This window comes from Chenopodium album, chromosome 12, assembly GCF_948465745.1.
Source record: "Chenopodium album chromosome 12, dcCheAlbu1.1, whole genome shotgun sequence".
Lineage (NCBI taxonomy): Eukaryota > Viridiplantae > Streptophyta > Magnoliopsida > Caryophyllales > Amaranthaceae > Chenopodium > Chenopodium album.
Window position 1 is genome coordinate 52,086,330 of NC_137845.1, and position 72,089 is coordinate 52,158,418.

Here is a 72,089-nt window from a genome sequence, read left to right on the forward strand (position 1 = left end):
AATGGAAATAAGGTGACCAGAACAGGACCTTAATTAATTAGATACTCCGTACTTCTTCCGTTTCATAATATATTGTTGGTTGTAATTTTCTCCTTATTTGGAGAAAGACTAAAGAAAGAATAAGGAAAATAATAAGGAAAATTGAACTGGAAAGAAAAGAGGAAGATAAATGAAATGATGATGTAGAGTAAATATAGGAAGGTGAATGATGGGGTATGATTTACCTCATTTCTACCGCTAATTATGTTAGTTATGAAATGATTATATATATGTTGTAATTTTGTTAAGTTTTTGGTAATCAATTAATCACAAGAAGAAATTTAGAAACATATTAAATTTGAGAGTATACCATCGAATATATATTTGTATTGTGCATTATTTTATTGTATTATAAAGATACAAGTGTGAGCCTATTTTGTTTATACACGAAAGGGAAAACGAATACTATTTGCGCTGCAAGATTATTTGTGAACTTTCCCAACATATATGACACGTTTCTTTTATCACGTTTGCCAATTAAAAAAATACTAAAATTAGAATTGTCATTAAGCACACATTGAAATGAGTCTAACAATATCTTATATGACTTAGTTTTTGTATACCTACAAGTCACAAATGTTAGTCAAAACAAAGTTAATGATTAGTGTCAAAAGTTAGAATGTGCCAATTGGAAACGGATGAAGTACAATTTAAATTAACATAGGGGGAAGCTGCCTATATGAGATATTCATTTTTATGTGACAACACCACGAGTAGAGGTGTCAAACCCGAACCGACCCGAAAAAAATTATCCGTTTCGAACTGTAACCGATCCGATTTTATCCGAGAAATTCAAGACCCAAACCCGAACTGTAACCGAACTGAACTCAACCCGAATCCGAACTTGACCCGATCTGAACTTAATCCGACACCGATTTGATCTGACCGGAACTCAACCCGAATCCGATTTGACCCGACCTGAACTCAACCCGAACCGATTTGACCCGACCTGAGCTCAACCCGATCCGAAATTGACCCGACAAATAACCGATCAGATCCGATCTGTTTTGACCCGAACTGATATTAACCCGACCCGATTTCAACTCGATTTGATTTTACCCGATCCAAATTTAACCCGACCATAATTGATTATTGACCTTTTTATTCAAGTTCTTATAAAATATATTTACTAATTATTAATAAGTTAACTTTTTTACTAAAAAAAAATAGTCTGAAGTCTTAAATTTACTACAAACCCATCACGTGAGACAATCTGACCAAAAAGTAGGTGGGGTCCATATAAAGAGCTCTTTCTTCCTATCTCTCTCCTTTTTCCTCTCTCTACCATGTGTTTTTTAGAACATTTTAATCATTGTTATGTATTTACAAATACACAACATTCCTTCATTACTACTTCCTCTACAACTGTGCATTATCCTAGAATTATAGGCATTATACATCGTACGGCTATATACACACTACATACATATGCAATAATTTATGCTCAAATAAAAAGAATGTACATAGTAACAATTAACTATCAATATGTATAATGTCAAGTTTTTAATATAAAAATTGAATTAGTAATAAAGTAATTCTAACAACTCTAACAAATATCTTATACAAATTGAACTAGTAATAAACTAAACTAATAGTACAGTACTCATAACCTCGTAAGATTGTACAATTGATGAAGAGTTGTAACCTTGTAATAACCTTAAAAATTGATATTCTTTTTTGTATATATCACCATATGTAACTATTACTCGTTAATAACTTAATATATCACTAGCTTGGTCTCACTTATATAAGTATGATAAGTTATCAATAATTATTCAATCTCAATTTTTCTTTAAGATAAAAATTTTACATAACTTGATCAAATGAGAAAACTAAAACTTCGTGCTTCGTAATTAATAATCATATTGAACCAATAATAAGGTAAAAACTCAATAATATCTCTAGATTAAAAATAACCTTATTTGGATATGAATTTGGTCAGCTCGACCAAAATCCAGCCAAACACAAAAAGGAATTGAATTGAAACTGACCATTTAATGAATCAACGGATCAACCTTATCTTAATCAAACCGAACTTGACCGAACCGAAATCATCCGAACCGTAATCAACCCGACCCAAATTCATCCGACCCGAAGTTATCCGGTTAAACCCGTTTTAAACCCGATCCAAATTTATCCGATCCGAAAGTGAACCGATCTGGAGTTGACCCGACCCATATCCGACCCGGACTCGATAGACCATGACCCGAATTTGACCCGACCCGAATTTGATCCGATCTGACCCGACCCGAGTTAAAAGGATAATTTTGATCCGAACATATCCGACCCGAACAGATCCGACCCGAACAGACCCGACCCAAACTCCATCCGGTTATCCGAATTGACACCTCTAACCACGAGCCATTAGATTATAGTGGAAGCAGTAAATGACAAAATGTGACTATTGGCTATTTCATTTGCCTGTTGAACCTTCAAAATATTGCAATCTTTAAACTTCATTCCTACCGGTTTGATCTCTTGTATATTACAAATTATAGTGACATCCAAAGGAGTTGCCTTTTAAGGAAATGAATTTGGTTTTAATTAAGTGTTGCTATTAAATCAATCTAACCTCATATTGGTGAGTTTTCTATTTAAGATAATACGGACTATTAAAACTTCCTTAATCTAATTGCTTTTAATATTTAAGAAAAGATTATGAATCTAATTTAATTTAAGCAGTTGTATGTAGCCATAGTTTTACCTTATTCTAGGCCGTGTTGGTAATAATAGTCATAATATATATATAATCAAGGTTGGTTTAAAGATGCCATGTTTGGACCGTTTATGCATTTGGGGTGAGAGTGGTGGCCGGCGGTTGAGTAGGAGAAATGGGAGTGTGACTTCGTAGAGGAGGAGGTGTGTAAGATGTGTTTGTGTTGCTAGAGGGTGAAATGGTGCTTGTGGCTGGGCAAGGCTGCGGTGTGTGGTGTGGGATAGCGTGCCAGCACTAGGGGGGCTGTATGGGGAGCTAGCAAGTGTTGGGCTCTGGTGGGCAGTGTTGCTCGCACCTACTGGCAGTGCTGCTCGCACCCTGGGTTGCCTAAGCTGTCGGCCTGCCAACATACGCTGGGCCTAGCCTCGGCAGCACTGCCTGGGGTGATGGCATTCCAGCGTGCGCTGGGTCTACCTGCTTTGGTAATGTGCTCCACAGGTGGGTTGAGGCAGCTTACTGGGTACCGCAGCCTGCCTGCGAAGTGGGCTACCTTGAGGGTGTGTGTGGCGTATGGGGAGAGCAAGGAGTGTGCAAAAGTTGTTGATTTTGGATCAATGCAGATGGATCATCATTCCCGAAAAAATCATAATCCGTGACTAGAAATTATGATTTTATTGGTGGAGATATCAAGACATTTGTAACCCCTACGCTCGGAAGGATATCTTAAGAATACACATGCATGGTGTAGATCGCGGAGCTAGCTTATGATCTGAGTAGTAGTCGCGGATAGGTTTAGAAAACACAAACATCTAAAGACTCGTAGATGAGTGTAGGATGGAATAGAACAACCCTAAATAAGGCTTGAGCGGAAGTAATTTGATTGAGTACTTTTGTAGGTAAAATATTAATGAGGTAAGTTGTCGTTTCAAGGGCATGATGCCAAAAAGAAGGGGAAGAGAGGCTTGAAATAATAGGGTACGCTTAACATTGTTAATCGTACAAATCATATGTTCGACTTTGCCATTTTGGAATAATGTGTGTGCAGTGGGCAATAGAAGTGAAAATCTAATCAACAAGATAATATGAACGGGTCATTGTCGATTCACGACCATGATCACTTTGAAAAGATTTTATAGGACGTTCAAATTGAGTGAGAACATATTGTCGAAAATTAAGAAAAGTTTGAAACGCTTGAGACTTGTAAATTTAAACAAGAAGAATGATGCACACATGATGAGTGTAATCATCTAAAAGAACGAAACAATATTTATGATCTTTTTCACTACGAATGGGAGAGTGAACAAATCACCATGAATAATATCAAACGCGAAAAAGGTTTTACTATTAGAATTATAAAAAGGCAAACGAACATGTTTTCCCATTGACAACCTACGCAAATACTGGAGTCAAGCTCCTTATTACATTCAATCGAATTTCGATTCTTAAGAAAGTTTAAAATTGGGGCTCCGGGATGTCCTAAATGTTTGTGCCATGTTTAAGGAAAGAAAGTTGTGAGAGACGTTGCTAGACAAGATGACGAAGTTGTGACTGGATATAAATCCCCCGTACTATTGCATCTGGTTATTACCTTTCCCGTTCGAAGATCCTTCAAAGAAAAACCACTAGGATTAAACTCTATGGACACAGAATTATCAGAAGTAAATTTTCTAATAGAAATTAGATTTTTGATAATTTGTGGAGCTAAATAAACATCACACAAATTTAGGGATTTATTAGCAATAGTAGAATGACCATAACCCATAATTGGAATGCATTGACCGTTACCCACCTGACTATAATTATGTGTACTTAATTAAAAAGGGGTAAGAGTTAATTACCGACTTGATTAGTCATGTGAGAAGTTGCGCCGGAATCCATACACTAAGATGGGTCATAATTTTTGAAACCCATAGTGGCAAACGCATTGCCTAGCTCCGTCGGAGTCATAGTCGGACCATACTCCAAACCTTGGGGCTGGTAGTGTTGTTGCTATTATGGGGGCCCTGAGTAGTAGGCTTAAGGCTACTAGGTGTGTTGATGTGCTCGATTGGGCCTAGGTGCGGCAGCCCACTGTTGTTGTGGGTGCGGGTAAGGTGCGTAGCCCCACTAAGGGGCTTGCTGTTGCGGACCCCGGTCACGACCTCGGCTTCGACCACTTGCACCGCCACTCCTGCTTGCCAGTGTAGGATGCTGCTATGCTGGGTTCATGGAGGTGTTGGATGACGAGCCGTTGGATTGAGCAACAAACGATGATGCTGAAGCAGTAGAGTCATTTTTGCGTCTCGATTCCTTAAGCAATAATCGAGACCTGGTAGTCTCAAAATTCGGCAAGGGCTCCGTTTGTTGTATCATTGCAGCAACGATGTCGAAATTTGTACTTACAAGACCTGAAACCAAGCGAATGACAAGTTTTTGTTCCGACACGGGATGATCAACATTGGCAAGTTGATCCTTTAAATTCTTCAATTCTCGACAATATGAGGATATGTCAGAAAATGTCGAAAGATGCAATTGATTAAATTGATTTTCAAGGTAGACCGCCCTAGTAGTCTTGTTGTCTTGAAAAATCGCTTTGAGTTTATCCCAAAGTTGTTGCGCCGTATCCCCTTTGCACAATACAGTTTCTAGTAAATCGGTAGAAATTGTGCCACAGGTCTAGTTTTTGACAACCGAATCAAGTCTATTCCACAAAGCATTAGATAAATCAGCAAGCTTTTTAGTTTTGGACTCAATGTGATCAAGAACGTTGAATGCATGTGCATGTCATTCAAATAATTCAACCCAATTGGAGTATTGAACCTTCTCATGATCAAGAGTTAAAGGGATTGAAAATCTGATATTGTTAACTTTGAAAGCAGGATGAAAATCAGTCGAAGAAGAGTCTGCATCCTTAGTCATGGTGGTCGGCCTAGGGGGTGCTAGGGAAGTATGATGGGTGGCGGCTAGGGCTTAGATATATAGAGGAAAATAATTATTTGCGGAAGCTAGGTTGGATCTAAAATCTAGGTTGTGATACCATGTCAGATAATTTCAAACTCCTTAGATTGGAGTGTATTCTATTGATTCATATAGGGTTACAAGGATGAGTCTAATCACGTTAGAATATCTCAAAAGATATTTACAGAATTTTCACAAAGTATATCCTTCTATACAGAATAATATCTAGAATATTATCATATATTCTATCAGTACTCATATTTAGACTGTACACCTCGTACTATATAAATTTCTTAAGCAAGTGGATATGAAGATGAACGATGTTAGCAAGTGGATACAGCTGCCGCTTCTTCCCTTCTTTCTAAGCTATTGTTGCACGAATGCACGATGTTAGCTTCAGTACTTGAATTTGTACTATGACTAAGCAACCAAAATACTAGAAGAATAAGAAGGCAGACAGTACGAAAATGTTTTTAACGTCTAAACATCAAGATGTACTCGTAGTAAATATAGTGACATCAATAATCTTGAATTCACGAGGTCTAGGCTATTGTTTAAATCCGAGCCTAGTTTGTACAATATACATTAACAACCCATTTGGTAGCTGGTAAAAAATGACGAACAAAACCGAATAAAATTTTCAACCATCACTGCCACCCCCCAGCCTAATACATTAATTTTCAAGCAAAAACTACTAATAACTTGTGATTTAAACTTTCAATAATGAAGTATACTCCGTATAACTTGCTTGGGATTATTGCCCCTGCCTCCTAATGGCTAATGCATTAATTTTTAAATTTTCCATCAAACATTTGTTAGAAATAATTGTTTTTTTTACACAAGAAATAATTGATTTTGCTCATAATTACTTCTTGTATTGTTCCAGCTTTTTCATGAATGAAAAATAGATACGTAAGTAGGATAAACTCGTATTATTTAAGCTATTTTATGAAATGAACTATAGATACGTAAGTAGGATAAACTTGCAACTTTATTGGGATTTTTAATTTTTTCATATAATTAGAAAATTCACGTATGAAAAGTCTTTTGCATTAAAACGTTGTTCTTTAGCCTAATTGGAAAATGGAAATAGTTATTTAATTAAGTATCCTACTTGACTGTGTCAAGATAGACAAAGTTATTACCTGATAAGTGAAGAAGTTCATTACATTAATTTACTACTCTTATTGAAAAACTAAACTAATAGAGAAGAAAGTTTCATGATTCAAGACCAATTCTACATATTTACGTATGTCTTTGATTTATATTCTAGCTTCCTTCGGGCACAGCCCCTCGTGTGCACCAAAAAAAAAAAAAAATCTAGCTTCCCTATCCTCAACTATATAAAGGGATCATTTAGCATGCAAAGATCACAACTTGAATTTGAAATAAACCTTCACATATATTGAGTGTAACATACAAATTTCATAAGAAATAAAAAAAAAAAAAAAATGGAAGCTCGTCATTTTCTTGCTTGCCTTGTTTTCTTTGCCATGTCTTCTTATGTGGCCTATGCGACGGATCCTAATCAACTACAAGACTTCTGTGTTGCGATTAATAATCCAAACAAAGAACGTATGTTTTGTTTTTTGTTTTTTTTTTTTTTTTTTTTTTTTTTTGTCACAATAGATCCCAAACGATTTGAATAATTTTTATTTTCATCAATTAGTACTTCAACAACTTTTTCATTATTATGCGCTTCACAATTGAATAAAGTTGTTGGTTTATTTACAAAATGTCATGTGATAAAGTTTTGTACTGTTTCTCACCATGAGAAAGTGGGGCATCCCTTTTTTTCAAATTAATGTTAATGGTTTTAACTAATTTGCAGTGTTTGTGAATGGATTGTTCTGTAAGAATCCAATGGATGCCAAACCCGAAGATTTCTTTTTCGAAGGACTAGACAAGCCAGGAAACACTAACAACATGTTAGGTTTCAATGTTACACTAGTCTCCGCGTTACAACTTCCAGGGCTCAACACCCTCGGCATATCTTTGGCTAGGATTGACTACGCACCCTATGGCCTTAATCCCCCTCACACTCATCCTCGTGCAAGTGAAATCCTTACCGTTTTGGAGGGAACCCTCTATGTTGGTTTCGTAACCTCCAACCTCCCAAACGGCGATAACAAGTTGTTCGCTAAGGTGCTTAACAAAGGTGATGTTTTTGTTTTTCCACAAGGCCTCATTCATTTCCAATTCAATGTTGGAAAAACTCCTGCTGTTGCTATTGCCGGGTTAAGCAGCCAAAACCCTGGTGTGGTCACTATTGCTAACGCCGTGTTTGGGGCTGAGCCACCTATCTCCGTCGATGTTCTAAGCAGGGCCTTCCAGCTAGATGAACACATTGTGAAGAAGCTCCAATCACTGTTTAGCTCCTAATTCTTCCACGACTTTGGACTATTTATACAAATTGCTTATTATGTGGTGTTTCATATGTAGACACTTCTATATGTATTATTATTTGCTTATCTTTTAACTTTTGAATAAATAACCAAGTGTTCGATATGGCCTTATTGGTTTGTCAACGTTGCTTCATAATGTTATAAATATATCCTACTTTACATGGGATATTAATTTCCATATTTTAATATTTACTTGTTAGAAATTTGAATTATTATATGGAAAAGTATTACTACAATTATCACGTACTTTGGTCCTAAAATGTGTGATGAATGCATATACGATGTATATAATTTAGAGTTTTAATTATACGGAATAGTAAACAATAGTGTATCGAGTAAAAAAAAAAAAAAAAAAAAAAAAAAAAAAAAAAACAAACTATATCTTAACATAGTAGGGGAGATATGGAGCTTATAAAAATAAAATGAGAAGAGTCAATGTTCAACACTTAAACTAACATTATAATTTTGTGAAATATGAATGACTCGTACAGTTTTCAATATTTCACTATGATACTCCCTTTAGTAACTCATAGTCGTTGTTAATCTTGACTATTAAGCATGACACGAGCAACAAAGAATTCAAAACCCTACACTACATAGGCATTAATTTACCAATTGTATAGACAGCTCATCAAAGGCCACAGCAGACAGCATATAATTGTGAGTTGTAAATGTAGGTTAGATAGTTTCATACAAACTATATATACTGATACAGAGCCATCACCCATTGTCGAAAAGAATGCGTTGCTTATGTCCAAATCGACCGTGGATATATAGGTTAACAACATTCGTACTCATATTTAGACTTGTTACTGTATAAATTTCTTAAGCAAAGTTGATATGAAGATGGCTGCCGCTTCTTCCCTTCTTTCTAAGCTATTGTTGCACGATGTTAGCTTCAGACTTCAGTACTTGAATTTGTACTACGATTAAACAAGCAAAATACTACGAGTAGAAGATCGAATAAGAAGGCAGACAGTACGAAAAATTGAACTACGTACTTGTGCCAGGGGATCGGAGGGGCGAGGGAGTTTTTAATGTATGAACATCAAGATGTACTCGTAGTAATTACATATAGTGACATCAATAATCTTGAATTCACAAGGTCTAGACTATTGGTTAAATCTTAAATCCGATCCTAGTTATATATGAAGTACAAAATACATTAACAACGTAACCCATTTGGTAGCATGTAAAAAATGACAAATAAAATCGAATAAAATTTTCAACCATCACTAATGAAGTATACTCCGTACGTATAACTTGCTTGGGATTATTGCCCCTGCCCCCCTAATGGCTAATACATTAATTTTCCATCCAAGATTTGTTAGAAATAATTGATTTTGCTCATAATACCTGCCTGTATTGTTTCAGCTTTTTTATGAAATTGAATATAGATACGAAGTAGGATAAACTCGTATTGTTTCAGCTTTTTTATGAAATGAAATATTGATACGTAAGTAGGATAATAAACTTGCAACTTTATTTGCAGCAGCCAAATACCAATCAAGGCTCCAAGCACAAAAACATAATTGTCAAAACGGATTGCGAGGAGATAGTCAAAGCCCTTCACAACCCAGACGCTGCCCCGATGGACATACAGAACCTAGCAGCAGACATCCTTCGCATTTGTAGTCAGCTCGATCTGTTTGTTTGTATTAAAGTGCAAAGAGATATGGTCCAGCCTGCCCATCTAATGGCTACTAAGGAGAGGCGGGCTACTGGTCCATATTGATCATTTGAAGTCTGGTTATATAACCTTTGTCAAAAAAAAAAAAAAAAAAAAAAAAAAAAAAAAAAAAAAAAAAAAAAAAAAAAAAAATCCTTTAATTTTTTTTTCATATAATTAGAAAATCCACCTATGAAAAGTCTATTGCATTAAAACGTCATTCTTTAACCTAATTGGAAATCTATACTTATCTATACTTGTATATTAAAAAGCGTTCCTAAAACAAAATATACAAGTCTTAAGTTACAAGTGTTACCATCTTAGCCATTAACTAATTGTGTTTTTTTATCCAACAAAATTATAGTTAATTTAGATAAGTTAAATGGTGTTTTATTATACTATTTGTTTCCATTATGTAATGATTGAGTTTGACAACTAAAACATGTTTATAGCAAGACTTAAACTCAAAACCAACAAGTACAAACTAGCAACCCGAGGCATTGGTCGGACCACACACTAGTAGTTATTTGATTAAGTATCCTACTTGTCTGAGTCAAGATAGACAAAGTCATTACCTGTTAAGTGAAGAAGTTCATTACATTAGTTAACTACTCTAGTTTTATGATTAACGACCAATTCTACGTATTTACGTACGTCTTTAAATCATATTCTAGCTTTCCTGGGGCCTACCCCCTCATGTGCACCAAAAAAAAAAAAAAAAAATCTAGCTTCCCTAACCTCAACTACGTATTTAGCATGCAAAGATCACAACTTGAATTTGAATTATATATTGAGTGTAATATAAAAATTTCATAGAAAAAAAAAAACAAAATGAAAGCTCGTCATTTTCTTGCTTGCCTTATTTTCTTTGCCATGTCTTCCTATATGGCCTACGCGACGGATCCTACACAATTACAAGACTTCTGTGTTGCGGTTAATAATCCATACAAAGAACGTATGTTTTTTTTTTTCCTTTTTGTCACAATAAATCCAAACGATTTGAATAACTTTTATTTTCATAGATTAGTACTTTATTTTTAAATTGATGTTAACGGTTTTAACTAATTTGCAGTGTTTGTGAATGGATTTTTCTGTAAGAATCCAATGGATGCCACACCCGAGGATTTCTTTTTGGAAGGGCTAGACAAGCCAGGAAACACTAACAACATGTTAGGTTTCAGTTTTACAGCAACCTCCGTGTTAAAACTTCCAGGGCTCAACACCCTCGGCATAAATTTGGTTAGGTTTGACTACGCGCCCTATGGCCTAAACCCCCCTCACACCAATCCTCGTGCAAGTGAAATCCTTACCGTTTTGGAAGGAACCCTCTACGTTGGTTTCGTAACCTCCAACCTCCCAAATAGCGATAACAAATTGTTCGCGAAGGTGCTTAACAAAGGCGATGTTTTTGTTTTTCCACAAGGTCTCATTCATTTTCAATTCAATGCTGGAAAAAAACCTGCTGTTGCTATTGCCGGGTTAAGCAGCCAAAACCCTGGCAAGGTCACTATTGCTAACGCCGTGTTCGGGGCTAAGCCACCTATCTCTGTGGATGTTCTAAGTAAGGCCTTCCAGCTAGATAAATACATTGTGAAGAAGCTCCAATCAAAGTTTAGCTCCTAATTCTTCCACGACTTTGGACTATTTATACAAATTGCTTATTATGTGGTGTTTCATATGTAGACACTTCTATATTTAGTATTATTTGCTTATCTTTTAATTTTTGAATAAATAACCAAGTGTTCGATATGGCCTTATTGGTTTGTCAACGTTGCTTCACAATGGTATAAATCTATCCTACTATGCATGGGATATTAATTATAGTATCAATTACTACTTTGATCCTTTTTTTTTTCTTCTTTTCATCTATAACTTTTCGATGCATGCATTGATTTGAGCATTATTATTAGGAAAATTTGTCAAAAATAACATCACCTTTCACCGGTCTTCTAAGAATAGAACGACCTTTAGATTATTCCAAAATAAAACGACTTTTGATACACATCTGCCAAAAATGAAACGTAACTTGTTGGTAACCTGTTAAAAAGGTTACTAATGACACGTGTCACAATGTTATTAGTCAATTTATTAAAATTTTTTTTAAAAAAAACCTTAAAATAAAAAAACAATACTTAAAATAAAAAAAAAAGAAACTGAAACTAAAAAAAAAAACCCTCCCTAGCAGCCAACCCCACCGCTGAGCCTCCCCATAACCACCAGAGCCCCAACCCCGGCTTCGGCGGCACCCCTCCTCCCAGACACTGACCACCATCTCCAACCACTGAACCACCTCCCTCCCGCCCTAAAACCCTTCTTATTCACCTCGAAAACCCTCCTCCCCCCCTCGAAAACGTTCCTCTCCCCATCGGCCGACGCCAAACCACCTCCACTATGTCGGCGAACCAATTTCGCCCTTCCGACGACCGTCTCCACCCCTTCCCCCCTCGAATCACCACCCGAAACATAAAACCCCAAATTCTTGTGGTGGTTTTTGGGTGGCTCGGTCAATTATGGTGGCTTTCCGACCACAATCTCCCTTCCCTTCCCCAAATCCGACCACCAACCCCTTCCCCTTCCTGATTCCGGCCACTACCTCCATGTTCCAATCCGACTCGACTCCAGCAGTAGCCCGACTGACCATATGGTGGAGGTCAGGCAGGGGGAGTTTTTTTTTTTTTTTTAAAAAAAAAAAATGGTTTTAATGATTTTTTAAAAGTGTTTTTGATTTAAGGTTTTTTTTTTAAATCATTAATATTAGAGAAAAATCTTTAAATTAAATTAAATTATATTAACCAATCACACATGTAACATGTGTCATATGTAACCCGTAAAACAGGTTATAAGTTTTTGGTTTCATTTTTGGCAGATGTGTATCAAAGGTCGTTTTATTTTGGAATAATTTAAAGGTCGTTCTATTCTTGGAAGACCGGTGAAAGGTGGTGTTATCTTTGACAAATATTCCTTCTTATTATCTTCAATCATATCCTTTGAAATATTTTACAAAGTGCGTACATTATGAAGTGTTTTAAATAAAACTACTCATATAGTATAAAGTGATTTGATTTGATTTATTGTACATAAGAAATTGAATCACATAAACAATCATTTATCAAAACAATCGGAACTAGTAAACTACCGGTTAAATTTTTTTAGTCCATTCTAATATGGTCTTTTTAATCACCGTAAGTAATAACAATTTCTAAATGTGTGATGACCGTATATAACTTTTTTTAATACAAAATAGTATCGAGTTAAAAAAAAAAAAAAAAAAAAAAAAAGGATATCGTAACATAGTAAGAGAGATATGGAGCATTAAAAAAATAAATAAATAAAAAAAAAAAGAAAAAGAAAAAACATAGTAGGAGAGATATGGTGCATTTAAAAATAAAATGAGAAGAGTCAATGTTCAACACTTCAACTAACATTACGACGTACATTTGTGGATTTGGGTATGTATAACTAAAAAAATCATGGTGAATTTACAAATGATCGAAGAGTTCAAGTAGTGGATAAGAAATGGAGCATTATTCCCTAATTGAGTAACAAATACAACCAAAGTCCTAACGTCTGTGATTGGGCGTCAATGTTGAGTTGGAGATTTTGTGGAAAACTTTCTGCCGACACCTTTTTTTTTGGTGCAAAACATTCTTTTCACTTGTTGACTTCTTGTTCCTAATGTTACTTCATTAGATACAGATTTAACATGGGGGGAAGCCTGCCTATGAGATTATTATTTTTTTTTTTTTTTTTTTTTTTTTTTTTTTTGGTGACAACAACACGAACCATTAGATTATAGGAGAAGCAGTAAATGAGAAAATGCGAGAACTATTGGCTATTACAAATTATAGTGAAGTTTTCCCCCAAAAATAAACAAATTATAGTGATGTCCAAAGGAGTTGGCTTTTAAGGGAATGAATTTAGTTTCAATTGAGTTTTGCCATCAATCCAACCGTATATTGGTGAGGATTTTTTTTTTTAGAAAAAAAATGTAAAAGTTTTGTGTAGAACGGACTCCCGTGAGTCTGGTCATACAAACAATAAAAAAAATTGAGGAGAAAATAAATCTTAATGATCAGAACTTAGATAATAATAGTCAGAACTTAGATTATAATAATGGTCAGAAATTATATTATAATGGTCAGATATTAAATTAAAAATATCAAATACTAAATAATAATTGTCAGAAAATAGGTTATATATATATATATATATATATATATATATATATTAAATGTATCAGAAATTAGATTATAATGGTCAGGTATTAAAACCCCTCCTTCCTTCCTCTCTCCTCAATAACCCACCATCTCTATCATCTTTCTCTGCAACTCACATTATTAGTTGCAGAAATCATGTAATTTGAATCGATTAGTATTTTGTTGATTAGAGAAAGCGAAGAAGGAAGCGACGAAAGCAGGTGTTCAAGTATCAAAACTTTTGGTTGACGCTGTTAATGGCGGAGTTCAAGAATCATTTCTCCATCAAAAGCAAACCGAGCTCGAAATTCGAGCTTTTACTCAATGGTTTTACTCATCAATGGCAGAGTTCAATGGCGGTGTTCAAAATTCAAGTTGTTAATGGCAGAGTTCAATGTTTTACTCATCAATGGTTTTACTCGAAATTCGAGCTTTTACTACTACGGTAGTTTACTCATCAATGGCTTGCTGCTTCTGGATCTCTTAATACTGCAATTAAGGTCTTGGTTTGGGCTCTTTTGGGTCGGTGGTGGTGGACTCATGTGAAACGGACTCACACAAAACCTTCTTGAAAAAAATACTTAAATTTCCTTTATCTAATTGTCTTTTTTATAATAACATTCAAGACACCCATTTAAAATTTTGATAATACTAGAGTGGCGTCGCGCGCGCCACAGCTAGCCATGTTTAAAGATCATTTTTTGTTGTTGGTAACATTTATGAGTGAAAAATATGTAGATAAACATTTTTAGGGGTATAAATGTATGCACATTGTTCTTAATTTTTTTTTAAAAGAAAGCATTTTACATTAATGTGGGAAAATAAAAGTAAACAAACACCGTAGAAGGTAATAACGTTTTCAAAACAATATCCATAAAAGTTAAATCATTTAAACATTTTTAGAGGTATAAATGTCTACACATTGTTCTTAACAGTTTTTGTTTTTGTTTTTTGCTTTTTTTTTTTTTTTTTTTTTAAAAAAAAAAAGCAATTTACATTATTGTGGGAAAATAAAAGTAAATAAACACTGCATAAGGTAAAATTGTCCAAACAATATCCATAAAAGTTAAGTCATTTAATCAAACAAAAAAACTTAGATACAATTAACATCATCTCAATAGGGGCATATAAGTAAACAAACATTTTAAGGATACAATTGTCATCACACTATTTTATATTCATAAGTGTTTTCTCAAACTTATTACTTCCTCCGTTTCTTTTTACTTGCAACACAGCCTTGTGGCACGTGTTTTGAGGTCGGATTTATGTAATGTAAACGGATAAATTATTCATTATAATTTTTACAAATGATACTTAACCCTATTCTAATCTTCGTGTTAAAATTATATTGATAAAATCGCTTGTTTACCCTCACTAATCATCTCCTAAAACTGCGTGCTTAAAAGGTGTGTTGCAAGTAAAAGAAAACGGAGGAAGTATAAGATAGGGATGCAATAAATCGACAAGATTACAAATATAATTTAAGTAGTTGTATGCGGTCTTAATTTGAATATGTTCTACCGGTCGTGTTGGTCTAATAATCAAGGTTATTAAGATCAAGATACCACGTTCGATTGGTGAGGGTCAGGAGTAGGATCGAATTGGTAAATTGGATCTTAAATCCTACAATATTGAGAAACGAGTAATAAAAATGATACACATCTACGCAATAAAAATGCAAAACTTCATGTATAATTAATTATGTAGTTGAGTTGTCATTTATTAGGCTTAGGGAAAGATTAGTTGTTTTCAGGCTCATTTTATTAATGAGTAGTAAGTTTGATTGTACAATCCTATTTGATCCTACATTATCCCGTACGATCCCATCTAATCTTGAATAATTTATACGATCCTAAATATTCTAACAATGATCCAACTGTAAAATCAAGATCGCAATTGTAGGATCATACATGATTTTATAGGATCAAACACAATTATGCACAATCTTGACCGATCTTACAATGATCCTATCTTCAATGTGATTTTGCTTCTGACCCAAATCATTTGACTAATTAAAATTGAATCAATGTACTATCCGGATCGCAATTGGTTATAAAAGCTTATTAACTAGTAAATGTTATTTGTCTAAACATTAGTATAAGATAAAATTAGGTGTTGAAATAGTTTAATAAAAAAAAACTATAAAAAAAAAACCTTTCGAAAGCTTTTTTTTTTTTTTTTCCTCTAGCTTTTCCAAAACATAACCTCAACTAGTAGCAATTACCCTAGAAAATTTCACTAAACACCACAATTTTTTCAAAATTCCGACATAGTTTCTTTAAAATCATATATAATGTAAAACACTAAAAAATACTTAGTTCGGAAAGTAATTAGACAATACCAGTACATTAACTATAGCATGACCGACCTACAACTTATAACAATCGTTCATGGAAGATGATTGAACCTAAGGTCAAATCCAAAAGGGGGGCTTGGGACCCTTGGTGGCTTGTCTTTTAGGTGGGTCTTGAGGTAGTCCACAACAAGTCCAACTAATGGATGGGGTTGTAACAAACTACCACCTCTACTAATACAATACTACCAAAAGCTGTCCAAAACAAACGCAATTTAGCATAGCCCTATTCATTCTCAAGCTACACAAGGAATGTGCCAAAATAATTCAAAAATAAAGAAAAAAAGTTAAAGTCTTTAAGTCCAAAAAAGGGAATTTTGACTTTTCATTCTAGCCATACACAAATTTACATGTCATCTTTCTCACATGACATTATACACTCAACCTCCCACCACCATCATATGCTCTCTTTTCTTTCTTTTTCTCTTTCCTTCTTCATTACGCCCTCTTAATCGCCAGCTCTAATCACGTTTTCCCCCTTATTATCTTCATTTTGTGATACCCATTATCTTTTTCTCATCATTTCCTCAACCTCCCCCAATTAAAAAGATCAGATTTTGATCCAAAAATTCCTGTCTTTTTTAACTAAATTTCACATTCCCAAAAAACCACTTCCCAAATCTCCCAAAAACCACTAAAACTACTAAACTTTACTCCAATTTGAGTTCAAAATGGCTTAAATTAACCAATTCAAGCTCATAATTTTCCTGGGTAAGTTGCATTAAAATGGATGGGCTAATGGGGGATGTTACTAAGATCAGGAAAAGGGGTTGTTCACCATCTTCCTCAACATCATCTGTGATCCAGAATTACAAATTCAAAAGGGCAATTTTGGTAAGAAAAAAAGGAAGTGGCGGTAGTGGCGGCGGTAGAAGCGGCGGCGGAGGCGGCGGAGGTGGCGGCGGAGGAGGGGGATCCACCACGCCAGTACCAAGTTGGAGAATGGTGGGGTCAAGGTCACCCTCAGTTGTTTTAAGAGTAGCCGCCGCATCGCCGCGGTATCCGCCGAGCCTCTCCGGCAGGTCAAGGTCAGGGCAGGGGCATGGGCATCCGCCGGTATCGGCACGGAAATTGGCAGCCACATTGTGGGAGATGAATGAGGTACCTTCTCCAAGTTTGAGGGAGGATGGAAGTTGTAAAGAAAAGAGAGTTGGGAGGAGGGATAAATTGAGGAGGTCTTGGAATAATTCAGGTTCTCTTCCTCCTCACTTGTCTGATCCTTCTCATAGTCCTGTTTCTGAGGTGGGTTTTTTTAATCTCTAATTTGATTTATTTGTTATACATTGTACATAAATTGGCTTAAATTTGTATTGGTTATAGATTGATTTGGAAATTCATATTCAAAGTTTGTGTGTCATGCATTATGTCAATGTATAGCTTGGTTTGGGTTTTTCTTGAATTGATAGAGATTGAATTTTATCCAAAAATTGACTGTTGTTAGGAATGATAGTGAGTCAGATTGGGGGTTAATTTGAGTTTGGCTTGGTCAAAGCAAGGTTTGAGTTTAGAAGTTAGGTTTTGTTTATAATCAAAAGAAAATTGATTATTGAGTTCTTAGGTAGTATGTTGTCTGCTTGCTAAAAATGTTTTGTTGCTATTTGTTTTATTTGCTGTTTCAATTGATAAAAATGTTTGCTTCTTCAGGCAGAAGTCATGTTTCTTGTCAACCCATGTATATATGTGAATTGTTTCCCTGAAGCCGTTCCTATGAAGTTAATGTAGTCCATTTTGAATTGATATTTTAGAAGTTTTAGTGATGCTTGTATCTGACACATTTGTATTGGTCTTATAGAGAACGGAGCGGCCTGGAAGTGGTAATCACCGGAGAAGAGAGTCGTCTATCACTAGGAGGCTAAAGATTGAGCATTTTGATTCCGTTAGTAACGGCAGCTTTATGGAGGTATAATGTGGTTTCCTTTCATTTTCACAAATGTGGATGTCCATTTGAATTCATAGCTCTGATGCCTGTTTGAGATAACACATTGTCTGCCTATTATCATAACTTGTCTGCCTGTTACGTGTATTGGATAAGCTATCTGAATGTATAACTGACAGTATGTGGAAGTCTGTGGATATCAAGATTAAATGTTTTATTGTACATGATGCAGTTCATTGCTGCCCAATATTACAGTGTAAAAATATCCAGTACAAGATTGTCAGACAGTGAAATATTGCGTTTATAAGACTGAAATGTCATGTATCTATATATGGTGATGCACCACACTGGAGCACGATAAATTATTATTTATATTTCAAAGCAGGGTTTGTCATAAAAGGTGGAAGGTTTTCTGAAGTTCGTCTTCTTTTTTTGTCTACCCCTCTTACTATGTAGATAGAGACTAGATCTCGATGCCAGACCCCTTCTGGATCAACAGCAGGGGGAAGACCCCGTTTGAAGGATGTGAGTAATGCTTTGACCACTTCGAAGGAGCTGCTGAAAATCATAAGTCGCATGAGGGGTCATGAAGATCAACCTTCATCGAGTATGTCCCTTATCTCTGCCTTACATGCTGAGCTTGAGAGGGCGCGCTTGCAGGTCAATCAGATGATACAGGAAGATCGGTCTGATAGCAAAGAGATCAATTACCTTCTGAAGCGCTTTGCTGAAGAAAAAGAAGCATGGAAGAACAAAGAACAGGAAGCAGTTGAGGCTGCAGTTGAATCCATAGCAGGAGAGCTTGAGGTGGAACGGAAACTTAGGAGGCGACTTGAGAGCCTGAATAAAAAGCTTGGCAAAGAGCTTTCTGAGACTAAGTTGTCATTGCTGAAGGCAGTGAAGGAACTTCAGAGTGAGAAGAGAGCAAGAGGAATTATTGAGCAGGTCTGTGATGAGCTAGCTGGGAATATCGGCGAAGATAAAGCTCAAGTAGCAGAGATTAAAAGAGAAACATTGAGAATGCAGGAAGAAATTCAAAAGGAAAGAGAAATGCTTCAAATAGCAGAGGCATTGCGTGAGGAGAGAGCTCAAATGAAACTCTCAGATGCTAAACTTCAGTATGAGGAAAAAAATGCAGTGGTTGATAAGCTGAGAAATGAGCTTGAATCATTCTTTAGAACCAATAGTAAAGAAAATGGATGTGGGTCTGTGTATCAGAGAAGAGATGTAGATTTGGCCTTTTGTCGAAGTGAAGCTAAGGAGAGTGACGAGGGAGAAGTTGAAAATACAACTGATGACGATGGTGAAAACTCTGGTGAAAGTGATCTTCATTCCATAGATTTGAATGTAGCCGATCCTTACAAGAACAACTACAAGTTGACTAGTTCACCCATGATACCTAAAACTTCCAAAAGACACTCAGTTGATGAGCAACTCAAAGGGAGGAAATCAATATTTAATCAAGTAGCTAGAAGAAGCACTTCTTTACTTCGAAGCGTATCTAACATTGTTGAGTGGGGTAATGGCTCAAGTCATGAAATTGATAAGCAAACTCCTAGGAAAAGTTGTGGTGATGAGATACAGAAGCATAAATCAGGAAGAGGTTTACGGGACCATGGTTTACCTAATTCTAGGCTGGGATTGGAAAGAGAATGTGCGAGTCCATCCAGCCTACGAGGTCCACCATGGCCATCTCGGGAGCCATGCAATGTCGCAATGCAGAGACCAATGACGATGGAAGGAAGTGGAGCTAGGGGAAGGCTTGAAGAAGGCAGAGTTGAAGGGCATAACTCAAGGAGATCGAGAAGATGATTCTTAGATTTGAATTCTAGGGCAACTGTCTTGTTGCCCGTGGTGGTAAACCTTAATTTATATATTTGTCGTGGTTGCCAATGCTACCACACTTTCACCATTTTTATCTTAGCCCTTTGTGACAATGTGGGTTTTTGTAAAGTAGGAAGCATGTTTATTTCTTTTTCTTTGAAACATTTCTTCTCTGTTTTTGGAGGGAGACTTGATTAGTGTAGGGGGGGCGTTTGAAAATTGCCAAAATTGTCAGATTTACCCATGTACATTCTAAAAGAAGATGGCTTTCCCTGTTCAGATTGGTCTGTGTTCTCTGTTCAGCATTTCATACATTAAAGTCTCTACGACAGCAGCAATTGGTGCTGTCATCTTTCTTGCAGCTAGTCCAATATCCTATTATTCCTATATTTGTAACCATCTGTAAAGAGTTAGCTTGATAGATCCTCTATTCTGTTCAAAATATATGATGCTTACGTTGTTACACATTTGATCATCATTAGCGTTTAAATTACAGTATCAGGTTTCTACACCAGAAGTGTAAAGTCTGACACGCTTGCGCACCTTCTAAAGCTGCCTTAACTACAATTGAAATGTCAGATTGTTAGTTGTGGAAGATAAACATGGTTCCTTGGTTAATATGTAGGGGCAAAACTCCTACGAGACACTTCCTGGTACCCTCCCTGCCAGTCGACGAAGGCATGTAGATAAAGTGAAGCCGAATGCCATGATAGCAGTAGTTAGACATTAGAGAATTTGCCATGTGAGAGTTGTTACTAAACATGGGCACGGGCCGTGCCCGTGCCGCCGCGGGCCGTGCCTGGCCGTGCCGGGGTGGCGGCCGTGCCGTGCCGTGCCGTGCCGGCTCCGCGGCGGGCCGTGCCGTGCCGTGCCTGAAATTGGCACACCCCAGCCCACGGCACGGCACGGCCCACGTGCCTAGCGGGCCGTGCCGTGCCGGGCCGCGGGCCAAACCGTGCCGACCTTAATTTATTTTTTATTTTTTTTTTTTAAAAAAAAAAAATAAATGTTAAAAAAAAACGAATTAAAAACAAAAATGCATATAATAAAAAAAAAAAATACTAGTGCGATAATCCGAAAACACAAAAAATTGAAGAATAACTTATTTTATTATATGACGGTAGCCGGTACGACCGTACGAATGTACGATAATTCAATAATACAAAATTACAAAATAAGTAATGATAATTAAAAATCGTACAACAGTGTATGAATATTGAATAACTTCATTTATTATACGGAATACGAAGTTCGATAATACAAAAAGAATACAATAGTGTATAATGTAAATATGTAATCATGTAATTATTATTGGTCGTCTTCGTCTTCGCCTTCGTCTTCGCCTTCGTCTTCATCTTCGTCTTCGTCTCCTAGAGGTTCAAGTTCATCCGCCAATTGAGTGGATTGAGAACTAAAAGAAGTCGACGTTCCTTCATCGTCGTCGTTTTGTGCATAAGTACGATCTTGAGAACGAGTTTCGGCATCCAACCAATCCTTGAAGCAAACACACATTTCAAGTGTTTCGGGTTTTAGTCTTGTTCTTCTATCGTCTAGAACTCTTCCCGACGCACTAAAAGCTCTTTCGGAAGCAACGGAGGAGACTTGGATAGCAAAAATATCACGAGCCATTGCCGACAAAATTGGATGTTTCACGGCTTGTGATTTCCACCAATCGAGGATGTCGAGGCCAAACTTCTCTTCATCGTCCATGCCTTTCATGAAGTCGTAACTTAAGTACATTTGCAACTCCGAAACATCGCTTTGAGTTCTCCTAGATGATGATGATTCTGTACCTGAATACTTAGACATCAAGTTAGCAGCTTGTGCAAATAAACCTTTGGCCCGTTTACTTACATTTTTGGATGTTTGAGAAGGGGCAAATCGAGACACGGTTCCATATTTACTTTCATAAACATTATATAAATTAAAAAACTCATCCGTCACCTTATTCTTAAAAGTTTCAACATCATCTTCAAAATTCATGTTACTATAATAAATATCAATTAATAAAAAGGTGCCATCATATTTTTGTCTAGGATCTAAAATGGAAGCAAAAATATAAATCTTAGGAATATCGGTGTAATATTTACGCCATTTATCCTCCATGGATGGAAGATATCCACGATAAACATGTTCTGATCGGTGTTCCGCAAAAAGTTGTGCAAGTAAACATGCATTGCTAAGAAAAGAATGAGCACAAGGATTATATACAGAAGAAAAACAATGTGTCATACCATATAGTAATTGTAAAAACTGCATATATTTTTCACAATTAGCCCAATCATCTTCAAGTAAAGCATTTTGTGGATATTTCATATTATAAAAAAGTGTTAAATGAACCTTGTACTCGATTGCCCGACTCAACATTTCATAGGTGGAGTTCCACCTAGTTGGACAATCCGGTGCTATTTTTATGGTTTTAATCCGTTGTTGCCTGCAAAAACCTTTCCATTCTTGATATCTCATGTTAGAGCTATTAATAGTGCAAATAGCACTCCGTATTTTGTGATAAAATGGACCAATTGCTTGTGTTCCATCCTTCACACACAAGTTAAGAACATGACAAATGCATCTAACATGAAGTGCTTCTCCATCTAATACTAAATCGGTTAATTGGGGTTTAACCAAATTCGCACTATATGTCATAGAAGTTGCGTTATCGAAAGTCATAGACATGATTTTATCCCTAAGACTATATGCATCAATAGCTTCCATTAAATGATGTGAAATGTTAAGACCGGTATGAGGGTATTCAAGCATTTTGAAATGAATGATGCGTTTTTGTAACATCCACTCATTATCTAACCAATGACAAGTAACACATAAATAGTGAAGTCCGTACCCACCATCCCATGCATCGGCGGTTAAAGAAACTCTACAAGGAAGATTAGCTAATTCATTTACTAATTTCAATTTGTACTCTAGATAAGTCTTCATGGCAGCAGATCGAACGGTTTTTCGGGACATTTTTTTGTGTTTTGGTTGTAGTGCTCGGTTAATATAGTTGTTGAAGGCATCATTTTCGGCGAAAAGAAAAGGTTGTTCTGCATGTACAAGCATTCTCCCAAGTTCATCCCTATCTCTCTCGTAATTGTAAATGAAACCTTGTGGATGGAATTGAGAAATTTTAGGTTGGGTTGGATCACTAGATGGTCCACCACATTTTTTTGTATGCCTAGTAAGGTGTCCCGTCCCTCCCTTGGTATCGGCCGAGAAAATTTTACCACAAGTCCGACACTTGCATTTTTTTCCATCTTTACTTAATTGATAATGTACCCAACATCCACTCTTTCTTTTGGTTTGAGCAAAATCCTCTTCGGTACACCACTCTAATATGTTAGGATTATGGGTGGATGGTTCACTCGACCCGCAAGCTTGTGTTTGGCTACCTTGGGAAGGAGGAGGAGGAGGAAAAGGAAATTCATATTGTTGAAATTGGGTTTGTTGAAATTGGGTCCAAGGAGCCATATCATCCATTTGTTCTTGCCCTCCCGTGTTTTGGGGATGAAAGAAAGGGGTGGAAGTGTTTGGAAAGGGCATGTTAGGAGAGGGAAAGGGCATGTTAGGGGGGGGCATAGACATTGAAGTGTTTGGGTTTGGTGATTCCCTACGTGTTGACTTGGCTTTTCTAGAGGAGGAGGAAACGTTCGGGTTTGATGCCATGATTAATTAATAATAATAACACAACTAACAATAACAAAGTAACAATTAACAACAATGAGATCAATGAGAATTAATTAGTAAGTAGTTTTTATATAAATTAAATTTTCAAAAATAATTATAATAATAGTAGATTACTTGGATCAATGAGATCCCAGGTAGGAGAGGTTAGGAGCGACGTTGTCCAGAGCCCAAATCCCGCCTTAGACAGATTTCAACAATCCAAATAACCCACAATTAAAATAGAAAGTAGTTTTTATATAATTAAGTAGTTCCAATAATAATAATAATAATAATAATAATAATAATAATAATAATAATAATAATAATAATAATAATAATAATAGTAATAATGATAATAAATTAATAATAGTAACAATAACAATAACAATAACAATAACAAATTAAAATAAAGTTGAGTTAGATCTTACAATGACGCTTCAATGCTTTCCCAAATTTATAATTTCCCGAATTTTTAATTTCCCGAATGTAAATATAACAATTTTTTTTTTTTTTTTTTTTTTGGTAGTAGACTAGTACAAGTAATAATAGTAAAAATGTAAAATTTATAAGAGAGTAGGAATTTTTTTTTTCTTTTCACAAAAGAGAGGAAGATTGTATGTTTTTTAGGAATTTGAGAATTGAGAATTTGGGAGTAAGAAAATTAGAGAATAAGAGAGAAGAGATGAGTTGATGAATTGTGAAAATTTTGGAGGAAAATATGAGGTATTTATAGGGGATTTGGGTGGGAAATGGGGTGGAAAATATGGCCGTTTATAGCTGTTGGAAAACGGCCATAAACGGCCATATTCCAACGGCACGGGCCGTGCCGTGCCGTGCCGTGCCTGGCCGTGCCGGGCCGTGCCTGGCCGTGCCGGGCCGTGCCACGTGCCGTGCCGGCGGGTCGTGCCGGCGTGCCGGCCCACGTGCCGGCCACCGTGCCGCCCGCCGTGCCACGGGCCGTGCCCGTGCCGGTCCCAAAAAATTTGTTCACGGCACGGCCCACGGCACGCCGGCGTGCCGCCGTGCCGTGCCGTGCCGGCCACCGTGCCCGTGCCGGGCCGTGCCGGAGTCGTGCCGGGCCCGTGCCGCCCGCGTGCCGGCACGGCCCGTGCCCATCTTTAGTTGTTACTCTAAAAATAAAGTTTTGATGAATTATTTTTCTCCCTAAAAGTGAGACTAAATGATTAAGAGTTCCTGATTTGAAATGATGAGTCTTGAGCTGAAAGTTTAAAGGCCTGATTACTATTCCGGCTTACTGTTGTGTTCAATTGAAATTTGCCACTTGAGGCGACTTGTTAGAGAGCATCGTACACATGTACCCATGATCTAATTCAAGCCAAACTCAAGTTAATCTCAAAATCATCAACAAGACTGCCTAAAAATGTAATTTTCTCATAATATTACCAAATTCAGAAATCCACAATTAAGTTATTACATAACTCAGCTAGAAACATAAATAAATAAATAAACATAAACTTATTAATCATACAATTAAACTGCCTTCATAAAATAAAACCAAAAAAGCATAGAATAAAAAGATAGATGGTGTAGAATGAATCAATCGTCTAAGAATTTGCGAAGACGTTGTCTGACGAATTCGCTACGAGCTTTAGTACGGGCTTGTTGAGGGGCGATGTTGGCGAAGGAGAGATAAGCTCCGACTGCAATCATAGTTACTCCGATGCCGACTCCCGCCGCTGTCGCCGCCATCTGCCGCCGCGTAGGAGGATACGCCCACAACATTTGCCCTTTTTTTTTTTCTCCGCTTTTAATTTTGTTAACCTTATTATTGTCTATTGAGCTAAGTTGGGCATGCCGTCATGGCACGATTGATATAGTGGGAGGATAGTGGGTCGTACTAAAAACCCAAGTCCAAATTGTTCATTTTTGGTTTTGGCTAATCTGATTTGCAATGAAACACTAAATTATTAAAATGGCTCCTTAGAAAAAGGTTACCCAAGTTTATTTTACCATTAAAATAGTACGGGCTTGTTCTCATTGACTGAAGTGAAGTGAACTGATTAATTAGTGATTAAATATGGATTAATGATCTTTGATTATTTATTATTATATATATGTGTATATACAAATATACATATTAAATATTTATGAAAAATATACTATATAATTAAAATATTTATGAAAAATGTATTAAAAACATGGAACCCCCAAACATTTTAAAAACATATACTATATAATTAAAAAAATAAAATATTAAAATGACAAAAGAACACAAAACACTTTTTAAAAAATTCTCAAAATGAAAAAAATTCAAAAAAAAAAAAACCAAAGAGTTGGGCTGGTCTTATTTAAAAACTAACTTGATCCTATTTTTATTCCTACCTCATCAAATAATGAAATATGGTATAATAATCATTAAGTGAATATGGTATAACCGTATAATAGTCATTATTATTATTATTATTATTATTATTATTATTATTATTATTATTATTATTATTATTATTATTATTATTATTATTATTGTCGTTGTTGTAATATAAGCTTAAAAGTATGAAATTTGGCTTTATATCATTAGCAATATCATTAGACATAAACTGAACTGAACTGAACTTATTAGAGCTGAACTGAAATGAACTGAAATTAATCTAATGAGAACAGGCCCGTACATGCTAATAATATCTAATTTTAATAACTAGTGTGTACCAGTGCTAAAGCACGGAATATATTAATCGTATATATCAATGTTTTTCTAATACTACGATATTATTAATATATTTTAGCAAGTATGATTATGGGAGTTATTGAATTTGTTTATAGCAACTCCAACGGCAAGTTAGCTTGTCATACCACATAAGTTTCTAAGCTAATTGTCATTTTAGATATTTTGAGCTCCAAGGGCTAGCTATTAGTTTACTATTTAAATGAATCCCACCACCTTAATTAACTTTTTTTTTTAATTTTTTTTTAATGTTTCATTTTATTTATTTATTTACTAAGCAAGTTTTTTTTCCAAGCAGCCATGTTAATTGCATTTTCTAGCTCCAATGGTCAAGGTTGTAGTTAGGGATCATTTAATATTGCAAGAAAGACTCTAACTATAACAATTGGAGTTGCTATTAGTGAAGTTATAGAATAGTTAAAATTATAATGGAAATTTATAGGTTTTTTTTTTTTAAAAAAAAATTTAAAAATAAAGAGAAGTTAATAAAAGAGGATCAAGAGTTTGAAGTGTTGTTTTTTAAAGTTGGAAAAGTGACTCTACAATTATATAATAGATGTCTAACAAGTTTAGAAAAAAATCAATTGCATAAAATGCAACATAATTTTTTTTTATTTTTTCTTGACAAGAATACAACCTTCATTGAGTTATATACAACTAATACAAGTAAGAACTCGTACAATCTATGTTTAAGACATTAGGGGAAAAATTAATATATTCTCTCTTTTAATTAGAATCACTAATCCACATTAGGAATGTCATAAGAGTATCCTCTGCTTCTTACTCATTCTAACTTATTTTCTTTGGGCTTTGACTTAATTGAATTTACTTTAACTTATATGCGTAAAGCTTTTATAGTTATGAATTGAGATTAAGTAGCTTTGTTTTCGCATTAATTTTTATTTCAAAACTTATGTTAACAAAATAAAGCTTTTTTTGTTTTTTGTTTTTTTGTTTTTTTGGCAAACTTAGGAAATAGGAAAGTGTAGTACACACTACACACCCAATCACCAATAAGCCTAACATTGAAAGTGTAATACACATTAAACACCCATAAACATAACAATTTTTTTTTTTTTGGGCAAATTTTTAGTGTTATTGGTCCGTCAGTAGTTGGACATATGCAGTAAATTGATTTTATATTATTGGAGTTAATTGAGCGGCAAGTTAATCATTACACACTCATTGTTCATAATTCATACAAAAATCAGATTTGCTGTACAACATCAAACACTTGCAGGGACATTCTCTGACAGCACACATCAAGGACATTTCTCAACTACACAGTCTACAGGCTCTCATTGTGCTTACTCTTAGACACTCTCAACAGAACCACCATGCTTCTCCAAGTAAGAAATCGCGAATGCAGCATGGAAAGCAGCCCCAACAGGAAAAGCTTCCTCATCAACAAAGAAGTATGGGGAGTGCACTGGCTTATCCGATTTCAGGGTCTCATTCTTTATTCCAAGAACAAATATAGCAGCTGGCATTTTTGAGGAAAAGAAGCTGAAATCCTCTGATCCCATGGTCAAGTGAAAGACTTCCAACTTGGACCTGCCAATCAGCGCCTCCACAACCTGTGTCCCGTGCTCATGGAGTGACTGATCGTTTATCATCACAGGCCAAGGCATAGGCGTGTCTTCCAAGAAGTCTACCTCACCATGGCACTGATGCACAGAAGATTGCATCTCCACAATCTGCAATTATGTATTATTAATTTTATTTCTAATTCTATCTTGTTGACAATATTAGGAAATACTGGACGCACAGAGTGTCACCTCCTTAATCCTGTTCCATAGGTAGGTGAGACCTTGAGAGGTCAAGCTTCTAAATGTTCCTCCAAATTCTACCTGCTCAGGGATCACATTTCTTGCTTGGCCTCCTTTTATGTAACTAACAGTCACCACCTGTATGATCCATGAAACAAACAAATTAGGCAAAATCATCACGTATCTTCTGAAACAAGAAGCAAATGCCACAATATTCAGATTAGAAGAATTTAATATACATCTCTAATCTCTATGACTATTACCTCCCAACTTTTATTGAAATTTATTCACTCTAGTTAATATTGGAAAGTTTTAATTTTTATTTTCAGACAATCAAAATAGAAATGTGGCATTTGGTTTAAGGACACAGTATTATTATGTCTCCCTGTGGTTGCAATTAATTATCTGGTAATGGTAATCATCAAACTATGTCATAAAAAGCTGTTTTCTGGATCAAGACATCCTCAAATTAGGGCTACTAATCTATCAATAGCTCCACTGTAGGTAAACAGTCCTATTCAGTGTTGAAAAATCAGTAATTTCACATTATTGTAGATGTAGAGATTCCTTATGATCTAAAAAGCACGAGGACACGACCTTGAGGCCTGAGTTATGCATTTTGAAGGTCTGATCAAGGACTTCACTCTTTCTTCAATCAATCAATCAAAGCCTTAATCCCATAAGTGGGGTCGGCTACATGAACCAAATTTGATTATTTCGTAAAATCATCGACAAAGATCCTCCTCCTTCTTTTACGATCCAATGCCTCATCCTCATGTAAATCCAAAAATTTCATATCCTTCCTAACTCCTTCCAACCAAGACATTTTCGGTCTCCCTCTCCCTTGTTTAACCCCTCCATGGTCCAAAAAAACTTCACTCTTTCTTCAGCTCAGTAATAAATATTTCTAGAAGGATAGAGTAGCAATAATGATTGACAAATTAGGACAGAGCAAATGAGCATGCAATGACTCCCATTGTGCTTATTCTGAAAGTTAATAATACGCACAGAAGTAAAAATGAGACTTACCCCTGATTCAATAGGATTTATTTCTCTAGAAATGATATGCTGGAGTGCAATAATAGTTGATGAAGCTGCAACGATGGGGTCTTTACTGAGATGGGGATGTGCTCCATGTCCACCTTTTCCTGTAATTGTTGCCTTAAACAGCCCAATACCAGCAAGAACTGGGCCTGCCTTGGAACCAATAGTACCTGTGGGCATTGTTGGCAGGACATGTAGGCTGATGATGGCATCGGCATCATCTAGAACACCTTCTTTGATCATATGGTATGCACCCGCATGACCTTCTTCACCAGGTTGGAAAACCAACTTGACTGTGCCCTTTTTTGTATTTACAATGAAAAAAATCAGCCTGCGGAAGCATAATCAGCTACTATTGTGAAAATTTAGCTAAAATTTTACAACTGACCTTTAGCTGATCTTTCCTGCATTGGAGTAGCTTGGCTGCCCCGAGTAGCATTGCCACATGAGTATCATGGCCACAAGCGTGCATCTTCCCATCATTTTTGCTTTTAAACTCCCAATCAACCAGTTCCTTCAAATTCCAAGTTAAATTTAAATGCCAATTTCAAATTCAGAAATCAAAATCAAAGAGTTATTAAGTAGTTAGAACTTGGTACTACATATAGTAGTCCTACAGCCCCCAAAAACCTCAAAACAGATGCACACAATTCCAGCACTTGGATTGGTGGTGCATGACAGTTCTTTTGCAAGCTATTGTGCTACTGAAAGTGGCTGCAGCCCCTACATGTTTACAGTCGGGATTAGATATAAAAAATAGTTTGATTCCGTAAAGCTTTTATATGTTGCTAATCACCGAATTTTGTCTGGCTCTGCATGTGTTAAGGATTGCCCATCTATATAGAAAAATTAGGGGGATACAGCAGTTGTTTATTTCTATTGCATGCGCCAATGAGGCAATGACTTCTTAATCTATCGGCACCTTTCCTAGCCTATTCATTCTCAATGAGAATATGGCAATTGTAATGTTCTTTTTACTTGGCAAGATCAAGTCTACTAGATGAAAGCACTATCCAAAAGCTAAGGTAATATTTTAAACTAAGCTCAAGCCTCAATCGGCTAATTTTTGAGATGTTATATACAGTATTCTTCAGTTAGTTTCACCCTAGGAATCAGCAAATTGATGAAAAGTGTTGGGAATATGCATCCCAAGTCCCACATGGAAGAAATAAGGAGGAGGAGAGCTCCTTATCAATGAGATATTCACTACACTAGTATAAGATTTTTTGGGTTGTGCCCAAACCAAAAACAAATCCGTGCGGGCTTGGCCGGCCCAAAACGGACAATATCTACTAGTGGGTGTGTGAACGTGTGCGGCGGTCCTAACAAAAAGTTTCTTTAGTAGTAACTAGCTGGAGTAGAATAAACTGAGATAGTAAGATATCTGAAACATCATATCATGTCAAACTTTGTAAAAATAAAAGTTGGACTATGTTTTGTGAGGGATCTTCACATGCACTCAAGTACATATAGAGACAGAGCACTGAATGCAATTTGTTATGCTCATTAAATTTTAAGCAATAAAAGTACTCCGTATCAAATTAGCTTCTATGTACACACCCAGCCATTCAGGCGCGTGTAAGAGTTTTTACAGTACGAGTAGTATTTTTAGGGGCGAAGCTAAAGCTAAAGGAGGATAGCAGATTTTTGTACTAGAATATAGACAAAAAGATTGCGGCAATTATATGTTTATAAGTGGCGTGGGAGTCCGGGTTATTTGAAAAACACGTGATTGTGTCATTGTGTGTGTTATCAAGGTCTCAAGGACATGCGAGAGATTTGTGATATATTTTCGGGTGTACCGTATACTCAATTAATTTAAAGTTATTTTTTTCTTTTTATGATTTAATGAAAAATAATCATTAAAATGAAAATGAAATATTTATGGGTGTATGGTGCAACTTGGTATATCGTGTATATAACAAATTCCAACGACATGCTAAGTTCCTAACTGGTGTTTGATTTGCGGAATATAGATATGGGATATGAGATATGAGTTTAGAATGACTTGATTCCAAACTCATACCGTCATCCAAACCAAACGCCTCAAATTGAAGAAAAAAAAAACGAAAAAAAGAAAGGAGAAAACCTGCATAGCAAGAGCATCCATGTCAGCCCTGAGAGCAAAAACGGGCTTCTGACCCGACCCGATTGAAGCGATGATACCAGTCTTGGCAACAGGCCATGCATACTGAATTCCCAGCGAGTCAAGCTCGGACCGAATGAGTCGACTCGTCTCGTACTCTTCGAACCCCAATTCAGGGTTCTGATGAATTGTCCTCCGAATCCGGTCCATCCATTCGACCAATTCTGGTTGTCTCGCCGCTTCCAAGAGCTCCCGACTCAGCGTTTCCAAGTCCGAGTTCGCCCATTTGGTGTGGGTCGAGATTACAAGAACAGCCGTCAGTAGCAGTTCCAGTAATATTTTCTAGGGGTGAGCAAAAACTGTGGGTACCCGGTATTGGAATTGGAACCGGTTAGGACCCGGTGGGTCTGGACCCGGACCCGGTTATACCGGTTCCAATTCTGGGTCCAAAATATAGGACCCGGTTATATCCGGTTCCAATTCCGGGTCCTATAATTTTGGACCCGGTACCCACTGGGTACCCGGTTATACCAGTTCCAATACCGAGTACCCGGTCTTGGACCCGGTATTACCGGGTACCCGGTCTTGGAATTGGATTTTTTAGTGCAAAATATGCTATTTCGAATGCTTGGATTTTTTTTTACAGCCCAAATTTGTGTAAGGCCAACATATTAATGTACTCATATATCTTTTCTCAACACTAACCCTAAAATCTCACAGCCTCCATCACTTTGAATCAAATACTCTATCACTCTCTCAGATCTCACCCCTTGTCCCTTTCACTGGTCACCTTACTCGGACTTTCCATTACGCCGGCTCCGTTCAAGCTCTCAGATCTCACCCCTTCACGGCTACTCCGTTCAAGCTTCACCACTCGGATTCTCCATTGAAGCTCTCACCGTGACTGTGTTGTTGCTCATATTGTTAAAGTTTCTTCTCCTTCCAAGCTCTTTTTATAATTTTACTAAAAAATTTAACTTATTTTAGTAATTTATAATTTTATATACCGTAAATTTTCTGAAATTTGTATTAGTTTTGCATGTTTATGATAATTGTAGTTAGTTTCTCATGTTTATGAAATTTGTATTAGTTGTGCTATTTTTTTGGATTAGCTTTGCATGTTTGGGTAATTTTCTGGGTTTGTGAAGTTATGGTATTTTCTTTCAATTGTGTTGAGTTCAAATTTATAGGTGGAGTTTGTTTAATTCGTGTTATTTTTGCTGAATTTTGTAAAATTTGTTTGTTTTTAACAGAATTTGGGAGTAGTCAATTGGTCAAATTGATGAATTTTATCTGGGATGTTGATTATTCATTGAACCCAATTGATGAACTTACAACATTATGCTAAATTGCGTAGCTTTTGTCGTTAATTGTAGTATTTGATCAAGTGGGTCAATGCTTGATTATGCTCTAATAATATTTTTCTTTTTGATGTTGAATTATGAAGAACTAGGAGGGTTATGGGTAAGCTAATGAGGGACAAGTTTGATAAGTACTATGGAGATCTTACTAAGACAAATGTCATGATGTTAGTTGCGGTTGTTTTAGATCCTCGATATAAGCTTAGGTTTGTGAAGTACTCTTTTAAGAAGCTTTTTCCTCATGACTTTGTTAAGGTGGATGTTATGTGTGACGATTTGTATGACATTCTTAGAAAGTTGTTTAACTATTATGATGCTATTGTTGCCTCTTCTCTCAAAAATGATCCTCGTGATTTTAATCATTCTAGTATGAATGTTGATGGTCAAGAAAGCTCAAAAGGACCAAATAATGAGCAAATGAAAAAGTTTTATGATGAGTTTGATGAGGAAGATGGTGGAGGAGGATGGTGGAGGAGGGGTTATTGAAAAAAGTGAGTTGGATAACTATCTTGAAGAAGTTAGGGAGAAAAGGGTTGATGGGGATATGTTTGATATTTTGCAATGGTGGAAGGAAAAAAGTGAAAAATACAAGGTGTTAGCAACAATGGCTAAGGACATTTTAGCTATTCAAGTTTCTACCGTTTCTAGTGAGTCCGCATTTAGTACATCCGGCCGAGTACTTGATCAATTTCGTAGTAGTTTGGGGCCAAAGACGGTGGAAGCTTTAGTGTGTGCTCGAGATTGGCTTAGAGCATCTAATATTTGTGTGGATATTGAGCGGTTTTTAGAGGATGTCGAGAAGTATGAAGAAGGTAGTACTACTATTTATCATCTACTTATCTGTTTTAATATTTTATTTCTCTTACTAAGTTTATTACTTATCTTGTTTACTATTTTTCAGAATTGGGTGATAGTGGTATCACACAAGTTAATGACATTATTGGAAATAATTGATATGGTATAATTTTTATATTTTATTTCTCTAATTTTGGTTGTGATTTAATATATATATAATTTTTATATATATATACTCTTATGATTTTAATATATGTGCTTTTTTTTTACAGGGTATTTGTGAAGTGTGCTTCATGCTTGGAATCAAGAGATTTTAACTTGTAATAAAGTAGGATGTTTTATGATTTTATGGACTTTATGTCATTTTGTAAACTTGTCATTTTGATGAAGTTTGTATGGACTTTGTGGAACTTATTATCAAGACATTTTTAATTATGTAAACATTTTTCAATGTTTTTTTTTCTAAGTTCAGAGATTACAGGAAGCAGGTAGGTTATAGGAAGCAGGTTAAAATTTCAATAAAAATAGCTTGCAAAAAAAAAAAAAAAAAAAAAAAAAAAAAAAATCAGTAAAAATAGCAAGTAAAACAAGGAAAATAGAAACCGGGTACCCGGATTTGAAACTGGTACCCACCGGTTCCAATACCGGGTCCAAAATTTGAGGACCCGGTATAACCGATTCCAAGACCAGTTCCAAGTATCCAAGACCCGGTACAACCAGTTCCAATACCGGGTCCGTCAAAATCAACCGGGTACCCGGTTGTGCTCACCCCTAATATTTTCACCATAATTTGAGGATTTGTAAGCACCGTTTTGAATCGTTTGATAGTTAATAGTGCATAAGGACAATTAAATAGGTGGGTGTAATTTTGTGATTTTCATTCATTCCGTTTACAAGGAAATAAAATAGCGTTACGTCTTCGGCAGTAGTTGGCTAGTTGCATTATGGGATGGTGAATTGGTGATGGTCTCACTAGCGGATCCAAAATAACTTTATTAAAAAATCGTACAAAATACATGTGGAGTATAAGACTATAAGAGACCTATTATTCGTAACAATAGTCTCTTTGATCAAAAGTACTAATCTGCCATCTTTTAAAATAGGCGGCCTTTTTGAATTTAATACAAAAAGCGGGCTAATTTGTTGTGTTTGTAAACTACATAACAGTACCTAAGATATCGGATATTAGATACAGGCGGTGTTACTATAGTTCTTCTTTTTCCCTTTTTTTTTTTTTTTTCGTGAGGGGTACAGCTTAGATCCGACAATAGTGATAGTGAATTGGTGATGCAATAATATTGTTGTAGTCCTAAAAATCCATATGAGCGTAATTGATATCAAATTGAAAATAGTCATCTTAAGTTTAACATAATTACCTTTATCAAAACTTGTGTGTTCTTTAATATTACTATATACCTGAATTATGTACATGTCATATGACATTAGGTTGGATATAGTATCAAATTTTAACATAACGACCCTTTATTATTCTTACTGACTAGCATATTAAAACTTAAACTAACAAAAATAGCCTTTTATGACCTTTATTTAAACTTGGGTTCAAAGAGACAGGGAACAATTGTCGGTATGATAAGGTGTGTGGCTCAAATCGTTGTTAAGCCTAAAGCATCACCATTCACCCAAGAAATTGTGGAGTGAACAATGGAAAAAATTAAAATGCTGTCATGCAAATATGATGGAAAAGACCGCCCAAATCGATATGTAGCATCATTCGAAGGGCACATGTTGTTATACACCAATTCGGATGTCATTTGGTGTAAGGCCTTCCCAACAACCCTTCTGAAGCACCATCGGATCGGGCTGGTTTTCAAACTTGGAACATGGTTCTATTGATAGTTTTGAGAAACTGGTGGAGGTGTTTGCTAGCCAGTATATAAACAATAGTGCCAATATGTAAGCAATAGTGCTATGCATGCAGTGAACGTCTGGAGAATCGATGGCAGTGGTGCAAAGGGAAGATGAGTCTCCAAGACTCTAAGGGACTACGTCAATTGATTTAACAATGAAGCAAATACTATTCGAAAGTTCAGCAAGAAATAGTCGTTATGGCACTGATGAAAGGATTGAATGACTGAATTCAAAAGATATTTAACTCGGAAGAGTATCCCAAACCTGGAGGCTGTGTTCGGCAAAGCGCACGAGTGTTGGGTATCATGCATGTGGCCCAAACTCTTGAGAAGCCCAAATAAACCATCCTTCATGCTGGTATATGTCGGTGCTTAAAGGATAATCCACAAAACTCTTGATTTTTCTAGAAAGCCAACTTGCAATATTTTATAAAGAAGTTTAGAAGATTTTTCTAAAAAATCTCTACACTCCACCGACCTTACACAACTATAAATAGTTGTTGTATTGCTCATTTTTCCAATCCCCACACACACAAAATTGCTCAATCCCAATTACATAACCATACTACATAAAAGCGTTTCTACTAAATCCACTTTCTAATTCATACTTCCTCCTTTGTATAATTCCACTATTCTTCTTCATACTCCCTGTTATGGGGCAATTTTGTACAATGATTGACCGATAAGAATAGTCAACGATCGATGCCACAAGACCAATTATGATAAGTCAAAGTTGTTAGTGCTCCCTAAAATCAAGGAGAGGTTATGGGTCAGCAAGAATAAGTCTCCAAGGTGGTTTCAATGTATGTACACCCTAATGAAATCTAAGTACGTTGAAGGACCAAGTAAAAGGGATAATCATTACTCCCACTAAAGATGGGCACGGGCCCGACACGGCCCAATATGGCACGGCGGCCCACCTGTGGGCCGTGGGCCGTGCCGTGAACACAAATTTGGGAATCGGCACGGGGCACGGTGGCCGGCACGACACGTGTTTTATTCAATTTTTTTGTGTTTTCGGCTTATCGCACTTGTAATTTTTTTTTTAATAAAAAAATTGTTGCTTTTTGCTAAATTAATAAAATTATTTACATAAACTTAAACATAATTAGATAAATAATTTATATAACCTTAATTAAAATAAAGTTGTTCAAAACAAAATATATTAATATTAACATAAACATAAATTAATAACATTATTTATATAAAATTTAGTTGTACTAAAAAATATATATATATCGTTTATTTATTTACATTTATTATATATAAAAAAAAAGGTGGCACGGGTTGACCCGCGGCCCGGCCCGGCACGATCCGCTAGGCACGCCGTGCCGTGGGCTAGAGTGTGCCAAATTTTGGCACGGCACGCCCATCACAGCGGTACGGCCGTCGGCACGGCACGACCCGTTACCCATCTTTAACTCCCACTATCCAAGAAGACGGTTGAGAGAATCAAGGAAGCACTATGCAGCAATCACCAAATATCTCAGTACTACTAGCTTGGGGCTCTATAAATAGGGGATAACTTCCTCCCATGGGGGATCATCCGTGAGCCACCCAAAAATAGCCACTGTGATCCACTAAGTCCTATGCATGCTCCCACGTTAACCTCCTTCATTACCCTTCATAATATTAGATATCATAAGCAAAATACCTATATACACCCTGCCACTCCTTTATTACCACCTGAACGAACAACCCATTAGAAACCCCTAAACTACTATTGTTTATTCAATAATGCAAGCTCCACAGAAGATGACCTACTAGTTTAATTATACCTCGTCATGCAAAATACCCTCCTGACCATACTATTTAGCTACGTCCAAGCTTGTTATATTTATTTCTATGCATGCTTTATTGATATCGATTATTATACACATATTGTACTTGTAATCATTGGCTTTATGCCCATACTATATTGGATTGGTGGACTTATTGCCACTCGCGGTTTTTACCCATCTTCATTGGGGTTTTCCACGTCACCATATCGTGTCTCCCCTCTCTCTTTATTTTTCTGTCATTTACTTCTTACATCCAACATTCCTTATTTTAATTAAGTTGATCCGTAGCCCGTGTCCCACATCAAATCCTACTTGACGAAATTTAGCATAAACACTCCCTAGTGAGTTTTATTTGTGAGAGTTATATATTGTAATATTTCTCACCCTAAAAAATTAGGGTCTTTGTACTCTCATTTTAATATAGTGGATTTATTTTCATTGAGCTCGTTGGGTGTTAATTTTAATAGCTTTTTCTTGCCGTTTATACTTTGTCAATTTCTCGTTTAATTACGTTTCCGCTAGCGCTCCTACCCTAACAACGAGTATATTAAGGGTGAGGAACTCTTAAAAACGAGCAGCAGAGTGGCGCCAATAGAAGTAAGTCGACTTTAGTCTGATAAAATCGTACATGAGAACGGTAAACACAGTCAGCAAACTCAGCTGAGAGGAAGTGAGAGCCGACAAGAGAATGAATCCGGTAAAGGACTGAGCGATACAGCAATTATACTTTGATTGGGTTTAGTTTTATTGAACTATCAGTATGCAGTAGATTAAATTTATATTACCCGAGTTAATTGTGCAGTTAATCATTACACATTTCACATTTGTTTGTTATTCATACAAGTATCAGATTTGCTGTACAACATCAAACACTTGCAAGGACATTCTCTGAGAACCAACATGCACACATCAAGGACATTTCACAACTACAGTCTACATGATCTCATTGTGCTTACTCTTACACACTCTCGATAGAACCACCAAGCTTCTCCAAGTAAGAAATAGCAAGTGCAGCATGGAAAGCAGCCCCAATAGGAAAAGCTTCCTCGTCAACGAAGAAGTATGGGGAGTGCAATGGCTTATCCGATTTCAGGGTCTCATTCTTTATTCCGAGAACAAATATAGCAGCTGGCATTTTTGAGGAAAAGAAACTGAAGTCCTCTGCTCCCATGGTCAAGTGAAATACTTCCAACTTGGACCTGCCAATCAGTGCCTCCACAACCTGTGTCCCGTGCTCATGGAGTGCCTGATCATTAATCATCACAGGACACGGCATAGGCATGTCTTCCAAGAAGTCTACCTCACCATGGCACTGATGCACAGAAGATTGCATCTCCACAATCTGCAGTTATGTATTATTACTTTCATTTCTAATTCTATCATGTTGACAATATTAGGAAAATACTGGATGCAAAAGTATTACCTCCTTAATCCTGTCTCTCAAGTAGGTGAGACCTTCAGGGGTCAAGCTTCTAAATGTTCCTCCGAATTCTATTTTCTCAGGGATCACATTTCCTGCTTGGCCTCCTGTAAAGAAACCAACAGTCACCACCTGTATTATCCACGAAACAAACAGATTAGGCAAAATCAGCACATATTTTCCGAAACAAGAAGCAAAGATCATAATATGTAGATTGGAAGAATTTAATATGCATCTCTATGACTATTGCCTCCCTACTTTTATTGAAATTTATTCACTCTGATTAATATTGGGAAGTTTTGACTTGTTAATTTCGGACAATCGAAATAGAAATGTGGCCTTTGGTTTAGGGACACAGTATTATATATGTATCCTTGTGGTTGCAATTAATTATCAGGTAATGGTAATTGGTAATAACCAAACTATGTCATAGAGAGCTTTTTTTTGGATCATGACATCCTCAAATTAGGCCTACTATGGCTACTCATCTATCAATGCTCCTCTGCAGGTAAACAGTCCTATTCAGTGTTGAAAAATTATTAATTTAATAGATGCAGAGATTCCATATGATCTAAAAAACACGAGGGCACGAACTTGAGCCTGAGTTATGCATTTTGAGGGTCTGATCAAAGACTTCATTTTTTCTTCAGCTCATAAAAAAGGATTTCTAGAAGGATAGAGTAGCAATAATGATTGACAAATTAGGACAGAGCAAACGAGCATGCAATGACTCCCATTGTGCCTATTTTGAAAGTTAATATGCACAGAAGTAAAAATGAGACTTACCCCTGACTCAATAGGATTTGTTTCTCTAGAAATGATTTGCTGGAGTGCAATAATAGTTGATGAAGCTGCAACGATGGGGTCTTTACTGAGATGGGGATGTGCTCCATGTCCACCTTTTCCTGTAATTGTTGCCTTAAACAACCCAGTACCAGCAAGAACAGGGCCTGCCTTGGAAGCAATACTACCTGTGGGCACTGTTGGCAGGACATGTAGGCTGATGATGGCATCGACATCATCTAGAGCACCTTCTTTGATCATATGGTATGCACCGGCATTACCTTCTTCACCGGGTTGGAAAACCAACTTGACTGTGCCCTTTTTTATATTTACAATGAAAAAAATCAGCCTGCTGAAGCATAATCAGCTACTTTTGTGAAAATTTAGCTAAAATTTTACAACTGACCTTTAGCTGATCTTTCCTGCCTTGGAATAGCTTGGCTGCCCCGAGTAGCATTGCCACATGAGTATCATGACCACAGGCGTGCATCTTCCCATCATTTTTGCTTTTAAACTCCCAATCAACCAGTTCCTTCAAATTCCAAGTTGAATTTTAATACCAATATTGAATTCAGAAATCAGAAACAAAGAAAGTCATAGAGCTTGACAGTTCCTTTGCAAGCTATTGTGCTACAGAAAGTGGCTGCAGCAGTGCGTGCCCTACATGCTTACAGTCGGTATTAGATATAAGAAAATAATTTGATTCCGTAAAAGCTTTTATATGTTGCTAGTCAATGATTATTGTCTAGCTCTGCCTGTGTTAAGTATCGCCCATCTACACAGAAAAATTAAGGGGATAAAGCAGTTGCAATGACTTCTTAAATCTTTCTGCACCTTTCCTAGCCTGCTCATTCTCAATGAGAATATGGAAATTGGATAGTTCTTTTTACTTGGCAGCATGTGAGTTGGTATTTGGGAGCTTGGGACTTTGGCAAAATGAAGTCTGCTGGATGAAAGCACTATCCAAAAGCAAAGGTAATATCTTAAACTAAGCCCTTAGCCCATAACTTAATTAGCTAATTTTTGAGATGTTATATACAGTATTCAGTTATTTTCACCCTAGGTTGCAAAATCAATTAACCTTGCCTTTAAATATGAGAAATGTGTGTTGCTTTCTATTAAAAAATATGTGTTGCTTTGGTAATCATAAATTACTCGTACATTAGCAAGACCTCTAAGGCTGTAACTCAAAGGTCGGTAGTTTTTAAGGGCACACCCCTAAGGTAATCTTGCCTTTCGCAGGGTATTATTGACTTGTTTGCATTTTTGCACCAACAGTGACATGTTTGGGGAATAGTTATGGATGATTTAGCCTTTTCTTTTTCTTTCCTATCAAACTTGTAATGAGTAAAAAGTTACAATATGTAAAATGATTTCTTAAATTAAAGAGTGTAATAGATAAAGGTTTAGTACAACACGAACACATTGTGTTTTTTTTGTTTGGGCACACACTGCATAAACGGATAAACTTTAAAAATAAACTAGCCCGTGCAATACACATGTTAATTTTTTTTTTTTTTTGCCTCTATTTTGTGAGAGATCTTTACATGCACTCAAATACATATAGAAACAGGTACATTAAAGACAATTTTTTTTGCTCATTAATTTTATTTAATTTCTTCATTTAAAGATTTCACAGTGAGCAATAAAAATATCAAATTAGCTTCTATGTACACACATCCAGGTACGTATAACTGGTATAAGAATTTTTAGTATGTTCGTACTCCCTAAGAAAATTATACCACTGTTTTTTTTTTTATAAGTGACTTGGAGCCCCGGTTTATCACTTGATATTTTGATAAACAACTATTAGTGGTTTTAACGCAAGCTTGAAAGACAACCCGCGATTGTATCAAGGACATAAAATTGCCCAACAAAAAAAAAATGAAAGAAACAAAAGAAAACCTGCAAAGCAAGAGCATCCATATCAGCCCTGAGAGCAAAAACGGGCTTCTGACCCGACCCGATTGAAGCGATGATCCCTGTGTTGGCAACAGGCCATGCATACTGAATTCCCAGCGAGTCAAGCTCGGACCGAATGAGTCGACTCGTTTCGTACTCTTCGAACCCCAATTCAGGGTTCTGATGAATCGTCCTCCGAATCCGGTTCATCCATTCGACCAACTCCGGTTGTCTCGCCGCTTCCAAGAGCTCCCGACTCAGCGATTGCAAGTCCGAGTTCGCCCATTTGGTGTGGGTCGAGATTACTAGAACAGCCGTCAGAAGCAGTTTCAGTAACATATTCACCATAATTTGAGGATTATTTGTCCTTTATTTTGAATGGTTTGATAGTGCAAAATTAAAGGACAATTATCATGTAGCTGAGTCAGCCTGAGTGTAATTTTGTGATTTTCATTCATTCCGTTTTTAAGGAAACAAAAATAATACACTAGCGTTACGTCTTCGGCAGTAGTTGCATTTGTGAATTGTGATGCATTTGGATCAGTAATAATGTAGTACTACCTCCGTTAAATGTTATGTGCAAATTTGGGTATTATTTGTGAAATCAGCGTATTTTTGGTGCCCCCGGCCACACCGTACGGCATAAGGGGATTCACTAAAATAACGGAGTTCACCATAACTTTCCAAAAACGCGCGTTTTGAAAAATTCTGGAAACAGTCAGCAAAAAGCGTCTCACACACGCTTCCCAAAACCTAAAAACATGCCATTCATTTTCACTTTATTCCAGAATTTATTTCTAACTTTTTCACTTCTCACGCCGCCGCTTTTCACACTTTCTATTTTTCACCTCAATTTTCATCACTTTTACGAAATTCCATGGCAGACGAAGAACACAATTTTTCAGATTCTCAAGAATCAATGGAAATCGAAGAGATCGAAGGTTCATTCATGAATTTGGAGATCGAAAACAAAATTACAGAAATCAAGCAACTTCTATTAAAAAATATTGAACACCAAGGTAAGTAAAATTTTTCATCTGAGGTATTAAAGACCAAGAAAATCCATACTCAATCCCTGTAAATATTAGAAATTATGAGAAGTAACCTCCTAAGTAAAATTTAGTAACCCCTTATATAACACCCTCAGTAACCCTTTTAGCATTTCCTTATAATTCCCTCTAGTAACCCCCTCAAATACCACTGTAGTAACCCCCTCTGCTACCGCTCTAGTAACCCTAGTAGTAACCCTGTCTAGTAACCCCATTGAGGTAACTCCAGTAGAAAATTCACTAAACCTTATAGTAACCCACATTAAAATAATCCCAGTATTAACAACTCTAGTAACCCCCATTAAAGTAATCCCAGTAGTAAACCTATTAGAATAACCTTACTAGTAACCCTACTAGTAACCCCATAAAAGTAAACCCCTCAGTAACCCCATTAAAGTAACCCCTACAATACCCCTCTAGTAACCCTACTAGTAACTGCATTAAAGTAACCCCTTCAGTAACCCCTCAAATAACCTACTTAGTAAACCCATTAAAGTAACCCCACAAAAAACCCCTTTAGTAACCCCACTCAGAAACTCCTCCAAACACTCCTCTAGTAATCCCTCTAATAACCCCACTCACTAACCCCTTTATTAACCCCGTTGATAACTAGTCAGTAACCGCTCAAGTAACCCCATCAGTAACCCCTTTAGTAACCCCTCAAGTGACCCATCAATAAAACCTCTACTAACCCCATCAAAGTAACCCAATTACAGTAAACCCTTTAATAAAGTAACCCCTCTAGTAACCCCAATTAGGGACCCCTTAAGTAACCCCTTTACTAACACCCTTAGTAACCCCACTCAGAAATTCCTCCAGACACCCCTCTAGTAACCCCTTTAGTAACCCCCTTAAGTAACCCCTTTACTAACCCCCTTAGTAACCCCACTCAGAAATTCCTCCAGACACCCCTTTAGTAATCCCCTTAATAACACCTTAAATAACCCCCTTAGTAACCCCACTCAAAAATTCTTCCACGCACCCCTATAGTAACCCCTTAGTAACCCCTCAATAACCTCTCTAATAACACCCTTAATAACCCTTAAGTAACCCCACTCAGTAACCCCTCTAGTAACCTCCTTAGAAACCATTAAGTAACTCCAGTCAGTAGCTTCTCTAGTAACCCCAATCACTAACCCCTTTAGTAACCCCCTTAGAAAACCCTTTGGTAACCCCCTTGGTAACCAGTCACGCAGTCAGTAACCCCACTCAGTAACCCCCTTAGTAACCCCCTTAGTAATTGCTTATATAACCCCTCAATAACCCTTAAGTAACCCCTTTAACCATAGAGTAAACCTAGTAACCATTCTGTAATAATACTAAATAAATATTTTACATGATAAATGTACCTATATTAATTTTAATTTCTTGTACATTAACAGCAGAAACAGGTGACAACACAGCACCAGAAACAAGTAACAATTCACCAGAGAACACTTCAAGCACATTAACAGAAGAAAGCAGAAATGATAACATCCAAACACAACAGAGTAAAAGTCAACAAGAAGATTTTGATTTTACAGGAAGCCTAATAGGATATACTGTAGAAACTTTGGATGAAATATATGAAATATATAAAAAGCATGCATTTGCTATGGGATTTGGAGTAAAACAATCAACCACCAGATGGAGTCAAGGAGACAACAAATAAATAAGGGGAAAAGATTTTGTTTGTTCTAAAGAGAGCTTTAGATGCAAACCAAAGATTCAAAAAATTCCTCCTCCTGCAAATGAAAACAAGAAGAAAACAAAACAAGTTCCTATAACCAGAACAGGATGCAAAGCATTAATCAGAGCAAAAAAGAACAAGGAGGGGAAGTTTGAAATTGAAGAACATGTCATTAATCACAATCATGACTTAACTAGAAAAGTGTGGCAACATTTACATAGGTCAGAAAGAAAGATCACTGAAAACAAAGCAAAAGTGATTGATCTTATGGCAGAAAGTGGAATAAAACCAACAGAAGCATACAATCTGATGACCAAAGAAGCTGGAGGTGAAGAATTACTAGGGCATACTTTAAGGGACCATTTAAACTACATTTCAAGAAGAAAAATCAAAGAAATTGAAGGAGGGGATGCACAAATTGCTATAGACAGCCTAAATCAAAAACATCCAGAAGAAGAAGACTTTTTCTTCAGATTCAAACTTGGAGGTGATGAAAACACCAACAAGTTAACAGGCATCTTTTGGAGAGACTTAGAAATGAAGGAGGATTTCCACATCTATGGTGATGTAACCATTTTTGACACAACATACAGAACTAACAAATACAATCTCATTTGTGCCCCTCTGATCACCCCTTATGTAAACACTTCTGATTAAGTAACCAATTAAATTGACCTTTTTTAAGTTACCCCTCCAATTACCACTCAAATAACCCCTTAATGTTCTTATTAAATATAATTCAATTAAATATTCCATATAATAATTGAACTTATGCTAATTTTTCTTATATATTAACATAGAACAAAGGAAAAGTACTTCATATATGCACATATGTAACTTACTCTTCTTCAACATTCAAAACATTCAACAACTTCTTCTTTAAGTCTGCTTCCTCTTACATTTCTCACAGCAGGCTTCACATCAGGCTTCACATCACTTTCTTCAATACCTTGAGATGCTAAACGTTTATTTGTTCTTGCCTTTCTAACAACTGGTTTAACATCATCATCTTTTTCAACAACATCCCTACGTCGCTTCTTAGGAGTAGGCTTTGACTCCACACCATCATCACTCTTGTTTTCTATCAATTATAGGTCTTTAGAAAATAAAGAGAGTTGCTTTGAAACAGGTACCAAAGACACAAGCTTAAAGTCTTCACCCTGATCAGACTCTTTAGATATGTTACCCTCTTCAGTAGGATTAGATTCTTTCAAATCCTTGGTATTATCATCCTGATTAACCTCCTTAGAAGGATAAACAATTATACTTCTACATTCATTAACTGCAGAAGCAGATTCAACAGGACCAGAACCAACTTCTTCTTTATGTACACCTTTATCATCTGTTTAAAACATAAAATCATGTTAAAAACTAATATTTACATTTAAAACATATTTACATTTTAAATAAAGAGAGTTGCTTTGAAACAGGTACCAAAGACACAAGCTTAAAGTCTTCACCCTGATCAGACTCTTCAGATATGTTACCCTCTTCAGTAGGATTAGATTCCTTCAAATCCTTGGTATTATCATCCTGATTAACCTCCTTAGAAGGATAAACAATTATACTTCTTCATTCATTAACTGCAGAAGCAGATTCAACAGGACCAAAACCAACTTCTTCTTTATGTACACCTTTATCATCTGTTTAAAACATAAAATCATGTTAAAAACTAATATTTACATTTAAAAAATATATAACAAATAATAACAGTAACTAGTAACCCCTTTACTAACACCATTAAAGTAAGTAGTAATCCAAACATAACACATAATAAGACCAAACTAGTAACCCATGAGTACAAAATTATAGCTTATACATATACCTAAACAATGAAATAGAATAAAATAAAGTAACCCCTGAATAATACACATGTGAAGAACTACTAACCATACAAATGAGTACCATATTATAGCATAAATAACCCCTGTAACATAAACATCTAACATACTAGTACCCTTAAATAAAATAAAATACAGTAACCCCTAGGAGTACTCTCTGACCTGGTAACCACTACAACCAAGTAACCACTAACACACTCAGTAACCCTTTTGACATAGTAACCCCTAACCAACCTAGTAACACCTCTGAGCACTGTCTGACTGTTTGACCTGGTAACTCCTATAACCTAGTAACCCCTATCCAACCTAGTAACCATGACGTGGTAACTTCTATGACCTAGTAACCCCTATACAGCCTAGTAACCCCTATTAAAGCTAGTAACCCCTATGAGCTAGTAACCCCTAACCAACCTAGTAACACCTCTGACCTGGTAACCCTCATGACAAAGTAACCCTTATCCAACCTGTTAGCCCTGTCTGACCTAGTAACCCCTATAACATAGTAAACCCTATGCAATGTAATAACACCTAAACAAGTAACCCCTAACACTCATACTTTCCAATCTAGTAACCCCTTTGACATAGTAACCCCTAAAACCTAGTAACCCTTAACCAACCTAGCAACACCTCTGAGCACTGTCTGACTGTCTAACCTGGTAACTCCTATAACCTAGTAACCCCTATCCAACCTAGTAACCCCTATCCAACCTAATAACCCCTATCAAATCTAGTAACCCCTAACCAAGTAACCCATGATTACTATATTATAGCATAAAGTAATTCCTGTAACATACAACCTAGTAACCCCTATTAAAACTAGTAACCCCTAACAGACCTACTAACCTTGACCTGGTAACTCCTATAACCTAGTAACCCCTTTACAACCTAGTAACCCCTATCAAAGCTATTAACCCTTAACCAAGTAACCCCTAACAGACCTACTAACCCCTATGACATAGTAACCCCTAACCAACCTAGTAACACCTCTGACCTGGTAACCCCTATAACAAAGTAACCCTTATCCAACCTAGTAACCCCTAACCATGTAACCCCTGACAAACTTACTAACACTAAAATCAACTAATAACATATGCAATTAAGGTTATAAACATTATAATAAACAATTACAACATATGCACACAACTAATAACCCCAAAATAATGTTATGAGGAACTAGTAACCTCTAAAATATGTTATCATGAACTAATAAACCTTATAAAATAACATATGAATCGTTGAAACCACAAATTGTTCCAACATTTATAAATTATATCAAACAACACAATTAGAAGAACACAACAAAACAAATAAAACCTAGTAACCTGTATATTAAGTACAGCAAATCAAAAATCTAAAATACAACACAAATCAAGTGAACTAAATCACAGAAGAAAAACAGATATGAAACGAAAATAAAAGAAACATCAAATTATGAAATTTTGAAAAATCAAAACCAAAAAAAACAAAATGATCAACAAAGACAACAAAATTTTGAAAAATCAAACTGGAAAACCTAAAATTCAAAACAAAAACCGAGAAACACATGAAATTAAAAAGAAACAAAACCTAAGATTTCGAAAGCAAAATCTACAAACATATGAAATTACAAAAAACACAAAACCTAGGCTTTCAAAATCAAAATTCAAAACAACTAAAATTTGCATTTAAAAACGAAACAACAAAGTAAATGAAAATGCAGAAATCTAGAAAAAAAAAACAAAAAAAAAGGAAAAAAAACTGGAAAAATAAAATTAACCTAAATCGTTGCCATTTTTGGATGATTCGCCTTTGCTACCCTTGCCATAAACGAGTTTAAGATGCGTCATTACAGAATTTTGATAAAGAATTGCAAGAAAAACAAATTAAGAGAGAGAAATTCAAAAAAGAAAGAGAACAAAAACAGAGAAAATGAAAGATGAAAGACAGTTTGCAGAGAGAGTGGAAGTTACAGGAAGATGAAATGGCGGTTAAATGATTAATGAGAAAAGAAAAACAAAAAAAAATTTAAATATTTTTTTTAATATAACGGAGTGCGTTATATTTGAACTCCGTTATACGGACTGGGCAGCCCAAATCGGGAATGGGCCTTATATAGTGGCTGGCCACATATGAAACTTTGTGTTGTGAAATATAAAATATTTCAAAGTTGCACATAACATTTGACGGAGGTAGTATGTAGTGCATTTAAACATGGCTATTTTTTTAATTTTTATTTATTTTTATTTTTATTTTTTTTGGAGGAAAGGTACGGGATTAGGACGAATTCACATTATTTAACACACCATTTGACAATTTTTAGTTTTAACTTAGCGATTTCCATGAATAATGTGAGAAGAGAACAAAATTCCGTAAATACGCTACATTTTAATAAAATTCCCGACGTACTGTCCACGTAAGCAAGTGTAATTATTAATTTTTTTTTTTTGCCAAATTTAAAACAAAACCACTAATTGAATTAGCGGTTTCATATAATGTAAAACCGCTAATTGAATTAGCGATTTTATGTACTGTAATATTGATTAGCTTGCTTGAGTAAGTGGTTGAACAAATAAACCGCTAATTAATTTGCGGTTTAGTTTAATGAACCGCTAATTCAATTAGCGGTTTCAAACTTTTTTTTTTTAAATATCAGGTTTACAAAAGATGATGTGTACAGTACTCCGGGAATTTTATTAAAATGTAGCGTATTTATGGAATATTATTCTCTTCTAACATCATCTATGGAAATCGCTCGTTTTAACTATTTATTGGTTTTTTTTATAATTATAAAAAATTTAAAAAGTACACATTGAGACCGTTCAACAACTATTTACCCAGGGCACCATCAAATCTATAAGCTTATTATTGTTATTGAAGACGAGAGTAATTATTGGCGAGAAACTTTTAATTTATCCAAGCTGACATAACCTAAACCAACTCCATTTGTCGATAATTAGTGTTTAGTCAGGCGATACTTCGAAATACGAACGATACTTTTAATGTATTATTGTATTATAGTTTTAATGTACTATATTTAGTCAATTGACCAAATTGATATAAAAATTAACACTCTTGTGACACATTGGTATAAAAGTTGACACTGGCGACAAATTATGAAAATAGTATAGTGCACTCGACCCGAAAAGAACATTAGGCATATTTTAAAGAACATGGGAAAAAAATGACATACTAGTGTTTGAAAAAGAACATATCTGTGTTTTAAAAAAGAACATGTTTGTGTTTGACGAAGAACATGTCATTACAAAAAACATGTCATTACAAAGAACATAAAGTCTTTACAAAAAGAGCATGATAATACATTAAAGAACATGTTCTTTTTCATGGTTACTCAGGTGGTTGAATGTGTTTGAAAAAAATTCCTTTGCTAGACGAAAGAACATGTTTGTGTTTGACAAAGAATATAAATTCTTTACAAAATGAACATGATCATGTGGATAAATGTGCAAAGTAAATGAAAATGATTGTAAACGATACGCTTTTCTACAATTTTATAAATGTGCAGAATAAAGGTGAATAAATATTATTATGTTTTCGTATCGATTTCATATGGATTTACTATTTCGATTGTAAAATGATACGCATTCCTCTACTATTTCACAAACTTATGTGCATATTGTAACGAATGTACAATCACTACAATATAATCGCTACGAAAAGACAATTTTCTTGTAGTGTGATAATACATTAAAGAACATGTTCTTTTTCAAGGTTACTCAGGTGGTTAAATTTAGCATTTTTTTTATGTACATATACATTAAATAACATATTGTATTATGTAAAACACATATAGTTCAAACTCAGAACATAATGATCAAACTGAAAGAACATATTATGCTCGCGTTCTTTATAAATGTCTATAATGTTCTTTTTTCGCCCATGTTCTTTTAAATATACCTAATGTTCTTTCCGGGTGCAACATGCGCATGGTGCACCCGGGTGCTCCAACCACGCATTAGACAAATTGGTATAAAAGTTAGCAAATGACGACATATGACCATTTTTTGTTGCCGGAGGGAGCACGTATCATATAATTGCTATTTATTATTATTATTATGATTTTTTTCAACATCTATATTATTTTCTTATGAATATTGACAAATAATAACAAGCAAATAGAATTTTCAAAAAAAAAAAAGAAAAAAAAAACCGAATTTAAAGAGAAAGAGAAAGTGATAAATCTATAGAATGGGAAAGAGGAGAAAATGCGAGGGAGAATAATTATTGATCAAACATGGTTCATATTGGCATATTTGTAGAAGTAGCAAGTAGCTAAATTACTTTTTTTATTTTTTTATTTATCTTTATTTCATATACTCTAATTATAATTTGGAGCTTTGGAAGTGAGAATTGTTCTAAAAAAAGTAGAAAATTCAAGTTTATCTTTTGGATAAATATACCGCGTTTATCATAGGGCCATTTTCGGCATGTTTGACAATGGGTAAGGACATTACAGTAAAATAAAACATGTCCTCCGTGGCCCATTATCCACCCTGGTGCTCTTGACTCATCATTCTCCGTTAACGGGGTCACAAGTCCAAGGATTAACGCTGTCAAATTCATTTGGAAACGTTAGGGATTCGTATTTTTGAATTTGATCTATCATTGATCTGGTATTAGCGAACTGATACTCCGTAGTATATCTTCAAGAGCGGCGATCTAGACGGGCGTAGTGTCCACCGATTACAGTCTACAGGTAAGTTGAATCAATTTTTCTTGTTGAATTAGGTGTTAGTTTGTTAAATTATTCTTTAACTATAGATTTGTGCTAGTATCAAAACGGAGTAATTACGCAGTATTTGGAAATTATTTTAAACAACTAGGTGTCATAGCTATGTCAATTTATTAAATTTTTGCAACAACTGTTTCCAATGATGTACTAGGATTAAAAGCAGAATCTGTTGGATTATTTCTATAACCTAGATTAATTACATGATTGTTTTGGATAATTGTCAGATTACATAAGAGAATATCTAAAAGATATGCTTGATACCATGTCAGATTTTAGGGCTGAAAGCTTGAGGAGGGCTGCCCATTCGTATGATCAAATATAGAGTACAAAGGTTCCCTAAATTGCATAAGATAATATCTAAAAGATATGCTAATATTATCTTCTGTTAAACATAGCCTATAATAAAGGAAACTACTCTAACCATAGAATATGGTAATATATGTTAATTATGCTATAATGATCCTCCGAATATTCCTAACAGTATTACAAATGTGTTATTTGAAGTTTTGGATAAGGCTTCCATGTAGTATTAATTTTGTTTGGTTAATTTATTGCAGTTGCCTAATTGATCAAAGACTTCGTTTTTTGGAAATTGATATGGGTAAGAGAATGCGTGCAGATAAGAAAATCAAAGCAGAAGAGGTATTCTCTCTAACATTGGTTTGTAGTATAATGAGAATGTTTTACAAAGCTGTAATCACAATTGACTACATTGACACAGGTAGATTCTCCCAGGTCCGTGATCAAAATTATTGATTTACATCCGAAGTTATTTAAGGTAAAACTTGGCCATTGACGGGTATGTGTATTCGCCTATTGGATGTATGGGTTGTTTCCTGAATCCCTGATATATAGTTTCACTTACAGGATGATAGCTTAAGTGTGGGCGGTTTGGTGAAGGCGAATGGTCAAGTCTTGAAAGAGCAATCTCTTTATTTTTGTAGGGTGAGTGTTCTGTGTAATTTGTCACATGATATTGTTTCTATTATCAATAATGATATTATTGCTTAAAATTTGTGGTGAACCTACTGAATTCTTGATTGGCAGCCACCAAATATCAATTGTCGTATTCATTCCTTTGGGCGTATTTGTCAGAAATTCGATGAAAAAAGGACTAGATAGGTGACAGAGATGGGACTCGGGGGACTTCTTCATTTTGTTGCAGACATGTAATTACCCCGACAGCTAGCGTACTGGGTAATGACTAGAATTGATCCCTTAAATAAAAGGTTAATTGGTCCTGATGGACGTGAGTTTTGTTTTTCAAAGAACCAAGTTCAATGGATATTAGGCATTCAAAACGGTTGTAGGTCTGTGCCAACAACAACTACTATGGATGATGAGGTTCGCTACAAGGTGCAAAAGGTACTAATAAAATATGGGAAAACATGGGAGTCAAAATCAGGTAGAGGTTGTGGGCGTGTGTATAGCTCACTTGGTATTCCAGTCACCACTAAAATGTTGGATAGATTAAAGGCACCCTTTGAGGACGATGAAGAAGAGGAATTCAAGTCAATATTCCTTATTGTTGCGCTCCACATGGTCTTGTGTCCTACTCAATCACCAAGACTTGCAGCTGATTTATTACCAGCCCTAAGTTGTGTGATGGATTGTGCAGAGTATGACTGGTGTACTTTGGTTTTGAAAAAAATGATGGACAGTGTTGCAAGCTTTGCACGTCGGTTTTATGCTGCTGGATATGCCGGGGGATGCGGTGGATGCGCAATGTTTGCTGTTGTAAGCATTCTTCCTAAGTAGTTGTAGTGTAAGGTTTATATTGGCAATATTGTAATATATGTTCATGGTTGTTTGGAATTTTGCAGATTTTCTACCTTGATCGTCTTGATAATGAACCCGTGGAGTAGGGTGTATATCCTAGGATAAAAGTTTGGACCATGAAGGAACTTCACAAGGCAACGAAGGCAGATCGCAAAAGTTCTGGTGATTTCGGGAGGTTGGGTGTAAGTTATCCTTAAATGATTTTTTTAATCATAATAGCTACCTTTCATATGTAGTTGCTCTTTGTGTGATGGACTTGTAATTGTGTAATGTCTGCTCCAAATTAACAGTTAAGGAAATACTTTGTTGTAGATGCTAGATGTTCCATATGGGGAAAGACAGTGCAGGCTTGCAAGGGACACGCAACCACCTGGTGGGATGATCGTGCATAAGGTGTGTTTGGGGGTTGAAACTAGATAGAAGGACATACTGTGCTTATTAAGAATTTGCAATATGTATACTGAAGTGACCAATTTTGTATGTCATATAACCGTTTGCAGGATGTAATGAATATGATCTTCTTGCCACGAGAAAGGCGAAGGTATAAAGGAGTAGGTGCAACACGTAAGGAGAGACCAATTTGTGATCAAGACAATAAGAAGGTCCAACAGAAAAGGAAGAAATAGGCATTCGGACAACGGGCTGTGGTAATGCGTTGTGGTCTTGGATTATTGGTGGTACTATGGAAAATATGAAAAAAGTAAAGGAAAAACTATATTTTAACGTCATTTTTACGTCTTTTTTTGTATGTTTAGTACAAAAAAACTTATAAAGTTAAAGTTTTTAAAGTTTATTAAGGATAATTTTAACCATTATTTAAGGTTGCACGCATATTTTTGTACTAAAAGAATCGGTCCGGTCCAAAACCGGTTTTTATAGGGTTTTGGACCAGACCGGACCGAAGACCGGAAAAATGAATTTCAAGACCCGAACACCGTACCGATTAATTCGGTCCGGTCCGGTCCGGATTCGGTCCGAGGTGATCCGGTCCATTTTTTCGGTCAGGACCGATTTATGAACACCCCTAATACTAGTAACAAGTACAATTTATTTAAATCGTAGTTTCTTGCTTAGAATTCTATGTGTTTCATTATTTTTGGAGATTATCAATTGATACCCCGTGACAAATATTGAAAAATCGTGCATGGCTCGGGATCTAACCCAATTTGTATTTATTACGCAGTATAACAAAGCAAACAAGTGAAATCAATTTCAGTAGATACTTTTTCTTTTATTTTATTATTTTTGATAATTTCTATACTTTTACTCTGTATCATATTTTCAATCAAATTGATGTATTCTAAAAAAAAAAAAGTTAGGCACTTAATCAATTGGATAATTTATTTCGTGCTTGTATCAAGTTATAAGTGGATCACATTTTCGATTTTGGGCCCCGATGCCTAATTAACCATGACCCAAAATTTTCAAATGTGGGCCAGATCATTCTCAACAACATTTTGGTCCTTATTATTGTTTGCATTGGTTAATTTCAATAAAAACATGATATAATATTTTTAAAATGTGTTAACGATAGTACGGAGTAGTAATTTAAGTCACATAATTATTAGAGTAAACTTTTTAAAATTGAACTCATAACTTCTGTTTAAAAAAAAAAAAAAAAAAAGAACACATCACTACAAAATTATTCAAAGTACAAGTAATCACTTGTACCAACAATCCAAGAATTATCTGTTTTTTTTATTTTTTTTTTATTATTATTAAATTTTGGTTATATTTGAGGTATGGTTCTAATATTAAGTTCAAAACCCTATTGATTCGAGTCAATTTGTGTTAATAACACATGGAGCATTATATACATCACCTACTATGTAACAAATCTTTCGAAATCCTTTTAGTTTAAGATTTGTTGGGTTTATTTACTTGCTAATTATAATGACACTTTAATAATGGATATTAATATTATCGTGCATAGCACGGGAACTAAACTAGTTACTTCTAAAAGTGTGTCCCTATTAATCGTAGTACCAAGTTCAAATTTCTGTAAATGGTAGTTTCTTACTATCATTGTATATGTTTATTTGCTTTTGTAGGTATCCGTAATCAATAACTTTATACTAAAAGCAAAACTAGAAATGACACATGTCATTTACTGGTTAAAAATTATGACATTATCTCATTTAGCTCTCTTATACGTTAACGATTTCTTCTTGTGTCATTTGATTAGATTCGTGAATGTACCTGAATTTATTACGAGTTAAAACTCAAATTACCACCAAATTAGATTTCATTACCTAATTTTACGATGATATACTATACGCCCTTATGTATGTCCTCTTATTCGAGTACATTTATGATTTCGGCCCAATTTTACGTATTTCATTTTAACATTTACTTGCTAAGTTGTTATGTATTTCTTGTTACATATCGTGCTACCTTGTTTTTTTTGGACCACCCGACTTATCGTGGTCACATATATATGTCACTTTTTTTTTTAATCCAATTTTAGTTTGTAACTCCCAAGTCCCAACTACTTTTAGTTTACATTTAATATTTATGTTTGCTGCTTGGGTATATAAAGGATACCCTCTATCGTCTTCTTCCTGCATCCATTCTCCCTAGCCCTCACTTTCTATTAAAACCCTAGCACATCAACTTTGTTTACAAGCCTCAGCGTGCCATAACTCAGTGTCACACACCGGCTGTACTGTTCTTTGAGCCACCAACTGGACTTGTTCCGAAATTAGATTTCACGGAATATGAGTATCTCTTCGTTGACGAAGATGGTGAAATTCTGGCCACTCTTTCTATGGAAACAATTTGTGCTCTAATTCTTTACCCTCATAACAGTGACCACTACCTGTTTAACAGTTTGTTTATGAGACTTGTTGGGTCTGAAGATGTTCCTCGCCCTGCTCATATACCAAACTTGTTTGACACTTACCCTTTCCGAACTGAATTTGATGTGTTTCTTAACTGATCCTTAGGTTGTCTTCCACCTTCATCCTTTAACCTAGATAATGTTAAACCAGCATTGCACCTACTAGACCCAAAATCTGTCATTAATTTTGATGCCCCGGTATCGGAATTAGACCATGCTTCAATTCGTTTATGTGTCGGACCTTACACCGACACTTTTCAAGTTTATTCGATACCACCTTTTCCTCACATCCTTCACCTTTGGGTTGGATTAGATGAGCGTAGTGTTAATGTCCCTGGCCATCATATGGTTGATTTCACTGTCTTTGAGGGCAACCTAGCACAAAGACTCACTAATGGCCATTATGTTCCCCTTCTGCCCCATTCCCGTGTTTGTTGTTGGAATGTACGTAGAATTGGTAGACCATCACTAATCCAACATTTCCATCAATTATACAAGACTCATAAGCCTATAATTGTTGTGCTTTTAGAGACTAGGCATGGCGAGCAAACGATGAATTTGCTTATGAATGATCTTCCTGGAAACTATAGCTAGTTTTGGGTTTTCATCACCTAGGCATGGGCCTTTGTAGGGGCACTATTTATATGTGCCTGAGTGACGTTGTTGCAGCGAAGGAGGAGCATCTGTACAATTTAGCAGTGAAAGCAGATGTATACTTCAAGGTAGAATATTAATTTTAGTTTCAGTTTTCGGTTTATAGTCTTTTCCCTTATAAACAACTGTTACCAAGTTCCATATTATTTTTGTAACATGATGCTTCAACTCGTGTTTTTTTTAGGGCCATCCAAGCGCCAGACGAACCTTATTCTAAGCCTTCGCAAGTCATATTGGTGGTTTTCTAGGAAAGGGTCCATCTAAGCTATCTATTACAAGTGAACCATATCTATCTATCTATGTTTTTATGTATTGAAAAATTACATTATGATCGTAATGTTGTAATATATGTTAATTTTATTTAATAAATTACTTTTGGAACACGCTTGACTTATAGACGGACCGTTTTAATACAACATATAAATTATTAACCATTCACGTGGACCGTTACAAAGACGACTACAACCCTTGGTAAGTCATTCGGATCTAAAACGCAATAGGCTACAACCAAGTTGCAAATCATAATCTACTCAATGACTTAAAACCAAGATTACAACAAAGGTGAATATGATAGCTATAGTTAAGTAGTTAATCCGCTTATTAAGTCCTAAGTTTTCCCCACATAATTTTGCTATGGTTGCCACACTATTGGATAGATCTTCCCTTAAGTCACGTATCTCTCGGATTAAATTCTCATTGTCTTCATTTAGGTGCTTGATCTTCTTCTCTAGTAACTCAATTTTTTCTTCTACTCGACCTTCTTCTCCAGATTCCCATTTGAAAAAGCCGCAGTCTCTAGCAGTATCCTCTGTTGTGAAATTATGACATAAAATTACGGAGGTTAAGGTAATATAAAGAAATATGATTGTATAGAGTTTCCGGTTAGCAATGTACCTGCCAGTATTGCTAACCTATTGACTGCTTTGCCGAAATGCCATGTCGACATTCAACTTGCCTTTTAATACTTCCCGAATAAGTAGAGTTGGAGTTCATAACTAAGAAATTGAACAAATTGCTTGTAAAGTGTGCATCACACATAGCATATTTATAATGTCTTGCTTGGCAAGGTTTGATTTTCACACAACATTTAAAATCCATTTGGGCCTCATTTGGCCATGGACCACTACCATAAAGTCCACAGATCTTGTGCTTCCAGCCCGTATATAATATGGGTATGAAGGTTGAATGGGTACAAATAAACTTGTGTGGGGGAACTCTAGTAATCTAAGTATTAATGATGTCACGAATATCTTTTTTTAGGAAGGCAAAAAAATCGTGACGTCGTCAATATGTCACGAATATTAAGTATGGCCTGAGTAGTTTTTTTTTTTATAAGTAAAAATAATTGATACAAAATTATACTTAAATTTGTCTGTAAATATCTGTATGATATTTTATTGTAAAATTTAAAAAAATATATTTAGCGTTGTCTCAAAATGTAGTCCTAAGATATTGTGTACATAATTTTGGGCCGATTGTGGCTTTTGTACTCGACATACAGATATTCCAAAACCGACCCTGGCCGATAGGGCCGGACATATGATTTTTATCATTTTCTTGCAATACAAATTATTTTATGTCAACGGTAACATATCTACGGCGTAGGGTGAAGTTGTGAATTTGATCCCTTATTAGGAAACCCTAAATTGGCATTATTTGAGCTTTGTCACATATTTAAAGAAACTGTCCTACTCACATGTGTACCTAAACAAAATCTATGTGCTTTCCCCAAATGGATTACTGGCAATAGGATATATTCTTCGCACAACTAGTAGTGAACTGGTAGTGTGCGAGACACGAGCCAAATTATGTGAGGAATGGTTTTGAGTTGTCCCATTCACTAATTGAAAGTATAATCCTAGCTTTCTTCTTGTTCTTTTCTACATAATATACAAAAACTTATACAGGCATATAGTATTTCGAGTGTATTAGAAAATATATTTGGAGTTTTTTTATTTTTTTTTTTTTTTTTACTACCCATATTAAGTAAATGGTGTATTAAGGTATTATAAAGTGATTCAATTGGGCTAGGTCGTGTCTCATAAGCATTTTTTTAATTTTTTAAAACAGTAAATATTAGTAAGTGCATTTATAATTGTATCCGACTTTTTAAAGGGATAGTAATAACCATATAACTGTTATATGGCATTGGACGTAGAAAACAATCTCATTTCCATTGCCTTGAAAAATTAGGAGTGATTACTTTTAAGAGGGATGAGAAGAACTTGGAAAACATTTGTAAATCAGAGAGGAAAGTAGTTGGGACTTCAATGCTTCATCTCCTTTTTATTAAAAAGGATAGGAGAGTTAGATAGGGTTAGATTTAAAGTTTTGTACTATCATTTAGTTTCCTTTTTATTTGCAGGTAAGATAAAGTTACATCATTTACATGGATATGACTCATATGAGTTAAGTTTACTACTACCCTACGTTACCTCTTGAAAAAAATAACAACGTTTTTGCTTAAATTGGACAAAAAATTTGATAACAAATTTATTTCGTGGACTTAGTGCATAATTTTTATCCTGGAGTATAAAATATGTAACGATATTTGATTCATGGAGTATATCTGTATATGTCTTGTTAAAATTTTTTGTTTTTTTAGTTTTGTTAATTATATTTTTTTTGGCGTATAAGTTTTTTGTGGGTATTTTACATGGCTTGTTTTTAAGAATTATTCACCAATACGTCAAATGTGATAAAAGTATTGATCGCTAAAGTTAATGATCCTATTTAATTGTCAGGTATCTTATGCACTAATTGGTTTGGTTCACTAATTGGTTTGGTTCAGTATAGTGGATGTACTTTTTTTTTCAAAGGTAATTTCGATTTAAGGTTTTAATGAATAATCTTAATTCATTTTTTTAATATGGGAATTTGAAGCAAAATTCAACTATACAATACTTTGCGCACACATTTGCAAAACCCTAGTTTCGAGTTATAAAAATAAGAGACTTTCTTAAATTTGTTGTCTAGATCAAATAAGTTACCCAAAATTTAGGAATTTAGGTATTGTTCGTCTTCTAATAGGCAAATCTATTTTTCTAATAGATTATATATTTCCATCGGAGGATTAAAGGAAGGTCGGATTCTTATAAACATTATCTTTTTTTTCCAACTCCATATATTTTACACATCTTATACGAATTGGATTTCCAAACCCTATTAAATTAACAGGTTATTAGATTTTTCTTAATATTATATCTACTACGAACATTTTACACACAAATAAGCTAAAAAATATTATTAAAATCGTAAATTTTTATTAATTTCGTGCATCCCACAAGCTTAATCTAGCTACATAATATTATAGTCAGCCATTGTATAATGGTACCTATTTATACTCGTCACTTTGTCGTTCTTACTTGCTCTCAAAATTTTACACATTGAACTTATTCTACTACCCCTTTTTTTTGTCCATGTAATAGCTTCACAAAGGAAGTTTTGGTCTTTTTTTTAAGTGACTGTCTTAGTTAGAAGGGAATCAATTATTGAAAGTTTGAAACTATATTTTCTTTTTCTATAATATAATTGATTATAAAATTTTGAAGTAAATTTCCCAATTCCACTTCAATGCTTGTTTCAAAACGCCATCATTGTATTTCCCTTGCTTTATTAATGTTCCAAGAAAGGTGTACTAATTTCTGCTTAAAATTGGTTGGAGTAGTACAATAATAGTAAATAAGGGTATGGAATGAATAGTTCAAAATTGATTTTCCAGTACACCCTTCCTTTATTTACACCAATTGTAAAACCTACTTATATCAAAAGGTAATTCAGAAATTTTTAGTGCTAGTATTATGTGTTTAATTTTTTAAATAATTTTTTTCCTTTTCGCATAAGGCATGGTTAATTAATCAAAGCATCATTTGTTAGGATAATCAATTTCCCGATTGTTAAAAAAAAAAAAATAATAAAGCACCACAGAAAGCCAAACACATGTGTTCTTCTTACACCCTCTAAGGAACATGTAATTTTGGGTTTATTTTAATTATCAACTGCTGCAGGTGATGCAAATATTTTTATAAATGTATAGTGATATCTGTACTAAATTTGGTGAAGTGAAACAAGGAGCTCCTTTCCAAGCTTAATTAATACCATTTTACTTACCTTCAACTGCCAGCTAAGTGGAGTGTACTTCGTCGCGTTTTAAGGGAAGGATTGTATTAAGACTTCCTCCGTATCTATACCCATAGCTAGCAAGAAGATTTTATTAAAGTAATGTCAGACATTCATTATCCAAAGAACGTCACACATTGAAAGACGAAAATAACCCTTCTAATTTTGGACCCGTACACCGTGTACACCATGTTGCCCCTCCTTAAAGAAGAAAGGTTAACACAAATGTTCACCCCTAAATTCTGTTGATTGGTGAAAATTCAAATCTGGATCCGTGCCCTAAAATTGAAATTTTGATGATGAAAAATTGTACATATAAACCCTAAACCGAATGGGTTGTACACGAATAATACGATGTCTATGACATACTAGTCATGAACCACATATTAAGTTCATATTAAAGACCTCCGCATTTTATGGTATAAAACACAAATAGCATAACAAAAGAATGACTTATCCAAATAGGTCAAAGGTGGAATGATGATTAATAAAAGGAAATATTTGATGGTGTTGAGATATAATTGAGGTTCTTATCATTCACTTATACGGGATGTGTGAATAATGTGAAGAAGATGATTGGGGTTGCACTATAATGTCTTCAACTAATCATATGAAACCACTTTTTGGGTGAAATATATTAGTTCCGAGGAATTTCGTTTTGTATTCAAGTATTGTGGAATTATAAGGGTTTATGCAATACCCTTTAATGGTATTTAACATAGCATTATAAAACAAATAAAAAGTCACATTGTCTATTGGAATTATTTTTATCGAATTTGAATCGTAATGTTAAAATAGGTTGTACAGGGGGGGTCACAGTGTTCGGATTAAACCGAAAACCGATCTAATCCTAACTGAGTTATTAGTTCCGATATGATTCGAAACTTTAATTAGGTTCATATTGGATTAACCGTGGTTGAATCTAGAAAGTCGAAATAACTGAAATTAAAACCATAATTTCTAAACTAATGATTGTGTACCCTATTGATGTTAATTTTTGTCGATAATGTTACACTTCAACTGATTACATTTTAACCCCTAATTTCAAGCAATTTAAATATGCAACATTATCGGTTACCTTCCTCTAATATCTTATTTAGATTATTAATTGAATTACAAAGCCATATGTAATTAAAATAGTAAACAGGGGGAAGTCCATATTATTTTGGATGCATGTTCCTTATTAATCTCATAATTAAAAAATAAACCAAAAGTTTGAATATGAAATGGAATTAGCTTCTAATTAGGACTCTAGCAACAAGTGTACCCCAAATTTGGTGACGCCGTTAAGGGCCTTAGTATCACATTTTTAGTGGAACACATTGTATTAAAATAAACTTGAGAAACAATCTGTGATGCACGTCTAGTAACTAGTCAAGTCCAACTCCTCTAGGGTTGTGGCCTATATAAACACTATCACCTTCTTCTTTGCTCTTCACAAAAAACTCTCACCTCTTCTCCCTTTTCATATAAACACTAGAATTATGCCGAGAGTTGCCAGAAACACCCAACAACTGCCTAACGGCGCTGCTCTTGCCCCCAGGGGAAGAAGGTCCCGCGTACCCCGAAGAAGGATGGAAGGTCCTTCTCCTCGCTGAAACCTTCGTGCATTCGCCATGCTTGCACAAGCGACTAGTGTGAGTGAGTCCCTAGTTCCCACTGGTGGAATTACCAATCCTCATGGAGTTCCTGTTGTCCTTGAGGACGTTGAATCTGCTGAAGGCACTAACAACCAAGACCTGAATCACCTTCCTGTTGAGGCACCTGCTGAAGGTGTTGTCATAGAAGCTGCTCAAGGTGATGTACCTAACGTGAACGGTGGTCATCAAGCCATACCGTTCGTGCAGGCTCTAGTCCATGTTCATTTTTTCAATGCCTTTGAGCATTCCCACCTTGGACTAGGGTTCCCGTTAAAATTTAACGGAGGAATGCCTGAAATGAATATTAGGGTTCGGAGCCTTAATCTTGGGGAGGGTGGTGTGCCTTACACAGTCAGAGGCAACGAGTCACTGTACCGGGTCTTCACCGACTATATTGTGTGTGTTGACCTTGAAATGCATGAGATTACCATGAAGAAGTTCAACGACATCATTTCACCCTATCTGACTGCTGGTGCCTCTGGAATTCAAGATGGTGATATCCTCACTGTGGAAGCTCAGGTATAATCTTAATTTTTATGCTTTTTTAATTTTTTTTTTTGGGTAATTCTCAATGGTAGCCTCATGTTTTTTCTTTTTCTCATTGGTAGCCAACTTTTTTTTTGGTTCTCAATGGTAGCCCTCAACTTTTTAAAAGTTGCAACCGTAACCTTATTAACTAAAAAAGGTTAAGTAACCGTTAAATGTAACTAGAGTTAGAGCATTTAACCATGTTTTCTTAAAATAAAATAAAAAAATACATTTAACTATGTTCAATTTTTTTTCCTCTCCTTCAGTTCATGGCTGTCACGTTCTTCTCCCCCAAATACCCACCATCCCAGCCACCCTCTCCCCCTCTTTCTCACTGTATCTCCTTTGAGGAGATGGCCATGGCAGCCACATGCCACACCCAGACAATTCTCTTCCTCCAAACCCCTTTCTACCATAGGAAACTCACCAACATACCCATTTCCATCCCTTCAACTTCGAGATCTGCAACCCCATTTCTAAGGTTAGCTATACACCGCCGCTACCCCGCCACAAAATCTCCGACAACTTCGAGATCAACAAACCCGTGTCTCGCTCTCTCCTTCCCTTCATGGCTGCCAGCCTGCCACCCTTCATTTCCCCAACTATGAGCCTCAATGGCTCGACCCCCTTCCCTCTCACCCACCACAAGTTGCACCCTCATTTATTTGGAAATCTTAATACTAATTTCGAAATTGAAAAAGAATTGTGAATTCAAATTTGGACGAGGAAGAGGAAAATCTTGTTTAATTTCTTGAATCTGAGGCTCTCTCCCAAGTTTTTGATCAAGTTTGGGGGAAATAGGAAGGACGATTCAGGTTTTGGGGAAAGGGGTGGAAGGGATGGGTGGGGTCTCGGGGTGGTGGTTGTTGGTGGTTGTTGTGGTGTTGGGACAGAATTTCCGGTGAGGGTTGGTCGGGCGTTAGAGGGCTAGGTTTGGCCAGGCACCGACATACGGTAAGGGAGGGGGAGACGGTGGTGTGAGGAGGCCGGGGTGGTTTTTTTTTTATATATTTTTTTAAAAAGTTAACCTTGGTTTTTTTTTTTTATTAAAAAAAAAAAAGTTAACCTTGGTTTATATTTATAATAAAGTTAGTTTTAACATAAATTTAACGGAAAACCATAATTACGGTTGCAACTTTTAAATAGTTGGAGGCTACCATTGAGAATCCAAAAAAAAGTTGGCTACCATTGAGACAAAGCAAAAACATGAGGCTACCATTGAGAATTCCCTTTTTTTTTTTGTTAAATTTTTTTTTTTTTTTAAAAGATATAATCCTATTTTGTTTATAAATGTAACAACATTTATGGAGTTATGTTTAAAATTCACAAGTGAACTTAGAATTATAACCAATTTTTAAAGTTATGTAAAATAATGCGAATATTGTGAAAAATTATGGTCGTTAATATCACTTTACATGCAAAAAGGAAGTAGTCGAATAAATTGAGTCCCAATTGGTAATGACGAATATGGAAAATTACTCAACTTACATATAAATATATATGTAATTGTACAATACATTAAAATCCAAATATGCTGGTCATTTTTTTACTCAAATAATGTGCAATCTGTTTGTTGAAGGATATGAAAAAATTATATAATTGTATTTATGTAACAAAATAAAAAAATAAAAAAATAAAAACATAAAATTGGTATTGAAATTGTGTGACGTCATGTACAATTGATGTCACTTACATTTCGGAGCTATGTAACTCTAGAACTCTACTTTCACATTCATTGGGGAGTTGCTAAATTATGTATGTGTTAGGGCCCCACAATTTTAATAAATATGCTAATAGAAGAAATTTTAGCCTTTTGTTTTAGATTTAATTTTTTTTTAAAACCGTTTATGGTTATTTTGCATGTTATTAATTTTATTTTAATTGTTTTATATTAATTTGGTAGAACCCAGAGCACAATGTTGACATCCGTGTCAAGGTGTTCAAGATGCATGACCTAGTCTCCAACCCTCGTGTGGTGCCTGTGACTGCCTTGCCGAACGCCACCCTCCATGCAGTGTACACTTTTTGGGCAGGGAAAAACAATGTCGACGCTGGAGGCGTCATAGGGTTTTGTGAAAACCAGGTCTTAACCACCCTTCAGACTGTCAGGGAGGCCGGTATCAAGAACGGTGCAATTCTGTATGTTTTTCGTAACACTGGGAAGCCATAGGGCATGGTCGTTGTAATCGAAGAATGGTGACATATCTAGCAGCCATAAAATCAGTTAATCTATCCACTAATCGGAGCTTTAGGTAGTGCTCCTAAATGTTTTCAAGTCCGAAGCGACTATGGTATGCTGGCATAAGTACATAAATTATTAGTTATGTATGTATTAGTAGTAAAATTTGGAAATTATTCCAAATCCTAGCACTCTATCAGAGTAGTATTATGAATAAATTGAAGTTGGTGTATTAAATGAACTGTTATTGTGGTAATGATGGACTGTTATTAAATAGTAATTATATTTATAATGAAAAATTTGGTAAATTGTTGTTTATTTTATGAATTCACCTATTCTTATTGTTTATTTTAAAAAAAGGTGAGACATAACTCCTATTAATTTTTATCCGGCTGTTGTTCTAAACCCAAAGAAATTGTTGTTGGGAAACTATTTTAATAAACATTAAATAATTAAGTGGTCTTGTCTCCTAAAAACAAAATATTTTGGAAATTGGTCAACTAGGTAAATCCTTAAAAATACATTAACGAAGATACGTTGTATTATAGGGAAGTATGTTTTCTCGATACATTAAAATTGTGGCCACTAAGTGTCAAAAAAATAAAATTGTGGCCACTATATATTCTTTTTAATTTAGACCCGTCATTGTGATCACAAACTTTAAAAAAAACCAGGTATACAATGTATTGTAGATTATATTCATTGTTAAGTCCGTTGTCGTAAAACGATTAAAAGTTACACCTTAGATAAATAAAAGTTAGTATCATATTATTATAAATTCATCCATTTATAATAGATAGACTAACAGTCAGTTTTTAACATGAGCAGAATTTTTGAGAATACCGTGCGATGCACGGGCCTAACCTAGTTAGTTAATAAACAATTGCTACTTAACTGTCGTTTTATGTACATTCCGGGATCAGTTCTCACCCCACACTTTTGTGACTGTCTAATCACCAAAATGTCCCTAAATATCCCTTACTGTCATTGTTATTTCATTTCCCTTTACCTGCACAATTCAAATCTCGATCCAATTTTACGTAATTAAGGTACGTATTATCTCTATAAACATTCTTAGTATTGAATTGAGATTATAACTCTTTTTTTATTTTTGTTTTTAATGTAATTTTTTTTTGTTATTATTTTTTTTTAGGTGAAGGGAAGTTTTGAATTCACATTTAGTTACGAAATATGTCAATGAATGTTAGATCCGAAAATCATAACAAAAATACAGATGATGATTAAAGTTTTTCTTTTTTGACACAGATGATTAAAGTTTTTCAAAGATGAGATTTTTTTTTTAATTATTTTAGACAATAATTTATCACATAAAATTAAGATTAGTTATGAACTATATTATTTGGCAACATGTATGTAGATTCTAAATTACAATTAATAGACTAAAAATAAAAAAGTTGACTAATAGTTAGTAGACTAATATTCTGAAGTACATTTTTAGTTAACTAATAATCTTCGGTTCTATAGATTATAAGATTGTTCTATATTATGCAATATCCTAATCTTTTCATAAGTGTTTATTAGGAGTACTAGTTTAGAGCCCGTGCAGGCATGAGCAATACTAAGCTACTTTATTCAAAATCTATCATAACTAAAGTTTAATGAAATCAATTGACACATAAAGTATATTTTATGATAAATTATTATGTATAAAAAGTTTATTTTTAAAATTATATTTATTGATTTTTTTTTTCCGATTTATTTGTATTAGTTTAAAAAAAGTAAATTAATTATTATTAATAGTTGATGATATACGGAGTATCATGTACATATCTTGATTTATTATAATCATCTATGAAAATAATAATTTAAGAAAATTTAATGATTAGTATCAATTATATTAAAAGGGAAATTTGGAAAGAAAAATTAGGCGGGAATTTTTTTAACCACACTTTGACACGTGTTATTTAAGATTCGCTTTTAGTATAGGTTTATTGATTGATGATTGATTATATTTATATTATCTTATTTCATATAATATTTGTTATTAGGAAAAAATATGTTCAGCGTACCAAATTTAAAAAATGGTTAACCAATCACTTGGAAAGTAACTGTGGCATGAATTTTGAAAATGTACTTGGAGTCTAGGACACTGCTACACACGTAAGATTGGAATTTAATGAACCCCAACAACCTTATTTTGGAACTATTTAACCGCTGGTAGAACAAGTTGAGTACTTGAACTCAGAGGAAGAGTCAGTTCAGATCGCTGAAGATGACTTGTCAGTAACAAACTTGAAACTCATAATGCCAGCCCTGTCTCCGACGACGGTTGCGGAACGTCTAGGTGGGGCGGTTCAAGCCTCCGTCAAAGGTGTGTCATTACCTGACTTGAACGACACACCAAGGTCCCTGGATACAGTTAAGGAACGAAAAAGGTTTATGGGAATGAAGACTATTATCCGCAACATGAAGAGTTTCAAGAGAATTAAAGGTAGCTCTAGTAAGAGTCAAACCCATGGTTTTCTGAAAAGATTGTGATGGAAGAGGCAAAAGATCCAACGGAAGACAGGGTAAAGATGATGAACTTGAATAAGCTACCAGTCGCCGAACATGGAATGATGATGGAAAACAAGTTCTAGGGTTTTTATATTTTTCATGTCTATTATGGACAAGATTATGAGGCTAGTGGGTATCTTCATTTTGTATATGTAGTGCTGATCTATGAATGTAGTAGTGCTGGAGCATAAACAGATAAGGCCCAGTCTGCACTTTGCTTTTAAATTAATCTTGTTATGTGGTTTAACCTTTCCTATTTATGTGCAATTACTATGGGTTAAATGTTTGAATTTAATTGAGTAATCTATATTCTAGAGTTGCAAGTTGATTGTGTATAATACAATCCAACATTTATTAAAATGGCTTGGCGAACACGATTTGAATTCAAAATTAATCTTAATCTCTTAATTTGTCGGGTGAAAGTGGTTTTAATCACCCAGTTCTGAAATTTTCAATCGATCAGTAACAAAAAAATCCTAGTTTAAACCTCACTGGGTTACACCAATTGATGTTCAATGAATTACTTGACATTCTAATAAGATTAAGTTCTAATAAAAATTTAACAATCCAAAAAAAAAAACTCATTTAAAGTAAATGATTAAAATGTTGTTAAAAATTTTAGAGGAGTTTTAGACATAATTCAAAAAACATAGAACTTCACAAAAAAAGTAAAATAAAATAAACCATAAAATGATAGGGATAAAACCTTCAAAATGTACTTGAAAAACCTTTCTTCTCAATCCACAAAATTATTTTTGTCTTAACTAAAAAAAAATTATTTTTGTCTTTTTCCTTTGTATGAAATTGAAACATTTATTTGTTGTGAAGTGTTAAGATATGAAACATATTTGTGCAATTTAATAAGAAAAATATGTTTTTTTTAAAAGCATAACTAGGGGTGAACATTAATCGGATAAAAACCGAATTCCCAAATCCAAACCGAATTATCAATTCAGATCGAAGTCAAACTTTAAATCCGATCGGATCAGATTGAATATTTTAATAAGTTCTGATTTTCGGATTGGATCAAATTGACCTTGTTCGGATCCAAAACACAAAAATAATCGAATTAACACTACAAGAAAACAGTTCAAGGGGGGCGACTTTACTTTGGCAAAGAAGGCAATTTGAATTTTTCCTTCTTATAAATCATCAAGCAGGGAATACATAACTCGCCCTATTTTATTGTTATCAAAGAGGGCGAAAAATAAGTCGTTGTCTTTTATTCGATCAATAAGGGCGAGAAAACTAAATTCGCCCTCTTTGATCAAACAACAAGGACAAATTAAACAATTGCCCTTTTTTAAACAAGGCAACCTTAATAATCGCCCTCTTTGATAAACAATGAGGACGAATTGAAAAAATTTGTCTTTCTTGGCTCCTTTCTCGCACAAATAACAAAGACGAGTACTCAGTAAAACACTAAAACTAACCCAAAAATATAAAATTCTAAAATCTTTCTATCTCCTCACAATATGAGCACTCATTCTTCGTATTCTCCATTGAAGCGGATTTTGAGCTATCTTCTCCATTGAAGCGATTTTCGAGCTTTCTTCTCCATTGAAGAAGCTTCTCTGAGCTTTCTCCTCCAATTGAAGTAGCTCCTCCATCAAATCGGTTTATCAGGTAGTATTTCTTAAATTATCGAATATATCAATTTCAAAATCTAGGGTTTACCACTAGTTAATTTGTTCGAATTTTTGTTGTTATTGGAATATAAATTGTTGTTAGGATTCGAAATTTGTTGCATATTATGCGAAATTTATGGAGTTAAGCTTTTGATTTTCGTGATTACAGCGAGTTCTGAGCTTTCTCTTCCGTTGAAGCAGCCTCTGAGCTTTTTCCTCTGCTGAAGCACCTTCTTAGGTAATGTGTTAAATTATCAAATTTCAATTTCACAATCTAGGATTTACTGCTAATTAATTGTCTCATTATATTTAATTTAGGGTTTGAAGCACAATTAGTTTGGTTCGCTACTCAAATTCCTTAGTCAAGTCGCTAAATTCTGGTATTATTTGAATAATTTGTTGTTTTTTCAATTAATTGTTTATTTTTTTCATTATACATTTCTATAATCTAAGATTTGTTTAGCTGCATTATTATTTTTTTTTTATAATTGTGAATCTTCTTTTATACAAAAAATTGGTTATGAATGACCAATTTTCTATCAGTTTGGTTGAGTTTAACAATTTAAATTTTAAGCAGCATATTTCTTGTTAATATTGGTCTTGGAATTTGAAAATTGATATGTGTAAATTACAATTTATGAACTGGCTAAAGTGTTGTATGTTCAACTGCTCTAGAGTCATTGAGTAGCATACTGATGAGATAGCTGCCCTTGAGACTTACCAATGAGCAAGCTGCAGCCAAATTACCAATGTGTGTTTGTCTAATGAGATATTATGCAGGTGAGTGTTGAAACAGGCTAAGGTGTTAGCATTGTGTGTTTATCAATGTGTGTTTATCTAATGAGATGAAGTGTCTTTAGTTTGTGTGGAATTTCCCTATTCTCATGTTTGTGTGGAAGGTTGCGCCTACCTTAGCATGCAGGTATACAATTATTTTGAAGAGTGCAGAACAAACACCATTAACTGCAATCTATGCCGCAAAGCTACTCCAAAAGGTACTTACACAATGAAAAGTCCCAATATGCACCTCTATTCATCTATTCCAACTTGTTTTGCTTCAAAGATTACACAGTGAACAAGCTAACTAACTACTGATTGAGGGATTATTCCACAGATTAGCATTAGAATTAATTATTATAATGCAGAAACATTTCATATCTTTAATAGGCTTAATTAGGTTCCTAATAGAATTATCTGATCATCATACTAATACATCTTTCCTTGGCAAGCTTGATTATGTGTTGCATCTGTGTGTTAACTTTTCCGGGAGTCAGTAATTTTTTCATTGTTGAAAACCTCCTATGAGCTAAGCTTGAGTTTTGTTGGACATATTACTTTGTGGGATAACTTTGAACAGATAACTTACTAGACATCTATTCTGCAATGCTTGTTGGGCAAGGTCAGTTCTGAATTTCTGATGCTTTTGTATGTATTAATAACCTATAGCAATTTTATTTTTTTCTTTCACTATTTACCTTCTTCTGTTAAACTTTCGATTCTTTGATTCCTCCAGAAAATGGAGTAACAACATTACTGGAATAATTGAATTGAAAAGTAAAACTGAATTCGGATGATTAATTTCAATTCTAATGTGGAAGACAAGTGAAGACAAGTCCAAGAACACTCACACCATAAATTTCAGCTTCACTAGCGATGGAGTGAAAATTATATTGTAGTTGTGCAATATGTTAGCTTAATTATGTTTGTTGTAAAGACATTCTCTTGTAATATACTTTTTGCTAATATCAAACAAGGATAGGAACCATCATATAAGAACACATAGGAATTGCGCCTAAATCTTTAAAATTTCGTCATTACAGTTCATGCAATCAAACGTAACAACACAACATCATTCCTAATGAGAATAGAGTGTCAGGTCTAGAGAATATAAATAAACTTCCATGTCTATTCAAAGATAAGTAATTAAAGTAACATGAGCCTCCGCAAACAATGTTCCAAATTAGGATGTCATAAAGTTGCTTCCACCTTCTGTGGTGCAGGCCCTAGAAAGTGTCCGACCCGTCAGATGAGGATCCAACCACAAGCATTTCGTCGTCGGGGATGGTGTGTAATGGAGCTATGTCGTGGCCAAACCGTTGAGGGGGACGACGAATTCGACGCCCCTGCACATACACCGAACCAATATGTAATTAAATTGACAATTAATAAGAACATATGTTAAAAAAAACAAATAATGAACATACTACCATTTTTATCTCGGGTGTTTGACATAATGGTCTCTCAGCATGAGGTGGGGGGCCTTCGTTAATGGGGACCTGCAATATAATCAACATAATTGTTGATTAGTATTGGATTTTATCTAATGATAATTTACTGCAAAGCAATGCATTTTGAGTAACAACCTTATTTATCTGTTTCTTCCTATAGGGCTTCTTATACCCAATTTCAGCAAGCCCTTTATGACGGGATCCTTTAGGCCTTCCACGGCCTCTTTTCTTGCGCTCAGGGTCCTTCACCAAAACTGATCCACTATGACCCAAGGAAGGCAATGTTGAGGGCAATGTGCCACCTTTTTTGGGAGGCTTCACTGAAGAGGTAGTACGAACATCAGTGGAGCTTGGCAAGACATTTGGAGCCCCATCTCCCGGGTACATAATTTCAACAGTTTGATCAAACTTACGCTTCCTACATTCACTAATTTCCTGTTTTATTGGATCAAGTTTCTTTAGCACCATATCCACGGTGGCCTCATCAACCATTGCCGCTTCATCACAGATTTGCTCAAAAACATTCATCAACTTGTTGTAGCGCTTAACCTCTTTTGTCTTATTGGGATCATGATAAGATACCTTTACCCGAGTATGTTTTCTAAGGATATCTTTACGCCAACGATTAACAACGTAAAGTTGTGGAATGTCATAAACATGATTCTTATCGAGGATCCTAATTATGTGCTTGCACATTATTCCGTGGGTCTGAAATTTGCGGCAATCACAAACAATTTCCTTGGTTTTTATGTTGAAGGTGGCATGGTATAGTCTTCGCCGATCAGTCAATTTCTCCTCACTACTACCTTCTGGAACTATCCACACATGGTCTTCAAGCACGTATTCAATTACATCCTCTGACACTACCCTTTCCTGCTGAGGGTAGCAGTACATCATCCGAGTGCATTCATTTTGAACCTCCTGGAACTTGGTATCGGTGTATAGTTTCTGGAAAAGCTTTTCTACCGTGAAACCACTGACAAGTCTCCTTATGTACTTGCCGCATTTTACATCACTTCAGTCTCACCCTTTACCCGCTTCTCCATTGCTCTTGCATACTTATGGGGAAATTCAAACAACTTTGTGTTCCGAGTAACAAAACCATCGAAGAAACTGTTGTTACTCTTTACCCTTTGCGTTGTTTTCATCCCTGCCCAGAAATAATTTGTCATGAAAGTAGGCACCCACATATGACGCTCCGCGTACAAACTCTTCAACCACGGGTTGCTTTCCAATTTGTACTCAACCACAAATGCATTCCACAGACTATGAAACTCATCAACATTAAAACTCTCGTAAACAATTACCTTCATCTTGCTTTTTATGTATCTTAATTAAAAAAATAGAGTAATAAACCATTTGTTAGTAATAATTAAATAATAAATCATAACCACGTAGATAACTTCAAAGAACACATGCAAGTGAATAATAATGTATAACATATACCTTTTGCATTTACCAAGTTTTTTGGGATCTTTCGCATAATGTGCCAAATGCACCAACGGTGGCGAGTTTTGGGGATCACTTCCTCCAGCGGCTTCCTCATGGCTGCAGCTTGGTCTGTGGGCTGAGTATTGCTT

The 72,089-nt window shown here is 35.3% G+C and overlaps 6 protein-coding genes and 1 long non-coding RNA gene across 7 annotated transcripts in view; 4 read left to right on the forward strand and 3 right to left on the reverse strand.

Moving 5' to 3' along the window:
• The first annotated feature begins 7,083 nt into the window (after positions 1-7,083).
• LOC145572577 (germin-like protein) lies at positions 7,084-8,014 on the forward strand. The gene is made up of 2 exons (XM_081631544.1): positions 7,084-7,207; positions 7,464-8,014. Exons 1-2 carry the CDS (start codon positions 7,084-7,086, stop codon positions 8,012-8,014), a joined length of 675 nt encoding a protein of 224 aa, XP_081487670.1.
• A 2,523-nt stretch (positions 8,015-10,537) lies between these two features.
• LOC145572578 (putative germin-like protein 2-1) lies at positions 10,538-11,329 on the forward strand. Its single transcript, XM_081631545.1, has 2 exons — positions 10,538-10,661; positions 10,779-11,329. The coding sequence occupies exons 1-2, from the start codon at positions 10,538-10,540 to the stop codon at positions 11,327-11,329; spliced, it is 675 nt and encodes a 224-aa protein (XP_081487671.1).
• Positions 11,330-16,644: 5,315 nt separating this feature from the next.
• On the forward strand, positions 16,645-20,263 carry LOC145572579 (uncharacterized). The gene is made up of 3 exons (XM_081631546.1): positions 16,645-17,497; positions 18,048-18,155; positions 18,588-20,263. The coding sequence occupies exons 1-3, from the start codon at positions 16,982-16,984 to the stop codon at positions 19,941-19,943; spliced, it is 1,980 nt and encodes a 659-aa protein (XP_081487672.1). The 5' UTR covers positions 16,645-16,981; the 3' UTR covers positions 19,944-20,263.
• A 7,284-nt stretch (positions 20,264-27,547) lies between these two features.
• Positions 27,548-32,120, reverse strand: LOC145571326 (IAA-amino acid hydrolase ILR1-like). The gene is made up of 6 exons (XM_081630380.1): positions 32,100-32,120; positions 31,204-31,542; positions 29,503-29,628; positions 29,100-29,414; positions 28,080-28,208; positions 27,548-27,998 (listed from the first exon to the last, which is right to left on the reverse strand). Exons 1-6 carry the CDS (start codon positions 32,118-32,120, stop codon positions 27,615-27,617), a joined length of 1,314 nt encoding a protein of 437 aa, XP_081486506.1. The 3' UTR covers positions 27,548-27,614.
• Positions 32,121-37,799: 5,679 nt separating this feature from the next.
• Positions 37,800-41,322, reverse strand: LOC145572580 (IAA-amino acid hydrolase ILR1-like). Its single transcript, XM_081631547.1, has 5 exons — positions 41,114-41,322; positions 39,615-39,740; positions 39,212-39,526; positions 38,429-38,557; positions 37,800-38,347 (listed from the first exon to the last, which is right to left on the reverse strand). The coding sequence occupies exons 1-5, from the start codon at positions 41,318-41,320 to the stop codon at positions 37,964-37,966; spliced, it is 1,161 nt and encodes a 386-aa protein (XP_081487673.1). The 5' UTR covers positions 41,321-41,322; the 3' UTR covers positions 37,800-37,963.
• Positions 41,323-68,010: 26,688 nt separating this feature from the next.
• Positions 68,011-69,514, forward strand: LOC145572581 (uncharacterized). The gene is made up of 3 exons (XR_014096884.1): positions 68,011-68,279; positions 68,451-69,061; positions 69,142-69,514. It is a non-coding gene; the product is annotated as an uncharacterized LOC145572581 (long non-coding RNA).
• Positions 69,515-72,051: 2,537 nt separating this feature from the next.
• Positions 72,052-72,089, reverse strand: part of LOC145571327 (protein FAR1-RELATED SEQUENCE 8-like) — a 1,259-nt gene continuing 1,221 nt past the window's right edge. Inside the window, exon 3 of the mRNA XM_081630381.1 lies at positions 72,052-72,089. This exon is cut by the window's right edge and continues 304 nt beyond it. Coding sequence (XP_081486507.1) covers positions 72,052-72,089 — 38 coding nt within the window.

Bases quoted from the DNA above. Each gene is read 5' to 3' on its own strand.
- LOC145572577 (XM_081631544.1), top strand. From the start codon at position 7,084: ATGGAAGCTCGTCATTTTCTTGCTTGCCTTGTTTTCTTTGCCATGTCT. The intron at 7,208-7,463 runs GTATGTTTTGTT...ACTAATTTGCAG, and splicing joins TAATAATCCAAACAAAGAAC to TGTTTGTGAATGGATTGTTC.
- LOC145572578 (XM_081631545.1), top strand. From the start codon at position 10,538: ATGAAAGCTCGTCATTTTCTTGCTTGCCTTATTTTCTTTGCCATGTCT. The intron at 10,662-10,778 runs GTATGTTTTTTT...ACTAATTTGCAG, and splicing joins TAATAATCCATACAAAGAAC to TGTTTGTGAATGGATTTTTC.
- LOC145572579 (XM_081631546.1), top strand. From the start codon at position 16,982: ATGGATGGGCTAATGGGGGATGTTACTAAGATCAGGAAAAGGGGTTGT. The intron at 17,498-18,047 runs GTGGGTTTTTTT...TTGGTCTTATAG, and splicing joins CTCATAGTCCTGTTTCTGAG to AGAACGGAGCGGCCTGGAAG. The intron at 18,156-18,587 runs GTATAATGTGGT...CTTACTATGTAG, and splicing joins GTAACGGCAGCTTTATGGAG to ATAGAGACTAGATCTCGATG.
- LOC145571326 (XM_081630380.1), bottom strand. From the start codon at position 32,120: ATGAGCAACAACACAGTCACG. The intron at 31,543-32,099 runs GTGAGAGCTTCA...GCTCACCCCTAG, and splicing joins TGAGCAACAACACAGTCACG to AAAATATTACTGGAACTGCT. The intron at 28,209-29,099 runs GTAAGTCTCATT...TGGATCATACAG, and splicing joins TAAATCCTATTGAATCAGGG to GTGGTGACTGTTAGTTACAT.
- LOC145572580 (XM_081631547.1), bottom strand. From the start codon at position 41,320: ATGAACCGGATTCGGAGGACGATTCATCAGAACCCTGAATTGGGGTTC. The intron at 38,558-39,211 runs GTAAGTCTCATT...TGGATAATACAG, and splicing joins CAAATCCTATTGAGTCAGGG to GTGGTGACTGTTGGTTTCTT. The intron at 38,348-38,428 runs GTAATACTTTTG...ACATAACTGCAG, and splicing joins TGAGAGACAGGATTAAGGAG to ATTGTGGAGATGCAATCTTC.